The following is a 68,600-nucleotide window of genomic DNA, read 5'->3' as shown; positions in this document are numbered from 1 at the left end:
AACAAAATATTTATAGCTGTTTTTATAAACTGCTTACTAATGCCTATTAATGTTGGAACAATGCTTTATAAATAATGAATTGACTATTTACTAATGCTTACCTAATGATTCATAGTGTGCAGTTATTATAAAGTGTTACCCAAAGGTTGCATTATTCGTGCAACAGCCTGTCACTGGCAGTCCCTTATGAAAATCAACCATGGTTTTACTAAAGTGTTCGTAGTTCAACTATAGTATTTGTAGATTTCCATGGTTACCACTACAGTCAACGTATTTGAACCATGTATAGATAAAAATATAACCTAAAAAGTTGCAATTAAAGTGTACTGAATGTTAAAACACGTTTCAAATATAAAGCTGAGAGCATTTTACTCTTAGTCATTTAATAATTTACATAATTTAAAAGTTCAGTTTAGAAGTATCATATCAGTATCGATATCAATGAGACTGGCCTTTAAAAGTATCGGTATCATATAGAAAACAAAATAAGTGATATGGCCCATCCCTAGCACACACGTCCTGAAAAGTGAAGCCAAGACACGTTGCCCTCCGTCTGGTGACTGCAGTATAGGCCATAAACACCTGAGCCAAACTAAAAAATCTAATTACACTTTAAAGAAGATGGTTTACATCATTTTAGGTAGTTCTTGTTACGCTAATGTGTTCAAGCGTTCCTTTTTCTAATACGTTTACCATAAAAACAGGGTGAGGTGTCATGATTGTGAGCGTGTGATTGGTCGGAGTGGATACTGCGCAGAATCTACTCCAAATTACGCCATTTTCTCAAGATGACAGCGGCCATACTGAGATGTTTTGGCTTCACTTTTCTATAATGGAAGGAACTGGAGATGCGTTGTCCATTGTTTTTTCCAGTCTATAGTCGAAACTGTGATACATTTTTCAAGCACTATTTGATGAAAAGAACAGCATTTATTTTACATAGATTTGTGTGTGTGTGTTTGTAACAAAGTCTTTACTATTACTTTTGATACATTTAATGCAATAAAAATATTCTATTGTTAAAAAACTAATGTAAAAAGAAAGACATTTCCTACGGCATGTTTTTTCAAATGGACTTCAACACAGTTGCATACATTCAAACAGCTTGCTCCAGGCTGAATCAGCCAAATACAGTACTGGAACATATTTTGCATACTGTACAGCAGGTAGTTTCAGTCCTTGATTCTGAGGCCAAGCTTGTGTGTGTTCAGCATTCTGAGTTTGAAATGAAAATGCAGTAGGCATGAGCTGTAACACCGGTAAAATGCATCTGAATTGGCATTAGTTATTGCATTATTAGTGCTTGAATTAGCTGGTGCTCCAACAAGCATGCCCTCTGTCAGTAAAGCTTCATAGCTACACACGAGATTACCTAACTCCTACTTCCCTGTACTACCAGGGTACAAACACACACACACCCCTGTTTCCTTGTACAAACAAAACACATACACTTTTGTTCTGGTACATTGGCTGGTTTAGGCCCATCATATTCTTCACGTTCTGTGGGGTGGTCCTTTCACAGCATATAGAAATGAACAGAGGTGGAATAAATGCATTCACACTGCAATTACAATCACAGAAATAATGGCATGCCATATTTTAAAAAATAAAATGAATATGAAATTAAATGCTTATTAAAGTATAAACTTATTTTAAAATTACATTTTAAAATATGAACTAAAACTGCCAGCAAGTCACTGGCTTAATGAGTGAGTCAGCAAGTTATTCATTCAGCCAACTGATTCAATCTTCATGGATGGATCATTGACTGTGTTCTGCTGTGGCTTTGTTTGGAGCGAATTTTGTCAGTGAACTGGAGCAAAAACAGACAATATTTTGTCTAAAATGAAACTTGCAAACTCCTTTATTTATTGAACTGATGTATACAATCAATACTACATTTGCTCATGTGATATTGCTGAATTAGATCATCTAAATGTGACCTTGGAGCATAAAACTAGTCATAATGTATACATCATCTGAAAGCTGAATAAATAATCTTTCCATTGATGCATGGTTTGTTAGGATCGGACAATATTTGAGATACAACTATTTGAAAATCTGGAATCTGAGGGTGCAAAAAAAAAAAAATCAAATTATTGAGAAAATCTCCTTTAAAGTTGTTCAAATGAAGTTCTTAGCAATGCATATTACTAATCAAAAATTAAGTTTTGATACATTTACAGTAGGGAATTTATAAAATATCTTCATGGAACATGATCTTTACTTAATATCCTAATGATTTTTGGCATAAAAGAAAAATGGATAATTTTGACCCATACAGTGTATTGTTGGCTATTGCTGCAAATATAGCTGTGCTGCTTATGACTGCTTCTGTGCTCCAGGGTCACAAAAAGAAAAGAAAAAGAAAAAGAAAACAGCAAATGTCTCTCTGTATGTTTTATTATTCATGTACAGAGTTAATCACAAATTAAAACAAAATTCAAAAATCATCAGGCTGACTCATTTCACTGACAGTGTTTAATTTGACTTAAAGTGGCTCTGCTTCTTTTCTATGATGTTTGTTTTAATTGCTTATTTATTGCTCTTTTTCTTCCTGTGATGTTGGTCTCCTTTTTATTAGTTGTTATTGTACAGCACATTGGTCAACCCTGTGTTGTTTTAATTGTGCTGTATAAATAAATAAATTAAAAACACACATCATAAGCAGTGCCTCAGAAGAAGTGTAAGGCTGCAACAGATCAGTTCAATACCGTGGGGCCTGATTGTGAAGCGATTTAAAACAAACATTACAATTTTGAAATAAATTCTATACTTCACTGGCAGCCAATGAAGTGAGATTAAAACCAGTGTGTCTCATATTTGCTCTTTCCAGTAAGAAGCCGAGCTGCTGCGTTCTGAGCTAACTGCAAACAAGAAACACAGGACTGAGGAGCATCAACATACAAAGAATTGCAGTAGTCTAGCCGAGATACAGACAAATGCATGTGTAGCTATTTCAAGCTTCTTTAAAGATAGAAATTACTTCACTTTTGAAAGACGACGGATATGATGAAAACAGGACTTGACCACATTTAAAACCAACAGCCTTTAGCCAAAGTGCTGTACAAAGTTTAAGCAAATACCAAAATACAAGAAGTAAACGTAGAACACACCGACAAACAGTACACTAAAATGATACCACTGCACCCACTTATGACCATATGCAACAGTAAATAAATAAGTTTTAAGAAGAGACATAAAATCAGCATATGTTAGTGCAGTTTTATATAGGATGGATTTTATGGTTATCGCTTCCAGGAGCTTTTTTGTTCGGCAAGAGCTTGATAGCAGCAATGACCTCATCCTTGAGAATGTCGGGTTCTCGGTCAGAGACTATCATCGTTTCGTCTTGGATGCCCAGGTTATTCTGGTAGAGTTTCTTAGTGTATTCTTTCCATTGGTTTTTGATTTCTTCCAGTTCCGTCAACTTGGTCCCGTTGGCGTTTTTCAGTATGCCAATCCTGGGTCGGCATTTTCTCTTGATCTCCTTAATTTTCATATAGGCTGCTCTGGATCTACCTTTCAAGTGTTCCTTTTCCATTTCTACGCACATCCTCTGGTAGTAAGCTTCTTTGTCTTTCCTTATAGCTCTCTTAACTTCCCTGATCATATTTGCTGCTTGCAGATTGCCACTGGCTTTGGCTGCTTGCCTTTTGTATCTTCTTTCGAAGCTTTAAACTTGCACATTAAAAATTTGTGATCAGTTCCACAATCAGCTCCTGGCTTTGTTTTCACCATTACAAACCAACAACAATGTTTTGAAATGGATATGATATTTAACTGGGAGCCAGTGGAGAGAGAGATCAACACTGGTGAAATGGGTTACCTCTTCCTTGCTCCAGTTAACAATCTAGCGGCAGCATTTTGAACAAGTTGAAGGCGTGACAATAGAGACTGTGAGACACCCAAGTACAATACATTACAATAACCTAATCTGACTGAAATAAAAGTATGAATTACAGACTCTACTCTTAATGTTAAAAATGACTTCCTTTGTATGCTATTTTTAAGAATCTCTTAGACAATCAAACAATCACTGAAAACTGGAGACATCCTTTGGATGCAAGGGAACATAACACTGAATACCGTCTGTGTAACAGTGTATGAGACATTGTGCTTCTTAAAAATAGCATACAAAGGAAGCATGTTATAGAGAAAATAAAACGGAACCCAAAATTGAGCCCTGTGGAACCCCATACAAAACTGGTGCACAAGATGATGAGTAATTGCCAGTCTCTACCGAAAAGGTTTGATCCTTTAAATAGGAGACAAACCAATTTAAAACACGACCTTGAATCCCAATTTGCTGTAAACAATTTAAAAGAATGCCATGATCGAGGGTGTCAAATGCCGCACTACGATCCAGCAAAATTAAAAAAGCACAATTGCCGTAATCAACCATCAACAATAAGTTATTTAATACTTAAAGCAATGCAGATTCTGTACTGTGCTGTGGTCTGAAACCAGACTGATATTTAAATTGGAATTACCATTTTCTTGTAGGAAAGAAGAAAGCTGATTAAACACAACCTTCTCCAAAACTTTTGATAAAAACAGTCATTTAGAGATGGGACAGTAATTATTTAGAACTGTTGGATCAAGATTTGTTTTTTTGAGCAGTGGCTGCACAGTGGCATGTTTAAAATAAGATGGGACTATTCCACTGGTTAAACTGCTATTAATTATTGAAATAGACTAGGACTAACAGTGTCAAGTGTATCTAATAAAAGACGAGGATGAAGAACATCCAATGAACAAAAGGTGGGTATGGAGCAAATTTTGTGCCAATATTCATCAAACAAATCCAGTGTTTTGCAAATAAACACAATCTGCTTTGCAAAGAAAACTCGTCTTTTAAACAAACGCAAACCGATTTGCAAATACAAAACTCTATTTGAGAGAAAATACAGAGGTATGGACAAATATGTATTGTGTGTTACAACTGTGAGACTCATTTGCCTTTTTATGACGAAATGTGACTTGATTTTCTCACAAATGCGTGCAGGCAGATTTTCTCACATGTGTCCAAACAGATTTTCTCACAAATGCAATCCAAAAACAGCAGATGGCGCTGTTGGTCAATTTACGCTAGTCTCTCGAGACCCGAAACACCTTTTCAGGGAATACAGCAGACCAACATGAGTGGGAAACAGGTGAGTTTCTGTCTTACTATATCTATAATTAACCATTTAGCCTAGGTGTTTTCACAAATTGTCCCCACTACAAAGTTAGTGAAATTCACAATAAGTGCTGTAAAGTTGTTAACATGTTTAGTTCAAAAATCAGTAGTGACATGGTTAAACATTTAAGTAGGCAGTCTTTCTCTATAAGAACTGATCCATTCTCTGTACCTCTTATCCTCTGTTGAATCGCAGGATATAGAATATATAGGCTACATATGTTGATACAATTGTTCAACATTCCAAAAAATGCAGAGGTATAACAATAAATTGTCACAATATATTGTAATACTAAAATGCAGATGTATTTTGGATAGCGAAAAATGAATTTTATTTTTACATTAGGTCAAGTAAGATTTATTGTCATTCTGCTATATATGATGTGACAGCCTACAGTGGAGAGAAATGTTGTAGGCTACCTCTGCAGTAAAAGTTTAAGTATAAAACTACACATAGACAACCTACTGAAAGGAGTAGGCTAAACTAATTACAAATAGGTTACTATAATCAAACTAGTTTAAGTTCAGATGAGCTTTATTGTGATTCAACTACACGAAATATTATCTAAACATCGATATCCCTTTAGAAAATTAACCATGGTTTTACTAAATAAATACCATGGTATTTGCAAAAAAGGGATATCATAGTTTATTATCATATTTATGTTTATGTACGTATAGCATACAGTAGTTTATATACATGCCTTGTACAACATTTAAAACTAAAAGTGGCCTGTAAGGAGATATTTCATATTTCAACCAATATTTTACTCTGAATACTGGAAGATTTTAGTCTGACGATAGCCTGTTTGGAAAAGCCCAACTCAAAATATGTAGCTTTTTATATATAGCCGAGCAACATTTTAACTCATGAAGTTAAGAATAAAAGGCTACTGTCAGGAATTATATTAGTGGCTCTTCAAAATGCAAACGTTCGTCATCTGAGTCACTCCGAGAAGAGTCCTCGCTGTCCAGAGTGTGTCTTCACCCGTGTAGCGTGCCATCATCCAACGCACAGAAAAAGAAAGTAGGCTAAATTTGTTTGACATTTTGATGCCATTTTTCAGGGGCATCTACATGTTTATCTGGTTGATCTCAGATCATTAACATGCGATCAGAGCGCTCAGTGTGAGGCGGGATCACATTACAGGAGAAACTGTCCCTCTCCTTACTTTCATACAGATTATATAGGCCTAATCAGAGAATATTTGTTTTCAATTTGATGAAAGTCAAAAAGAGATGTCAAGCTTTCTATACATATATGTATCATGTATGTGAGGCATATTTTCACTGAGATTCAGGTTGTTTTATTAATGTGCCAGTGAAGAAAATTCCCAGAAGACGGCAGAGAACACACCCCGTTTGTTTGTTTTCTTTATTTTACAAAAGCACATTGTTCTGTTGTTATTAAGACTATACACAAATAAAAGTAGAACATTTGCAGTTTAAAACTATGCAATACTCGTATCTGTATTTTTAGTTGTTTTCGTGGTCATCATGAAAAAGTGACAAAACCCACGGCCTTCGACCCCAAAGATTATTTTCTAATCATTCCACTGTTAAAATCATTCTGAAATACTGGTAAACCACTGTTTATTAAAACGCTGAATTTAGTATTATATCAGCGTGAACTTCTCCCCAATTCACATGACAAGAGTGACACCAGAAGAGAAATATTCATAATTTTGCTTAGCTACAAAATTACATAATTATTTTTGACACAAATAATTGCACAGTGTTATAACATTTAAAAAGTTTTAGATATTGCACTAAATAATGATTTGTTTTCAATTTTATTTTATTTTGTTAATAATTAATGACCTCTTGGGTGATATTACTATATCTGATACTAAATTAAATTGTCTAAGATTTAATTTTTGGTACACAATATTGTCGCTATCCATAATACATTTGCATTTAAAATTACTATATATTGTGACACAATTTATTGTTATACCCCTGCATTGTTTTGAATGTTAAACAATTCTATCAACATATGTAGACTATATATTCTATATCCCGCAATCCAACAGAGGATAAGAGGTAAAGAGAATGGATCAGTTTTTTATAAGGAAGACTACCTACTTAAATGTTTAACCATGTCACTACTGATTTTTGAACTAAACAATCATGTTAACAACTTTACAGCACTTATTGTGAATTTCACTAACTTTGTAGTGGGGACAATTTGTGAAAACACCTAGGCTAAATGGTTAATTATAGATATAGTAAGACAGAAACTCACCTGTTTCCCACTCATGTTGGTCTGCTGTATTCCCTGAAAAGGTGTTTCAGGTCTCGAGAGACTAGCGTAAATTGACCAACAGCGCCATCTGCTGTTTTTGGATTGCATTTGTGAGAAAATCTGTTTGCACACGTGAGAAAATCTGTTTGGACACATGTGAGAAAATCCGCCTGCACACATTTGTGAGAAAATCAAGTCACATTTCCTCATAAAATAGCAAATGAGTCTCACAGTTATAACACACAATACATATTTGTCCATACCTCTGCATTTTCTCTCAAATAGTTTTGTATTTGCTAATCGGTTTGCGTTTGTTTAAAAGACGAGTTTTCTTTGCAAAGCAGATTGTGTTTATTTGCAAAACACTGGATTTGTTTGATGAATATTGGCACAAAATTCGCTCCATAGGTGAGCTTCATTTTTTGAATGATTTGTACCAGGTAACTGTGAGACACTGGAGTAATTTGAGATAAATATGTTGAAATTGATGTGGGCTGAGGGAAGTCCAAAGAGGAGGGTGCAATACATGATCTTATACCATCAATTTTGTCAGTAAAATACTTAAAGTTTTCACAAGCCATAAGAGACGGATCAGGATATAAATTAGACATCGGCTTTAGCACACTATTACTGGTATTAAATATTATTTTTGGACTATGAGCGATGAGATATTTTGCCTTTGCAATCTTAACAGTTTTTTGATAATGAACCATACACTCTTGAACACAATCATATGATATTTGTAATATACAAATCCACAAAATTTTGTAATATACTTCCACTTCCTTTCTGCTTTTCTCAATTTCTGTCTAATAGCCCTAGTTTCATCAAGCCAAGGATGTACACAACTTCTAGGTTTCTTCAATTTAAAAGGGGCAACAGCATCCAGTATACAGTGGGGCAAAAGATATTTAGTCAGCCACCAATTGTGCAAGTTCTCCCACTTAAAAAGATGAGAGAGGCCTGTAATTTTCATCATAGGTATACCTCAACTATGAGAGACAAAATGAGAAAAAAAAAATCCAGAAAATCACATTGTAGGATTTTTAAAGAATTTATTTGCAAATTATGGTGGAAAATAAGTATTTGGTCAATAACAAAATTTCATCTCAATACTTTGTTATATACCCTTTGTTGGCAATGACAGAGGTCAAACGTTTTCTGTAAGTCTTCACAAGGTTTTCACACACTGTTGCTGGTATTTTGGCCCATTCCTCCATGCAGATCTCCTCTAGAGCAGTAATGTTTTGGGGCTGTCGCTGGGCAACACGGACTCCAAAGATTTTCGATGGGGTTGAGATCTGGAGACTGGCTAGGCCACTCCAGGACCTTGAAATGCTTCTTACGAAGCCACTCCTTCGTTGCCAGGCGGTGTGTTTGGGATCATTGTCATGCTGAAAGACCCAGCCACGTTTCATCTTCAATGCCCTTGCTGATGGAAGGAGGTTTTCACTCAAAATCTCATGATACATGGCCCCATTCATTCTTTCGTTTACACGGATCAGTCGTCCTGGTCCCTCTGCAGAAAAACAGCCCCAAAGCATGATGTTTCCAGCCCCATGCTTCACAGTAGGTATGGTGTTCTTTGGATGCACTTTGAGTTTTTACCAAAAAGTTCTGTTTTGGTTTCATCTGACCATATGATCATCCAAATGCTCTCTAGCAAACTTCAGACGGGCCGGACATGTACTGGCTTAAGCAGGGGACACGTCTGGCGCTGCAGGATTTGAGTCCCTGGCGGCGCAGTGTGTTACTGATGGTAGCCTTTGTTACTTTGGTCCCAGCTCTCTGCAGGTCATTCACTAGGTCCCCCGTGTGGTTCTGGGATTTTTGCTCACAGTTCTTGTGATCATTTTGACCCCACGGGGTGAGATCTTGCGTGGAGCCCCAGATCGAGGGAGATTATCAGTGGTCTTGTATGTCTTCCATTTTCTAATAATTGCTCCCACAGTTGATTTCTTCACACCAAGCTGCTTACCTATTGCAGATTCAGTCTTCCCAGCCTGGTGCAGGTCTACAATTGTGTTTCTGGTGTCCTTTGACAGCTCTTTGGTCTTGGCCATGGTGGAGTTTGGAGTTGGACTGTTTGAGGTTGTGGACAGGTGTCTTTTATACTGATAACGAGTTCAAACAGATGCCATTAATACAGGTAACGAGTGGAGGACAGAGGAGCCTCTTAACGAAGAAGTTACAGGTCTGTGAGAGCCAGAAATCTTGCTTGTTTGTAGGTGACCAAATTCTTATTTTACCAAGGAATTGACCAATTCATTCTTTAAAAATCCTACAATGTGATTTTCTGGTTTTTCTTTTTCTAATTTTGTCTCTCATAGTTGAGGTATACCTATGATGAAAATTACAGGCCTCTCTCATCTTTTTAAGTGGGAGAACTTGCACAATTGATGGCTGACTAAATACTTTTTTGCACATACCCCATTAAACATTCACTAACTCATTAGGATTTGCTCCAAAACAGTTAAGACTCTATTTCATACGTTTTAGGGGAATTAATATAAGCATCTAAAAAAAATTTCAGATGTGGATGAGTTAAAAAAGCAAGCATACTGGCCTACCAAGACACGGTGTGGTACCGAATTAGAAACAGCTATGTTAAAAATAAAAGGCTTATGATCAGACAGAAAAAAAAATGTCTTTGATACCTACAATCACTGACTAAAAGACCATAAGATAAAATCAGATCGAGTGTGTGCCCTTGGTTATGAGTAGGACCAACAACAGACTGTGTAAGAATGAAGGTATCAATAGTTTGTAGAAACTCTTTAATCATAGGCTTCGAGGGACAACACGCATCTGCATTTGGCACAACAGAGGATTAAAAAAATATGAGAACTCACTTATAAAATCCTTATTGTATAGTCATAAACAAGAGGTCCAACTCAAGAGACAAAATTGGTTTATTAGTTGCAAATGTCTTGATTGAGATCGATCTTATGTTTAGCAACGACATCCTCACTTTAGTGCAGTCCATTTCCTGATGAGTGGATTGATGGTAATGTGTTGTAAGATTATATTGATGCTACGATGATGGGGAATAATCCAATGAACGAAGGTTGCGGGGATTTACTCCTCTTCTACAGACCCGTAGTCTAGGAGAAGTACTCCTTGACGAGAGCACAGATCCTAGTTGTTCTGGATAAACAGAGATGGGACCACGCTTGAGAAACCACATATACGAAATCCGGCCATGGTCATAGCTGGAAGCCAGACTCCGAGAGTCCAAGCGACGACACGCGGAGGTACCTCCTCACGTGAACCAACACCCCACCGCATGTTCCCCGTCCTCTATTGCGTTTCTTCCTCTGATTATATTCACAAAAAGAAAACAAAATTTCTTATTCCTGTTTTCACTAGGTTTTATGTTGTTCATTGAATTTTGATACCTTGTATTTTTTTATAATTGTATTATGTTACTGTGAAGCACCTTGGTCAGCATTTAATGTTGTTTAAAGGTGCTATAAAAATAAAAATGACCTTGACCTTGACAATCTGGTAAGTGACATAATTCCAATGGCAACATAGAAAGGAACGGGGGATCAGGAATCTTGTACCCTCCATGATTTGAATCAGAAACCGTTTCTACGGTCCTTCATAGATTAAGAAGAAACGAGCAATCATAAGCAAGCACTGTGGTAACTTTTTTGTGCAGACGTGCACACAAACAAGACAAATATACTCAGTAAAGAGAACACAGACAGCAGGCGATGGCTTGCCAAACACCACACCGGCGACATCTTGCCTGTGCGACTACGGGCTACTTATCAAATTTGAGATTATCATCAAACCAAACACCCAAGTAATCGAAACACGAAATCATGTACACATTGTTCATTGGAACTAAACACAATGAATTCAGTTTTACTCTCAATGAGGCACAAAAAAATTGTTGCAAGCAAAAGTTTTAGTTCCTCCAAACAATCCAATATAGGCTTAATGGCATGCTTATTACCACGCTAGGGAATATAAAAGGGAATATAAATTTGGGTGTCAACTGCATATAGGTGGAAAGAGACCCCATATTTGTTAAACATAAACCACAGAGGAAGCATACAAAGGGAGAACAATACTGGACCAAGAATCGATCCCTGAGGTACACCAGATCTTAAGTGTATCTCAGAGGAGGAATGATGCCCAATATTGACATCATACCTCCTATCAGTAAGATATGAGCTAAATGACTGTAATACTGTGCCCCGTAAACCAACACATGCTTCAAGACGAGACATAAGAATATCATGGTTGACAAGATCAAAGGCAGGGCTAAGGTCTAACAGAACCAGAGCCATAAACTGGCAAGAATCCCTAATCAACATATCATTTAAAACTCTTAAGAGGGCTGACTCCGTGCCGTGGCAAGATTTAAAACCAGACTGAAATTGTCCAGAAATAGAATAAATAGAAGTTGATTTTACATTTTTTGTATTTTTTTTTTTTAAATTTTAGATTAAAAAGGCAAATTTGAAATGGGAAAGTTAGAACGTTAGCCAACAATGTGGAGTCCAGGTTTGTTTTTTTAAGATGTGGTCGCACTGTGGCGTTTGAAGTCATGAGGAACAGTCCCAGTTTGGAGACATTTACTAATAACAGACAAGAAGTCAGTGCCAACAGTGTCAATAATCTGCCCAATAAAACGTGATGGAATAACATCCTGGGGACACATTGTGGGTTTCAGGCTAACCACAGTCTTGATCAAGGTGTTCAGGTTAACAGACTCAAAAACAGACCAATTGGAACCAAAGTATGGAACATCAACCAATCCATATGATGACATTGACATTGTAGACATGATTTGAGAAATCTTATCATTAGAATAATTAGCGAAATTCTCACACAGTGTGACAGATGACTCAGGAAAAAGGTTGACATTTGGATGAAGAGCAGACTCAATGGTAGAAAATAAAATATTTGGCTTATGGCTGTTTTGTATAATTAACTGTAAAAAATATCTACACTTTGCAGCCTTAGCATCTCGCTGAAAGGCAGAGAGAGTCCCGTAAAATTTCATATGAAAGTTGTAGGTTTGTCTTTTTACCACTTACTTTCTGCCCTTCTACAAGTCTATTTAAGGTAACAAGTGATATCATTATGCAAAGGTTTATGTTTTGTTTTTTCACCTTTAATAGTGCGATAGAATTTAAAATATTGGAACAATTATTATTGAAAATACTAAGATGTTCGTTGGGTCCGATGACCCATATTAGTACAAACTTTAGGGATGCTTAAAAGATAATAGTCTTGTGAGCGAAGTCCATAATTTTTTTTACACCTTTTTGAATGATATTCTGCTGTAAATATGAAGAAAGTACACCTAAAATTATTTTATATATAAATAAGTACCAATGGTTAAGTCTACGGGATGACAACGCCGGCCATCCAACCTGAGAGTACAGTAAACAATGATGAGTAAGGGCTTTTGAATTTGTGATGAACCTTAATGCTCCATGATAAACTGAATCCAACACCTGTAAACAATGCTTAGGTGCCTGCATACAAGGGCGAAGGTTTGCTTTTGACATTGGTGGGGACATAAACACAACACCCCAAACATATAAATATATTTAATTGTTTGATCAAAATTATTGCTAAGGACAGTTTGGTAGTCGCTGTATATTGGTAGGGACACGTCCCTTGCGTCCCCCCCTAATTCTACGACCGCTGCCTGCATATATATATATATATATATATATATATATATCACAGTAATCCAACAATGACAAAAATGTAGCTGCTACCAATCTACCATATTCAGGAACTGAATATGAGGCCCAAAAGCAAGAGAATCATCAATTAAAAATCCCAGGTATTTATACTTAGATACTACTTCAATCTCCAAACCTTGAAGAGTAGTAATTGAGCATGGGTTTGAAAGTGAAGACTTTCTTTTAGCAAACATCATAAGTTTACATTTCCCCGCATTTAAAACAAGTTTTAAGTCACTCAGTGTATGCTGAACTGCATCAAAATCAGATTGAAGATGACTCCGAGCCTGATCCAACGTTGATGCAGAGGAGTAAATCAACATATCAGCGTATAAATGAAAACTTGAATGTGCGAGATTATTCCCAATATTATTAATATATAAAATAAATAATAATGGCCCAAGGACCGATCCCTGTGGTACACCGATATTTACATTCAGAGTACTAGAAGTGAGCCCCTCTATATTTATACATTGAGATCTATCCGATAAGTAATTAACAAACCATCCAACAGTATTTACTGACAAACTACACTAAGTAGCCTCTGCTTCAAAATTTCATGATCTACGGAATCAAAAGCTTTGGATGAATCGATAAAAAGAGCAGCACTATCGTTTTTATTATATCCAATGAAACCATTAAATCATTTAATACTTTCATCATTGCTGTGGATGTACTATATTTTTTTCCTAAAACCGGATTGGAACTTTGATAAGGCATTTTTAGAAGGCACTTTTAATTGATCATTCACAAGCGATTCCAAAACCTTTGATAAAATAGACAATTTTGAAATAGGCCTACAATTATTCAATACAGTTGGATCACTCCCTTTAAATAGTGGCCGAACATAAGCAGTTTTCCAGATAGAAGGAATTTAATTTGTAGATAAAGAAAGATTAAAAAGATAGGTTAGTGGTGGCGCAATAAAATCAGCTGCCAGCTTTAAGAAATGTGAATCCAACTTAGTAGGAAACAGGCTGGTCCAGATATCTAAAGATTTAAGTGCCTTATTAACCTCTGAAATCAAATAATTTGTCTACCTTAAAATGATTTACACTAGAGTAAACAGTTGAGGAATTATCACGGGTCAAATTATTTGACTCATGAAGTGTACCAGTGACCACAAAATGTTTGTTTAAACAATCCATTATTTTAGGTTTATCCACAATTTTACATGAATCCTTAATAATAAATGATGGAAAATCTGAATTTGATTTATTTCCAATGAGATTTTTTATATTTTTACAATAAGTTTTCGAATTATTTAGATTATTAGAAGTTTCTAAAAGAAAGTAGTCAGCCTTAGCTTTTTTAATCGCAGCAGTAGACACATTACGCAATTGTCTGAAAATCAACCATTCTTCCTTTAGATTAGTACTTCTGGCTTTAGATCAAGCCAAATTACGTTCTCGAAGAACATTTGACAATTCGGGGGTAAACCATACATTATGTCTGCCTTTAACTCTAAACTTAAGGAGCATGCTTATTTATAAAATGGGTAAAACTTTCATAAAAATAACTCCATGCACTTTCAACTTCTGTAATAAGATTAATTTTTCACCAATTAAAATTATATAAATCATGTAAAAAAGCTTGTTCCTTAAAATGTTTCATATCGCGTTTAGTAATAATGCATGGTTTGGATTTGGGCAACTATACAGTGGTCACTTATATCATTTGCAAACAGGGCCGTAGCTAGAGGATTGGGGGCCCCCTGAAAAAATACTGATGTGGGCCCCCCCCACACACACATATCATATACTGTACAATATACAAGCATGGAGGCCCATATATATCCTAATAGGTGTTTCTTACAAAATAACAAAACAGTTAACAAATAAATGCATATAAAGGTTTTTTACTGAACCTAATGCCTAATGCCTTTGCGCCTGAGTAGCGAGCCAGACTACTACCATCTGACCAAGTTTCAGCTCTCTAACTCTTACGATTTGGGCTGCACGATCAGTTTTAGCGGAATAATAATAATAATAATAATAATAATAATAATAATAAATCCTAACAAATACAATAGGATTTCAGCACTGCGTGCTTGAACCCCTAAAAATAAAACCTGGGGTTTTGAGTACGCTATATGGTCGGCGGCCGACACGCCAGTAGCCTAAATAAAATTATGTGGTGGCGGCAGTGGTGGTCGATAGTTTATGACAACATACTAACCTGTCTTAAGGTCTTGATAGACTGGGATACAGCAATTCTCCTGGCCTCTCTCCTTCTTTTCATTCCGTTTCTGGTAACTTATATTTTCTTTTCCCCGACATTGTCAGTCAGCATGTACATTAGTGATGGGTCGTTCTTGAACGATTCGTTCTTTTTGAACGAATCTTTAATGTGACTCGGGAAGAACGAGTCGTCTCGGAGAGTGATTCGTTCAGTCGCGCATGCGCAACATCCTATAGGTTCTGCACTGAATTAGTTCAGTTTCGAGTAGTTTCGAGTCTTCGGATTTGAGTCATTCGTTCATCACGTGACAGCCCCATACGTGTAACCAATGCAGTCAGAGCCGGAAAGAGAATTGATTAGTTCGTCTCCCGAGTCTTCGGGTTTGAGTCGTTCGTTCATCATGTGACAGCCTCATAAGCTACACCTATTCAGTCTGAGGGAAAAATACTTAATAATAACAATAATAACCAACTCTTTAGTTTATTACCTTTGTTACCACATTCAGTGTTATGGAAAAGAACCATCATGACAGAAATTCACATTTATAAACTGTAATTAAAAAGCTACAATTTGAGACCAGAAACGCATCACGCAACTGTAAGAGTAAATAATAATAATAATAATAACTATGCAACCGTTTGTAAGGAAGCTTGTAAATTAACTAATTTATCTGTCCAATGCTGTCACATCACGTGACAAAAGAACGAATGACTCGAAAGACTCGAGAGATGAACTAATCAATTCTCTTTCCGGCTCTGACTGCATAGGTTTAGCTTATGATGCTGTCACGTGATGAACAAACGCCTCAAACCCGAAGACTTGTCAGATAAGAGGTGAGGTGAGCTAATAATAGACAGACCCGGGTAAACAATTAATTAATCTTTTATGTTTCTTATAGCATTAGTTTTGTATTGCGTGTAGTGTGATCAACGTTTGCATAAGTAGTAGATGTGTTAACATTTTAATTATATTTAGCTAAAATGAACGAAATGACTCGGAAAAAGATTCGTTCATTTTGCTGAACGAGACTCAAAGGTCCAAGTCAGTAAAATGATCCGAACTTCCCATCACTAATGTACATCGCTAACTTCATCTGATGTCTCAACTCTGATTGGTCGTCTTGTTCACGATCTGGGGTGGGACTTCTGAGGATACTTCGCATCAGACTAAACCATTTTTCGGGAGGGTAGAGGAGCAGATATTAGAAAATGTATTTAACCAAATTGCATGCTTTTTTGTGGTTTTCATAATATCTCAGTTATACAACTAATAAAATATTAGAATTATTCACAGAACATGGGCCTATATAGTATAATTCCTGGATTTTGTGGGGCCCCCTAGAATTGTCCCCACCTTTCACCCCACTAGCTACGGCCCTGTTTGCAAATACAAATGATGCCGTGGGATATTTATGAGGGACATTAGTTATAATTAAATCAATTAATGATGAGTTTTCAGGACATTTAAATTTGGTCTAGTAGGACTATTTTCTATCTGAAAAAGATTAATTGAATTACAGTATGCTTTTCAATCATCAGGTACTGGTTGCAACCAGTTCCAATTTAAATTGCCAATCAGGACTAATTCTTTAGGATCTAGATCTGATAGCACCTAATAGTTCATACTTAGCGGAAATTTCTTCGCTTGAGGGATCCGTAAATATAGTCTAGTGTGGCACTGTGATGACTGACTTTGGGATATTTCCATCAAATGACACAGAGAACAGTATGGGCAGATGGTCAGATATGCCAGCATCCACAATTTTATATCCAACATTGACATACCACGAGATAAAATCAAGTCCAAAGTATGCCCCTGAACATGAGTAGGTCCAGACACCATTTTACTTGTTAAATCATCTAAACCAACAACATGTATGTTAGACCCTATCCCATCTAAACTACTAAAAGAGCTGCTTCCAGAAGTCATAGATCCTCTTTTGGCTATTATTAATTCATCATTGTCATTAGGATATGTCCCCAAAACCTTCAAATTGGCTGTTATTAAGCCTCTCATTAAAAAACCACAACTCGACCCCAAAGATCTAGTTAATTACAGACCGATCTCAAATCTCCCTTTTCTGTCAAAGATACTAGAAAAGGTAGTATCCTCACAATTATATTCCTTCTTAGAGAAAAATGATATCTGTGAGGAATTCCAGTCAGGATTTAGATCGTATCATAATACTGAGACTGCTCTCATTAGAGTTACAAATGACCTGCTTCTATCATCTGATCGTGGTTGTATCTCTTTATTAGTGCTACTGGATCTTAGGATCTAAATTGCGACCAATGCTCTCAACGTCAAATGCAGAAATGTTAATTCATGCGTTTATGACCTCAAGGTTAGACTATTGTAATGCTTTATTGGGTGGTTGTTCTGCACGCTTGATCAACAAACTACAGTTGGTCCAAAATGCAGCAGCTAGAGTCCTTACTAGAACCAGGAAATATGACCATATTAGCCCGGTTCTGTCAACACTGCACTGGCTCCCTATCAAGCATCGGATAGATTTTAAAATCTTGTTAACTACTTATAAAGCCCTGAATGGTTTAGCTCCTCAGTACTTGAGCGAGCTCTTATCACATTATAGTCCTCCACGGCCGCTGCGTTCTCAAAACTCTGGCTTGCTCAGTTAGGGACACTTAATTTCTAGCGATTATCATCGATTTGATTGCACAGATACTATTTAAACTAAACTGAGCTAGACAACGACATCTCTGAATTCAATAATGAAATGCCTTTAACTGAAACTGTTTAATCTTATCATTATACATTACTGACACTCTATCCTCCAATTTGATACTGTTAAGTGCTTTGACAAAATCTGTATTGCGCTATATAAATAAAGGTGACTTGACTTGACACCCATTGCACAAAATCAAAAGAATCAAGTTAGCTAAGAAATTCTTTTGAAAGTGGTTTAGACACATGGATGTTAGTCTCCCAGTATTAAAATCCTGTCATAACGATTTTACTCAAAAATTGAACAAATTCATTAAGAAATGCTTATTTGTGTTGGGTGGTCAATATATGACAGCAAAAACCACAGGGTTCACTAGAGAAAGTTGAAACAGCAGAACTTCAAAACAGCTACGAGTCCCAGTTGATAGACATCGACAGAGATACGAGTTTTTAAACACTATCGCCAAGCTCCACCACAGTCAGATAACTGAGGGGAATTAAAAAAACTACAGCCCTGTGGCACCAGCTCAGTGAATGGACTTAAATCTGCAGGTATAATCCAAGTTTCAGTGATACATAAGGCATCCAGAGCATGCAGAGTAAAAAAGTAATTTAATATAAATGTCTTTTTTTACCAGAGAGCTTGCGTTGATTAAAGCCACATGAAATAGCGACACATCCCCCTGGGGTTGCATTGATCTCCAAATCGGCTGAAGATTAGAAATATTTACTCCACCATGACGAACACATGGAGGGAGGCAGCACGGAGAGACAAGGCCGGGGACAACAGGTCGAAGCCATCGATACGATGCATCCAGCAAACACCAGTGAAGACGTAACCCGCGGATCATCACAGGCCTGATAGACAGCAAGCAAATGGAGGATCTCAGCCGAAATGCAACTCCACCTCGCTCCGGGTTTCATCTGACGCTTCCTTTTCCAAGGCAGGTCAGTAACTTGCCAGCACTGGTGTGCAGGGAAATTGGAGCGGGTAGGCAACGGAGAGGAACGAGACACGCAAGTGTCAATCCTGGCTGTTTCGAAATCCACTCGAATGTCAACAGATGCAGAGACAGACAGAGAGCGGCAGACAGCGTGCCAAACACAATGGCGCCATCTTGAAAACCATTACTCCACTAGAAGTTACAAGTCAACAATTCCAAAACAATTTGAGTAAAAGTCTTAGAGTATCTGATTTTAACAGTACTTAAGTATTTTACTTTTACTAAATATAGGCTCAAAGAAGCTCTAGTCAAAGAGACATGCCAGTGAAAAACTGTAATGTTGTGGAGAAGCTGGAGAAGCTGGAGAGGCAAGGATCTGTGTGCAGGCATTTCATGGAAAAACTAGAACAAACAATAAAAGCCAAAAACCTCAGAGAACAAAGAACAGAATGACGGGCAAACAGACAACCATCGATTCAACAACTCACAAAGAACTAAAGAAACACTAAACCTATATATATACACAACTTGAGTATAATATATATATATATATATATATATATATATATATATATATATATATATATATATATATATATATATATATATATATATATATTATGCAGTGGGCTAACAAGCTTAACAAGACACACCTGGGGAGACTAATCAAGGGAACCAATGAACAAACTACAAACTGACTACAGCCACCACGGGAGACAGGGAGTGACAAGGCACAGAAAACATGTAACACAAACAAGAAAGAGCTGATTTGTGAATAGAGCAATCATGTTTATTTCCTAAAACCAGAATAAAACTGAACACCTCAAAATTGAAACAACATCCTTCAAAAAGGTCCTTTCAGTATAACTAATAGTTAAAATAATGTTAAATGTGCCATAGAATGCATTGATACAGTATTTTAAATTGTTCTCTGATATCTACATAGAAGGTATGTGGCTTAGGTAAGGGCAAAACATCTCCAGAAATGGTTTTACATGTGCATTTACAACCCTAGGGTTTCTCCCTAGAATGAAATGGTCTGTTATTGGCTTATTTGGAAGGGTCATGAATAATACTATTGAGCTCTGCTCTGATTGGCTGTTTCACAGTGCGGCTCATTTCAGTAGCTCACAAGAAGGAAACACAGGGAAAATATATACTTCAATACTTTCTCACGCAGTTATATCATTGGGTAATTATACTATAAATAAAATGCAGGCATCAGTGAGTCACTATTAATATGCTGGACATTGAAACTGCTTTTGAATACACAATCGCTTTTTAGTTTCACTTTCGAGATTCGAGATAGCAAGATGTTTATACTATGGAGCGGCAGTACTTACCACACATTTAACAAGATCAGATGCTTGTCAGTGGTGCTCAGGATCTGTAAATCATTCACCATCATCCTCAGTCATCTCTCCTTACTCTGTTTATGTGGTAAGTGAAATCTTATGTACTGTAATCAGGCATGTGATTGGCTAAGGACAAAAAAACAGGAAAATATACTAAGACAAACCCCCCCCCCCACGCCGATCAAACTGGTGGCGGATCTATATGGATAGTAAAGCAGGACCCATAACAACTTATTTGAACAAAAAAATACATTTTAATTTATTTAACATGCAACTTTTTTTTTGTACAGTATGACACATAACTTTTTTGGTGGATGTGTAACAGTGGGAATCAAAAGCAAGTGTCTTCATCACCACTGCTCCATCACCACCTCTCTCTATAACAACAACCATAACAAAAAAATATATTTTAACTTATTTTTGTTTTACATTTTTACCCAACTTTAACTGCTAAATGTGCAACATGCAAATGTTCACGTCAAAAGAAGGCCTCAATTTTTGTATGACTCTTTAGCCTTTGTAGCAAGCTTTTTTAGAGCCTCTACACGTTTCTTTTGGAATTTGCGCCTGGCACTCACAGCTGCTGCCACGATGGCATCTTTTGCCATTTTCTTGCTATAGCTTAGAAAGTTTTAATACTTTCCATGTCTGCGCTGCCACTAAACATATTGGATCCACGGGGTCACTGGGCTCCTCATGTGAACAAACAGGCACAGAAGTGCTGCGCGAGTAAACACCACTCTGTGGGTAGTAACTACAGTACTGGTACAACAGTATTTTCTTTAGCGGCTATAGAAAACCATTCCCTTCTGTTCCCTTTAGTTACTGTTGCTATGTCCGACAAGCGACGCATAATATAATAAAATATTGAATGGGAATATACGTTGCACTTGACCCATCACTACAAGACGACTCGACAGATTCGGCAGCATTCATTCGCGGAAAAATCATTAGGCCTGCATAGTCTACATGTAGATTCCTTTAAATGTTAAAGGGAAGATTAAAAAAGAGAAACCGGGTCTGTGAATTCAATTCTCACAGAATCACAATTGAATTCGCAATTGAATTCATATCTTGCTACTCAGTCAGAATCTCATTAACCTGGAGTCCCAGTCTCTGTCACAATAATCATATAGGCTATGTGATGTTTTAGGCCTATTTTGCAGACATCCATTTAAAATGTAGGCAATGGCTTATAAAGAACCTTTTTTCCAGATCCACTTAGGTTTCTCAGCTTGCACTCTAGCATGTGTGTGGTCCAGGTCAGTGGCGGTTTTAGGCATGGGCGAACGGGGCAGCCGCCCGGGGCGGTATTTTTTCATGACACGTGGGGGGCGGCACAAGCACTTGGAAAAAAAAAATCATCTGCGCCGCTAAGCGGTTTTCTATTATCTATCATATTATCTATCATATAACTGTGCGGGGAATTGGCAAATTGGCGCCCCTGCTTGTTGAGCAGGTACCGAGCACAGAAGCTGTGTGAGAAGTGGAAAAGGGAGGGGGGTGCGGCCGCGGGGGACAGTTCACCTCTCCCAAATTAGTGGGACAAGTGGGCTAAAGTCAGTCACACCCAGGGGCGCGGGAAGTGGGGGTGCTGAGGGTGCTGTAGCACCCCCTGTTTTTTTTTTTTTTTATGTGGGCAACTGTTTAATTGTTGGGAATAAAAAAAAAATAAATAAATAAAAAAATCGGAGTGTCTATTTAAGTGCAAATAGCTATGTTGCTGGCAGAGGCTATTTACATTAACTCCACCCACAAATGTATGATTGGGATAGTCAAATATGCAAAAGACGGTTACTAGTTGTCAGATTCAGTGGCGCAGGTGGTAAAGTTTGCAATACACTTCTTTTGACACGATCGACCGGGGTTCGAATCTGCCTTTTGGCGAACTTTTTATCTCGCTTTTTAAATTTCAAATCACATCACATCACATCAGAAAAGCATTTATTTTTTAATAAAAATGAAGGAAATAATCAAAAAGTTGAATAAAGTATCGGGTAGGCTTAGGGTAGGTGTAGAGAGGGCTTTTGTCCCAATAAGGTGGCATCCATTTAATAATTAGAAATAAAATTAAAAAATTACACTCAATACGTTATTGCATACTATTTTATACTGTATTACAATGCAGAAGTGCAGATAATTACCACTATTTTTGCAATAAGTAATGTTTCTCTCTAATAATGTTTTTCGCCATGTTTTTATTTTATTTTAACATAGAATAAATAGAATCTAAAGCTATCTGCACTGTGTAAATAACATATCACTAAAGAATACTGCTATTTTCACTTTGTGGTTTAGTCTTGACTTCTGGTCGTGAGTGACAGTGTTGGGGGATGGGAAATCTGTTGATTGTCGAGTGCCAAATAAACACAGAGTGTTTATTATGTATATAGAGTATATTTATTTAAGTTCTGATAACTTATACTGTTTTGTGCAGAATTGTGTTTTTCATGTTGAAGGATTTGTGCAATTGAGAAATATAAGCTTGTCTTACACTTATATTGTTATAGTAAAACTGTTTGTGCAAAAATTTTTAGCCAAAAAACCTACAATTTTTTTTCTCGGATGGGGGGGGGGATGGGCGCTCAGAGGGGGTCTCGCCCGGGGAGTAATTCAATGTAGAACCGCCACTGGTCCAGGTAACCTTAGCTTTGCATAAAAAAATGGTTATCATTCGCATGGCTACTTTTACTTGAGTAAAGAAGTTAAATCAGTACTTCTACTTTTACCAGAGTATTTTTTAACACAAGTATCTGTACTTCTACTTGAGTACGAGAAGTGAGACGGACTATTTTCTTTAGCGGAAGCAATATAAATCGTTTTTAAATCAATAAACTCCTTTTAAAATCAATATTTTGTGTCAAATTATTGATTTATTTTGTAGGTAGCCATGTAATAAGCGGGATGATGTAGAGTTTGTCTTACATGTGCTTCATGAGGCACACAGGCGCGGTCTCTTGCTCTCTCTCCCTCTGTCATGCACGCGCTACGCGGTTTGGAGCACAGTCTCTGTCTCGCGGGCGCGGGCGCACTCACTCGCTCGCTCTATTTGCGGCCATCAGATTCAGTGAGCTATATATTTAATATAATAATTAAAATATAATTATTGATTTTTCATTAGACTATTTTTTGGTGCCCCCTCAGCACTCGGTACCCTACGCACAGTGCGTGATGCGCGTGGTGGGAGCAGCGCTGAATTAACCTTATTGAAAAGTGTTAACTTACCATCTTATCAGTTAACGGTTAATAATCGGATAATGATTTGCGGTTGTCGGTTGGGAAAATTAACCGAAATGAGCATCCCTAATAGCTAGCAAATACAAGTAAGTTAATGTTAATGCAGCTTAAACATCCTGCCATAAAATCACTCAAAATCGATCATCTAATCTAATCGATCGACAACAAAGTCAAATTAGTAACTTATAGGTTATATATAGACACAAGCAATAATACATACCCAGATCATCCGATCCGGCGATGTTCTTGTCATGATACCACTGTAGCGCGAGAGCGACTGAGGTAACTTACACTGCGCAGCAGGGAGCTTGATTGACAGGTGATCTGACCAATCATACTTCGCCATCCGCCATTTGCGAACGGTAGCAAATACGTCCTTGTTGATACTTGGAAAGGAAGGAAAAATGCATCTCTTTGCCATCTGACGTGCCGCGCTGTGGCCCTGTTGCGCGGGGACGGCGATTGTGGTTCCGTCCCGGGTTACCATGGTGACGGCTGTGAGATTGGCTGTGAGACTGGCTTTTTTATGCGTAGTTAATAGATTACAGTATTAGGCTACTCTGCCCATCGCACATTATAGACCAAATAACAATCTATAAAGGTGCAAAATGCATTTACTTACACATATTTAAGAATCAAGATATTTCATTATATATTTTAGGGATATATGGGATTAAATAAATAAATACAAATAAAACCCCTGCTGAAAAAAACAAAAAACAAAAGATACCATTACAAAATTAGTAATGGTTTTACTGGTTAAAATGGGACTTATAATGGGTTTTACTGGAAACTGTAATGGTGCCTGTTGGTCTCTAATTGGTAATTGGTCACCTTCTATTGGTGGCTTGTTAAAACCAATAAATCCTAATGGAATATGTCCCAAAACACACTACAGAAAACCATTTTTTAATGGTTAAAAGTTGATGGTTTGTAACGTTTGTAATGGTATTTGTAGTGGAAACCATTAAAATTTTGGTAACACTTTATTTTGAGGGTCCCTTTTGAACATTCTGTTGACACTAAGTAATGCTGCACCTACATGTCAGCAAACTCTCATAAGAGTATTAGTAGACTGTCTGCTTCATATCTACTAACTCCTTATTGTGTTGGTCTCCCAACAGATATTCTGCTGACTATAAGTAACTTTGCAAGAACGTGTCAACTTAATCTAACCCTAACCCTACCAGTCAACTAATACACTACTAGCACTCTAATGAGCGTCAGGAGAAATGTAGGTGCAACATCACTTATAGTCAATAGAATGTGTTAAAGGGACCATCAAAATAAAGTGAAACCAACATTTTCTGTGATGGTTTTGTTTTTTTCAGTAGGACATGAGAGTATTAACTACATTTGCGAAGGGTCAACTGCAAGCCACCCAGGGTCTCTCTGGGCCATACCTTTCCCAGTCGATGAGATGACCCCCAGGATCTCAGAGACCATGCACACCACCACAGACAGACTCTAGAGCCCTTTTGACCCAGTTTGTATTTGACCGCGATCAGAAACGAATGAATTTGGATAGACCTGTGGAGTTCTGGAAGAATGTTTTATGGAGTGACCAAACGTTCTGGACCCATGGATCAGCTGTGTGTGTGAGCAGAAGAACACATGGTCAAGCGCGGAGGAGGACCGGTCTTGTTATGAGGGTGTTTCGCTGTTGCAGGAGGTGGAAATCTTGACTATATGAAGGACATTACGGATTCTTTGAAGTATCAGGCCAAGTTAGCAACGATTGTGATGCATTCAGTGCAGATATACACCCAAATCTATTTAGGACAAGTTAGATGCAAAAACGACACCCTTGTATGAGATTAACTATATCATATTATAAATATGATATAACTCATATGGCAGGGCACAATGCGTGAAAACATAGCAAAGGCTGCCACTGAAGCGTGGTTACAGACGATAGTTTTATTAGAGCGAATGTCAGTAACTATCACTAAAACTCACCCGTTTCGAAAAAAACAAAAACCCAAAGTATACAAATTTATAAAGATGAATATCTGAGATGTGTTTAGAGCAGGAAAAGCTTTGATTCATTGAATGCAATTGTTCTAAAAGACCGTTACAAAAATGAAGCCGTTTTTTCATTGCTGGATATTTTACAGGCCCTCGCTGCTCGAGTCGTCATCCGGAGCTAAACAGGAAATGTATTAGTGTCACTTTCCCTTTTCACTTCTTTGAACAAGGCTCTGTTTTAATTTGGGGATTCCTCATATGGTTGTTTTTTAAGCGATTCTTTGTATGACTGCTGCAGCTCATTCGCTGTGACTATAACGAACACTTCACATGTGCTGACACCCACAGCTTTCTCACCTTCAGATGTCACTCAACCACACAGAGCGATGATGTGCAACTGACATTTACCACAAACCTTCGTTCTGTGCTGCGACTCTTCACGCCTGTGAAACACAGCTGTACGAGGATTCAACGCATGCTAAACCGCTGCGCATCTTGAGATACCAGAACATGAGACATTTATTTTTTTACAAAATGTAGAACAAATGTGTTGACAAAACACTGCTGACAAACAACATACAGTTTTACACAATCAAGCTTGGCTGACCAAGTACAAAAGAAACAAATGATTAATAAAAATGAATTCAGTACAATTAATGCAATATGCAAAATATTAGAAGAGTGTAAATCAAATAAAAGATCCGATATCTTGTCTTGCAATAGTATATGATAATACGATCTATCAGTCTTGTATTTTGAGAATACTCCTCTTCTCTATATCATTCATTTCCTTTAAAATGAGAGAAACATTGTAGCGAAGTTCCTGGAACTTGACGACTGGAACCTAGAAGAGAGAAGAAGAGAAATCTCACGCTCGCACCAGATCAAAGCACAACACACGCTGCATCCGTGCTGCTTCATGAGCTCTCGCACTTCTGTTTAATGGATTAAAACACCATTCGGACGAGAGGAGAGTACATGGATGGATTGCATATTTTAGGCCAACAAATTATTTTTTTCTGCAAAGCACTAGACCTGTATGTGTGTGAGATACAGTACGAGCCATATTTGGATACTTAAAATGTTTTGTTGTGTATATTTTTGCAAGAAAAAGTAACAGAATACAGAAAACAGGTAGATCTAATAAAACAGGTCTACTAAAGCTCACACTATAAAACTATTAAGTGTTATTAATCAGAAAATTATACAAAGCTTAAAGAAAATTATGATTTTTTTTTTTTACTGTAGCTCTTCAATTAAAAAGCTCAGCTGCTGATAATGTAGGCTCTTGTTTTTGATTCATCTGCAAATACCAGATAAATTAATAGAGTTAAATGTCTACATACTCTGAAATCAAATAGAATTTAAGAAAGATTACCTCAAATCGATGCAAGCGGCCATCAGACAGTTTCATCTGCATGAGGATGGAGGGCTGCAAAGCTCGAGACAGCGAGCTAAAGTCACACAAACATTAATAATGATCAGTCATGCGATGCTCATGTGCTGAAATATACACGCTGCACAACTAATCAGACACATAACCACGCTCACGGGTCGAGCTGCTACAGCTAACAGGGATCAGTGTTAACTACAGCGTTTTTAAGATTAGCTTCTGTTTGTATTTGAGGAGTGAAGCAGCAGACGGTGCTGTGGCTTCATATCAATGTGAAGATGAACTAATTAACATCGTTTGCTGTGGATGTGCCCCCCCACACTTTCCAGAGGTTATTTTCCAGGACATTTTCTATTTCTTTCTACTGCATTAAAAACTGGTAGTTAGGAAGTCACCGAATTCATGTTAATAATACGAGGTTTACCAGTTAACATCTGAAGATTAATCTGCCGAACGACTAATTTTCCAGGAGAATTATTCATCAGTTAATCAACATCAGAAGGTTGGAGGACGCTGGTACATTTAATAAAGAATACAGCCGAGCTGCCACAGACAAAAATATATTTATGCAAGCTCTAAATGCAATAACACTGTAAAAGTGGAAAGTATTACTAATGCAGTAACGCTTCTGATCTTGAGCCGTAACTCAGCCACTCACAAACACATCCAGTACAGAGCTGCTATAATCCACTAGATTCCTAAACAACAGAGTTCTGCTCATTTTAGGGAATATTATGAAATATTTGTATGTTTAAGACCAATCGATCAGAGACGAGTGTTTGTGCACAACATCTTATTCTTTACATGACATGCGTGTCTACATCTATTGTACACAGAAGAGCTTTTCTGAGATCAGCATGCGTCTATATAAACCATCGTTACTAGTGTACCTTGTGGAAATGGCAACATCAACTCTCCATTTAAAGTCCTGTATCTTCGCCAGAGTCGGCCCTCGATGCGTGTGGCTGATATTCCTGGAGGAGCGTTGAGACATGAGCTGATGAACGGGATAACAGAGTCGTTCTGAGAGAGGAGGAGGATCATACCTGTTTCCAAACACAGCACTGGACACGTCTGCGATGAACTCCTCAGAAACCCTGGAGAGAAACAGCACCCAGAAATACAACACATCACTCGAAACAAATACCACTATCAACACGAAAAAATGATAAATGATTAGTCTTTGAGACATGCCCTACCGAAGCGCTCGGAGATCCTCATTAAAAACCTGAAACAAAGAACTCAGATTATTTTTGAGGAAATATGAGAGTTTAAGACCGGCTCCATACACACACTGTGTGACTCACCGCTATCACCAGAGACGTCTTTAATTACAGCAGTTCTACACACCATTTTAGAAATTAATAACTAAATTATTATGAACTAAGCCTATAATCAATACTTAAATCTTAATTTTTATATACACTTTGAGAGCCTGATCACAAATGGCACACCAGTAAAAGCTCCAGAGGAACTCATTCATCGTTTAGCTGATCTGAGGCGGCTAATTACAGACCAGACTCCTGTCAGGAGACGCACCGATGCTTCTGAGGAGTGCGCGCTCTACAGAAGTCAGACATGTTCAGGGTCTGACAGGGCAGAAGGTGAAGGTGCATTTGATTTGATTTTTCTCTCAGCTTTTCAAGAACTTTCACCGATGAACATTACGAAGCACTTCTGAGTCAGTGAAGACGAGCGCTCGAGTAATTAAACACAGAGTCAGCGGTCTGATGTGAGAAAGCTGTGAACTAACCTCTTGTCTTAGAGACGGCAGACACAGAGCTTCTTTGAGAAGAGCGTACAGTCCAGCCACGGCGTGGTTAAAGCTGTCCTCTGAGACCAAGCCGCTCTCTGAGATCAGTCTCAGAGACTCACTGCAGTCCAGACCGTCCACGGCCTTCAGCACCGCTGTGACAGAACAGAGACAGCAGATCAGAACCAGACAGAGACACAGACACAGAGACAGACACAGAGACACAGACACACAGAGACACACAGACACACAGAGACACAGAGAGACACACAGACAGAGACACAGACACTCAGACACACAGAGACACAGAGACACACAGACACACAGACAGAGACACACAGACACACAGACACAGAGAGACACACAGACAGAGACACAGACACACAGACAGAGACACAGACAGACACACAGACAGAGACACAGACACACAGACAGAGACACAGACACAGACACAGACAGAGACACAGACAGAGACACAGACACACAGAGACACAGACACACAGAGACACAGACAGACACACAGACACACAGACAGAGACACAGAGACACACAGACACACAGAAAGAGACACAGACACACAGACAGAGACACAGACACACAGACAGAGACACAGACACACAGACAGAGACAGAGACAGAGACACAGACAGAGACAGAGACAGAGAGACACACAGACACAGAGAGACACACAGACAGAGACAGACACACAGACAGAGACACAGACACACAGACAGAGACACAGACACACAGACAGAGACAGAGACACAGACAGAGACAGAGACAGACACACAGAGACACACAGACACAGAGAGACACGCAGACAGAGACACAGACAGACACACAGACAGAGACACAGACAGACAGAGAGACAGAGACACAGACACAGACACACAGAAAGAGACACAGACACACAGACAGAGACAGAGACACAGACAGACACACAGAGACACAGACACAGAGAGACACACAGACACAGAGAGACACACAGACACAGAGAGACACACAGACACAGACAGAGAGACACACAGACACAGAGACACAGACAGACACACAGACACACAGACAGAGACACAGACAGAGACAGACACAGACACAGACACACAGAAAGAGACACAGACAGACAGAGACACAGACAGAGACACAGACAGAGACACAGACACACAGACAGAGACACATTCTGGTGTGGTACAAGGAAGCTCTGGCCAAACACATTTCTATAATTACACTTAGTAAATTTCATTGTTGGTTAAAACTAAACAATCAAATTGGCATTTCAACCACTGACACTTATCTTTGTGCCATCTACATCCCTCCAGCAGAGTCCCCTTACCATGATGAGGAATATCTGAACAACATCCACACAGAGATCAGCCGTTTCCAGGCCCAGGGAAACGTGCTGCTGTGTGGAGACTTAAACGCAAGAACTGGATCTGAACCTGATAACATAGATCCAAAGGGCAATGAGCATGTCTTTGGCCAAAACCCCCAGAGTCTCACAAAAACCTCCCACCAAGAAACAATCTTGACCAAACTGTAAATAAAAATGGTAGCGAATTAGTGCAGCTCTGCCGAGCCTCAGGCCTGTACATGCTTAATGGCAGGATCAGAGGGGACTCTTTAGGGAGGTTCACGTGTTGTTCAGGTCTTGGAGCTAGTGTAGTTGACTATGCCATCACTGACATGGACCCCTCCTCCTTCAGTGCATTCACTGTCATACAACAAACTCCGCTTTCTGACCATAACCAAACTAACATTTATATTAAAACACATCACACACCAGAACAAAACAAGCAGGAAACCTGCAACTTGTATCAGGTCCAGCAGAGATACAAATGGACTTCAGACAGTGCAGAAAAATGTATCCAAGCCCTGAATTCTGAAGAACTGAAGAATCTAATTACTATATTTATGAATAAAAAAATGTAAACAACTAAAGATGGTGTTAATTTGGCTACAAATGAAATCAATTACATATTTCAAAAGCAGCATATATAAGTGAATTGAAAAGAAAGGCAAAAATACACTAAGAAAAAACACCAAAAGGTGAAAAATGGTTTGACTCAGACTGCAAAACATTAAGAAAACAACTTAGAAAATTATCAAATCTGAAACATAAAGAACCATACAACACCGACATAAGAACTGAATACTGTTCAAAACTAAAACAATACAAAGACACAATAAGAGCAAAAAAGCAACACCATCTGACCAAAAGTTTACAAGAAATAGAACATTCAATAAATCATAATCAGTTCTGGGATATGTGGAATAATCTGAGCACAACAAAACCACAAGACTTGCCAATACAAGATGGAGATACTTGGACAAAGCATTTTGAAAATTTGTATAAAGAAATCCCACCAAAACAACTCAATGACAATTATAATCTGATCAAACAACATCTACAAACCTATGAAGACACAATTAAAAATAATCAAAATCCACTTGACTTCCCAATTACATATAAAGAATCAACAAACAAACTCAAAAGCCAAACATGTAAGAAATCTTGTGGTCCTGACAGCATTCAGGTGAAATGCTGAAACACAGCACACCTGAGCTTCAGACAGCTGTGCTCAAATTATTCAACCTTGTACTTAGTTCAGGCTGTTTTCCTGACATCTGGAACCAAGGACTTATTACCCCAATTCACAAGAGTGGAGACAAATTGGACCCCAATAATTTCAGAGGCATTTGTGTTGAGTGCAGTGATCACATCTCAGCATCCACTCAACAAACACTGACAAAAGTTCGATTGCTTCAGTCTGTTGTGCTGCTGAGAGGTTTGTGTTTGTAGCTCCATGTACCTTCGCTTTTTATTGAATCTCTACCTTACTTTCAATCCCTTTTGTCTAAAGTGATAATATATAACTTAATTCCCACCATATTTCTGGTGTTATCTTTCAAACTAATCTAACTAATTTGATCGTTCTCCTTTAAAACCGCGAGTGCAGCTTGTTAGCCCGTTAGCTTGTCACTCGCGGGTCCATTGCATTTCTATTCGCGCCTATTATTATTATTTTTTTTTCCTCGCTCCGTTTTTCACGAGCTCATCAAACAACAGTGGTAAGTGGTAAGTTAAGTTGGTATCATTCATCAATCACGGTGAGTAATGGCTTCTTCTCCTGCTATTGTTGTTTGCACTGTTTGCCACATGTATAGTTTATCTGTCTCTGTCAGCAGCGAGGGATTCACATGTGATAAATGCAGGGAAATAGTTAGGCTGACAGAGAAGGTTTTAGAACTAGAGACACGCATCCAGACTTTAGTTGAGGATAGTAAGAATGTGAGGGCTGTAGATACTGCTTTGGATGCGACTAGCTCAGGAGTCCTGTACATTGTTCGGTTCGGTTGAGCCCGTGCAGCAGGGCAACTGGGTGACAGTGAGGCGGCATAGTCGCGGGTCAAAACACCACTCTTCCGTTCGATCAGAACATCAAACAGGTTCTCCCCACTCAGTGAAGCACCCACTGAGAAACCTGATGAAAGTGCTCTAGTTATTGGCGATTCTATTGTACGGAACGTGAAAATAGAGACACCAGCCACCATAGTCCATTGTTTACCAGGAGCCAGAGCGCCTGACATCTTGGCAAATTTAAAAGTGCTGACTAATGCTAAACGTAAATTCAGTAAGATTGTTATCCACGTCGGCGCTAATGATGTTCGACCGCCAGTCGGAGATCACCAAAAATAATGTTAAAGAGGTGTGTGAACTTGCAAGTACGATGTCAGACACTGTAATATGCTCTGGTCCGCTCCTGCTTACCGTGGTGATGAGATTCATAGCAGACTGTCGCCACTTAATGGCTGGATGTCTAAGTGGTGCCCGCAAAATAACATAGGCTTTATAGACAATTGGAAGAATTTTTGGGGCAGACCTGACCTGTTGAAAAGAGATGGTGTTCATCCCTCCTGGGTGGTGCCGCTCTTCTCTCTAGAAATATGGCACATAGTCTTAGAGTTTGTACTTGACTAACTGGAGCCCAGGTCAGGAAGCAGACAGACTGGCTAAACCGATCGCCTGCTAGCCACCTCACGCCACCAAAGTCAGTTAACTCTCAGCACATAGAAACTTTTCACCTAGATATCACACTATAGAGACTGTGTCTGTTCCCGAACTAGAAAATACAGAAAACATCCAAACCAAAGTAATAGTAACAATTTAATTGATGTTCAACAAATAAAAACGATATAATACAGATAAACACATGATAAAGCTTGGCTTATTAAATATTAGATCCCTTTCTTCAAAAGCACTTTTGTAAATGATATGTTCACTGACCATAAACTAGATGTGCTTTGTCTGACAGAAACCTGGCTAAAACAAGATGATTACATTACTTTAAACGAGTCTACACCCCAAGATTACTGTTACAAACATGAACCGCGTCCAAAAGGTAAAGGGGAGGTGTTGCTACAATTTATAGAAATATTTTCAGTATCTCTCAGAGGTTGGGTTTCAAGTATAATTCGTTCAAGTAATGGTGCTTCATATAACGTTATCCAAAGAAACAAGTGTTAATGATAAATCCCCTGTGATGTTTGTACTGGCTACTGTATACAGGCCACCAGGGCACCATACAGACTTTATTAAAGAATTTTCTGATCTTCTATCGGAGTTAGTGCTGACTGCAGATAAAGTCCTAATCGTTGGTGATTTTAATATCCATACTGATAATGACAGAGATTCGTTGGGATCAGCATTTATAGACATTCTAAACTCAATTGGTGTTAAACAACACGTGTCAGGACCTACTCATTGTCGAAATCAATTCCATGTGACAGTATTAAATCTAGAGTATGATGTCAGTGGCGTTGAAATTTTGCAGCAGAGCGATGATATCTCAGATCATTATCTAGTCTCCTGTATATTCCATATAGCTAAAGCTGTAAAGCCAACTTCTTGTTACAAATATGGTAGAACCATTACCTCTACCACAAAAGACTGCTTTATAAATAATCTTCCTGACTTATCTCAGTTCCTCAGCATATCCAATAGCTCAGAACAACTTGATGATGTAACAGGAACTATGGACTCTCTCTTTTCTAGCACTTTAGATGCGGTTGCTCCTTTACGCTTAAGGAAGATTAAGGATAAGAGTCCAACACCGTGGTATAATGAGCACACTCACTCCCTAAAGAGAGCAGCCGGAAAATGGAGCGCAGCTGGAGGAAAACTAAATTAGAGGTATTTCGTTTAGCTTGGCGGAAAGTACCCTATCCTACAGAAAAGCATTAAAACTGCTAGATCTGATTACTTTTCGTCTCTTCTAGAAGAAAACAAACATAACCCTCTGTATTTATTCAATACAGTAACTAAATTAACGAAAAATCAAGCATCAACAGGTGTTGGCATTTCCCAAGAGCATAGCAGTAATGACTTTATGAACTACTTCACTTCCAAGATCGATACTATCAGAGATAAAATTGTATCCCTGCAGCCGTCAGCTACAGTATCGCATCAGATAGCGCACTATAGATCCCTGAGGAACAATTCCACTCATTCTCTACTGTAGGAGAGGAAGAATTGTATAAACTTGTTAAATCATCTAAACCAACAACATGTATGTTAGACCCGATTCCATCTAAACTACTAAAAGAGCTGCTTCCAGAAGTCATAGATCCTCTTTTGGCTATTATTAATTCATCATTGTCATTAGGATATGTCCCCAAAACCTTCAAATTGGCTGTTATTAAGCCTCTCATTAAAAACCACAACTTGACCCCAAAGATCTAGTTAATTACAGACCGATCTCAAATCTCCTTTTCTGTCAAAGATACTAGAAAAGGTAGTATCCTCACAATTATATTCCTTCCTAGAGAAAATGATATCTGTGAGGAATTCCAGTCAGGATTTAGATCGTATCATAGCACTGAGACTGCTCTCATTAGAGTTACAAATGACCTGCTTCTATCATCTGATCGTGGTTGTATCTCTTTATTAGTTCTACTGGATCTTAGCGCTGCGTTCGACACTATCGACCACAACATTCTTTTGAATAGACTACAAAACTTTGTTGGCATTAGTGGAAGTGCCTTAGCATGGTTCAAATCGTACTTATCTGACCGCCATCAGTTCGTAGCAGTGAATGAAGAGGTATCATATCGATCACAAGTGCAGTATGGAGTACCTCAAGGCTCAGTACTAGGGCCGCTACTTTTCACGCCTATATGTTACCCTTGGGAGATATTATCAGGAGACATGGTGTTAGCTTTCACTGTTATGCTGATGATACTCAGCTCTATATTTCTTCGCGGCCCGGTGAAACACACCAAATTGAGAAACTAACGGAATGCATAGTCGATATAAAAAACTGGATGATGAGTAATTTTTTACTGCTAAATTCTGAAAAAACAGAGGTGTTAATTATCGGACCTAAAAACCCCACATGTAATAACCTAGAACATTATCTAACACTTGACGGCTGCTCTGTCAATTCTTCTTCATCAGTCAGGAACCTAGGTGTGCTGTTCGATAGCAATCTTTCATTTGAAAGCCATGTTTCTAGCATCTGTAAAACTGCATACTGCAGTTCTTACTAGAACCAGGAAATATGACCATATTAGCCCGGTTCTGTCAACACTGCACTGGCTCCCTATCAAGCATCGGATAGATTTTAAAATCTTGTTAATTACTTATAAAGCCCTGAATGGTTTAGCTCCTCAGTACTTGATCGAGCTCTTATCGCATTATAGTCCTCCACGTCCGCTCCGTTCTCAAAACTCTGGCCGTCTGATAATACCTAGAATATCAAAATCGACTGCGGGCGGCAGATCCTTTTCCTATTTAGCACCCAAACTCTGGAACAGTCTACCTAACACTGTTCGGGAGGCAGACACACTCTGTCAGTTTAAATCTAGATTAAAGACCCATCTCTTTAGCCTGGCGTACACATAACACATTAATACGCTTCTATTATTCAAATCCAGATTGTTAGGCAGCATTAATTAGATCAACCGGAACCGGGAACACTCCCCATAACACACGATGTACTCGTTACATCGTAAGTTGAATGGCATCTGCGCTAATGTTTGTCTGTTTCTTTCCTAGTCTGTTTCTCGGTCCGTATCCGATCAGATGGTGGATCAGCACCAAGAGATGATGTCTACAGCCCTGATCGTCAGCGGAGACCAGGACACCCAGATGACCTCCAGAGACATATCCCCAGATATATCAACCAAAAATAACAAAATAACTAAAATATAATAAAATACCTAACTACATAATACTACTATTGTTAGAAATTGCAACAAAATTAAAATAGAAATATAAACTTTTGAACTGCGGGTTTCGTCTGGTCAGAGGAGAACTGGCCCCCCGACTGAGTCTGGTTTCTCCAAGGTATTTTTCTCCATTCTGTCTCGGAGGGAGTTTTGGTTCCTTGCCGCTGTCAACGACATCTCTGAATTCAATAATGAAATGCCTTTAACTGAAAATTGAAAATTGAGTGTTTAATCTTATCATTATACATTACTGACACTCTATCCTCCAATTTGATACTGTTAAGTGCTTTGACACAATCTGTATTGTAAAAGCGCTATATAAATAAAGGTGACTTGACTTGAGCAGTAATCTGGGGAAGTTATTTAGCAGTATTTTAAACAATAGAATATTAAACTTCCTTAATGAACACAGTGTCCTGAGCCCGAGTCAGATTGGCTTTCTTCCTAATCACAGAACTACTGACCACATTTACACCCTACACACCCTAATCAATAAACACGTAAAACAGACCAAAAATGGAAAAATATTTGCATGTTTTATCGATTTCAAAAAAGCATTTGACTCTATTTGGCATGATGGATTATATTATAAGCTTTTACAAAGTGGTGTAGGGGGTAAAGTTTATGACATTGTAAAATCAATATATTCAAACAACAAATGTGCAATACGAATTGGCAACAAACATACAGATTTCTTCACCCAGAAAAGAGGAGTGCGGCAGGGCTGTAGCCTGAGTCCAACACTGTTCAACATCTACATTAATGAATTAGCGGTGCAGTTGGACCAGTCTACAGCCCTTGGACTCACTCTACAAGACAAAACCATCAAGCTTTTGCTGTACGCAGATGATCTGGTGCTGCTGTCATCTACACCACAGGGACTACAGCGGCACCTAGACCTGCTGGAGAACTACTGCCAGAACTGGGCCCTGGCTGTAAACCTCAAAAAGACCAACATTATGGTCTTTCAGAAAAAGCCCAGATGTCAGGAACACAGATACCGGTTCAGTCTAGGCAGCACTGATGCAGTACACCTACCTCGGCCTGATCATCACTGCATCGGGGAGTTTCAGTACGGCAGTGAATGCTCTCAAAGATAAAGCTCGAAGAGCTCTATCATAATCAAGAAAAATTCCAAAATATTGAAATACCGCTTCCAATTTGGTGTAAAATCTTTGATAGTGTGATTCAGCCCATAGCGCTGTATGGAAGTGAGGTTTGGGGTCCACTCAGTGATCAGAGCTACACTAGATGGGACAGACATCCAACAGAAGCCCTACACACAGAATTCTGCAAAATGATCCTAAAATTACACAGGAGAACACCCAATAATGCATGTAGGGCAGAATTAGGCCGATTCCATTGATTATAAATATACAAAAAGATCCTCAAATTCTGGATGCATCTAAAATCGAGTCCCACAGAATCGCTACATTTTAAAGCACTACAAACCCAAGAACTGAACCCTGAAAAGAGTCCACTCAGTCAGCTGGTTCTGAGACTCACTAACCTGACCAACTCTACTAACACTAACCAGTCTCAGACCAGCACTGCTTCTCACCCAAACATCAAAATAAATCAAATTATCAAACAATCTAAAAATACATATCTGGAACATTGGGATCAAGAGACTAAAACACAAAGTAAATTACAACTATATCGGACCATAAAATCAAATTATGAATTGGAAGATTATCTCCAGAGTGTCAGAGGCACAAAGCAGAGACAGATCCTGAGCAAGTACAGGCTCAGTGAGCACAGACTAGCCATCGAGACCGGCGGACACAGAAAGAGCTGGTTACCCAGAGAGCAAAGGGTGTGTGCTCACTGTGAGACAGGAGAGATCGAGACAGAGACGCACTCCTCCTTCACTGTCATAAATACATATCAATAAGAAACCTCTACTTCAACAAACTCACCAACTTAATAAAGAACTTTACAACCATTAGTGAAACAGAACAAATAAAGATAATACTAGGAGAGGGACAGACAGCAGCACTGGCTGCGAGATACGTGTGGTGAATGTGTGTGTGTGTGTGTGTGGACGTGCTACAGCCTGAGAGACAGCAGGTGAGTGTGTGAGTGTGTGAGTGTGTGTGTGTGTGTGTGTGTGTGTGTGTGTGTGTGTGTGTGTGTGTGTGTGTACGTGCCACAGCCTGAGAGACAGCAGGTGAATGTGTGTAATGTGTGTGTGTGTGTGTGTGTGTGTGTGTGTGTGTACGTGCCACAGCCTGAGAGACAGCAGGTGAATGTGTGTAATGTGTGTGTGTGTGTGTGTACGTGCCACAGCCTGAGAGACAGCAGGTGAATGTGTGTAATGTGTGTGTGTGTGTGTGTGTGTGTGTGTGTGTACGTGCCACAGCCTGAGAGACAGCAGGTGAATGTGTGTAATGTGTGTGTGTGTGTGTGTGTGTGTGTATTACATCTGACCTCAAAGTGTTTCCCTGCTGTCTACCACAGTGACCCTCAGCCTGTGTGTGTTTATGTGTTAAACACTGTGGCATGAAATGTTCACATAAGTTCTTATTTGTTACACTGTTTATTTAAGTTTATATTGTTATAAGGTTTTTATTCTATTATTTTGATCTTTTCATTGGTATTATATTTCTCCACATATATTTCAAGCTTTGGCAATATTGTATTTTTTACAGTCATGCCAATAAAGCAATATTGAATTGAATTGAATTGAATTGAATTGACACAGAGACAGACACACAGACACAGAGAGAACAGAGACACAGACACAGAGAGAACAGAGACACAGACACACAGACACACAGAGACAGAGACACAGAGACACAGACACAGACACAGAGACACAGACACAGAGACACAGAGACACAGACACACAGACACAGACAGACACACAGACACACACACACAGACACAGAGACACAGACACAGAGACACAGACACACAGACACAGACACACAGACACACAGACACAGACACAGACACACAGACAGAGTCAGCAGATCAGAACCAGACAGACACACACACAGACACACACAGACACAGACAGAGACACAGACACACAGACACAGAGACACAGACACACAGACACAGACACACAGACACAGACACAGACACAGACACACAGACACAGACACAGACACACAGACACAGACACACAGACACAGACAGACACAGACACAGACAGACACAGAGACAGACACACACAGACACAGACACACAGACACACAGACACAGACACACAGACACAGACACACAGAGACACAGAGACAGACACACACAGACAGACACAGAGTCAGCAGATCAGAACCAGACAGAGACAGAACGACACGCTGCTGTGTGGCAAGGTGTACAGCAAACAAGCTACAAAACCCAGAACAGTAGGCTAACAAACTAGCTTGCATAGCATTTATTAGGCATGACTTCTTACCGATTAATACATTATGGATTCCTCAGTGTTTGCTAAACATTCTGTAGAGTAACTTGAGGTAAACGGCAAAGATAACAAGCTTTTCAAAACGAAAACAAAAAGAAAAGTAAAACTAAGCTGGCTGTCCCTGACAGGATTTCTACAAGAATACCAACATGTTCACCTTCTCTGGTTTAAGAAGCGGCCTTTTACTTATATATATATATATATTATAACTACAGTAGGATTATTAAATTATTATGATCTCTTTCAAGCAGTGTAAAACACTTTCAGAATCTATACTTTCTTCTGTACTTTTAAAATGAGCATTAATGTCAGTATATTTAATTATTTATGAACAACAACAAACTACTATATCAAAATAAACTGAAGGAAAAGCACAAAGCCTTCTGAAGAGATTTGTATCAAACAGTGAAGTAAAACATGCATTTATGAGAAACACTTTTATAATTTATGCTCCACCGATGTTCAGTCATATATATCTCTGCAATCACAGACTACAGGAGCAGCGAAAAGAGTCACGTTCCTTCCGGTCAAACCACGCCGCATCACGCTTTCAACAACAACAACAACAGTAATAATAAACAAACTATGGCATTTGTAATGAAAGCAAAAGAAAAAGCATCCTAAGCGCTTGTAGACATCACGACAGCAGCTTCTATGAAAGTGTCTTGTACTGTCCAGCAGTGAGGTGAGGTTATCTGACTGACCGCTCAGCATCTGTGAGAAAGTGTCTCTGTCCAGATTCTTCAGGTGCTTCGCCAGCTGCTCCACTTCTGCAGGAGCTCTGCCTCCGAACAAACTCACAGAGTCCGCCATCTTCCGCTGACCAGCATCAGCTGACCTCCAGCTGCGCTTCTTCTGCTGTTTCCCGCGGCGGGGTCAGTCGCGCGCGCCACCTGCTGGACGCGGAGCTACAGCGCTCCAGAGCCTGATGACGCAGAGAAGATCGTTCTTTGTGTTCTTTTGGAGGAGTTTTCAGAGCCTGATGAAATCGGTATAAATGTGTGTTTAAAACTGCAAAATACGCTCGATGTACAGTCACTGTAACAGAATATTTCCTAAAAATGCATTCAGATACGTTTGTACATGTCTACAGTTGATAGGCTACTCTTTTTATGCCCCCATTTTTTTTTAAAGTGAAAGGATGAATGCCTTATATTATAAACAGTGACATTTGTATTTAATTCACCCCAAAATGGGCCATTTGCACATTTTCACTTAACTTCTGCTACTTCACGGACTAAGGATAATTATGAAATTAATATTAGCCACAACAGAGGTGCAAATTTTGCAATACATAATTCAAATTTTAAAAATTAAATAGACCGCAGCAATTAACATTTTGTCAGAACCTCTAGTAAATTACAAGCTATTTGTTTAGTTGTCTATTGAGAATCATAGGAGAATGTGATCTCTATTTGGGAAGAAATAAATAAATAAATATCCAGAATTGTGCATATTCCTATGTTTGACTGACTGTTTCTCCCATGCAGTGACGGGCAAACCCCCCACTTCCCCATACCATTTACAATTTTTATATATAGTGAAAAAAATTATAAAACACTGGTGCTTTTAAGCCAAATACAAGCTGAAACGACTCTCCGCAATCTCTGATGAACTCACGCGGGTTTTCTCGGTATTACAGCTGTTTTAAACTTACTGTTTGAACGCGTTCCTTGGACTGAAAAGTTTACAGGAGTTTACCGGTTTAAAAAATATCTGATCGCAAAAACCTGGTCCTTTTGTTTTTTCTTTTCATATTATAATGTACTGATTCAAATTAGAAATCAATAATTAATTATTATTTTGCCACTTTGCGCCCCAGACCGACTCTGCTTGCATTCACATGATTTGTCGAGACAAGGGGTAATTCACGGTGCCCCTCCTGGGTAGTCTGATTTTTATAGTATCATTTCTAATTACCCTGATACTGACTCTCTGACTCTGAGCGATAAAGATTAAAATATAAAAGTGCCGGTAATGTGTCCGTCACATTTCATGCACTGGTTCTGTTATTAAAGAGTGTTCACTTTGGCTGACGTCTTCATTCGAAGTTGTTGAAGCAGCATCTCTGTCAGCCTCTTGTCTCGGGACCAAGCAGGCGCGGGCGCAACCATCAATCTTATTTAAACGGAAGCCGACGCGTCCTGACCGCATCACTGTCTTTACTGGGTGTTTTTAGGGAATATTTGCATTTATTCACAGATGATTTGATTAGCGAATCATGTGCTGGACTGTCATTATTTTGGCTAATGCGAGCGAGGCACCACTGAATGCGCATCAGAGGGTATTTAGCAGTAGGTATAGGCTATGCAAAGCCGGCTTATCCCGTATACCTGAATATACCCTCATGTTGGACAAAACCATGCATCAACAGATTCTTAGCTTATTGACAAATATCTGATCTTGTAAGATGTTCTCCCTTTACTGTATGCGTGATGGCCAAATCGAAAGTGAAAGTGAAAGTGAAAGGCGCGAGCTCTCATTCAAAAGGATTTCAATTCCGCGCATATTGATAGCGGCTCCCTGATGTGCGAAAATACAGTATTAGCACTTATGTGGGTGTGGGCGGTAAGAAAACGGAAAAGAAAAAAATATATGAACCTCAGCTGAATATCACACATTGTATATCGCACATTGTCAGCTGAAATGTATTTTGAGTTTGGCTAAAATTAGCTAGTAGGCTAAAAGTTATTTGGGGTAAGGTTAGGCTCTGCTGGCGTGAGTTCACCAGTATAAACCACCACGGGTCTCTACACTTCAGCTGTGTTTTATGCAGTTAAGCGTACTTCTTGGTGAGAAATTGATAGAAAAATCCCCAATCTGTTAATGTTGGCTAAATGTCGTGTTACTGCAAGAACATGGTGTAATAGATCCGACCAACCCTGGTCCTCAAGGACACCTGGCTTATTATTTTCAAACTGCCCCTGCCCTGCCCCCCCCCCGCTGGTCACCTGGATCAGGTGTGTTCAGTCAGTCAGAAGCTGGAAGATACCATTTCAGATGAGGTGTGGGGGGGCAACACGAATTATTATCTTCTAGCTTATAATTCATTTTCTAGGTGCTATTGTAACTGCTAGAATTGGAGAAGTACGTTTAGTGAAAAAATTATTTATTTATTTATTTATTTTATGAAAATGAATTCGTTAAAACCCCAAACAAATGGATATGTAATTATTGTAGTAGCTATGACAGGCAGCAGATAATATCACTCCAGTATGTTTAATGATCCAGTGAAAGTTATTACTGTAAAGTAAATGACCTGAAAGAGACTGAAATGTTAAGTAAATGTAGGAAGAGCTCAATAATAACGTGCTGGAGTCTGTAAATGAGTTTGAACATGGATGTTTTCAGTAACTGCTTTAAAAATATTTAGTAATTTTAGATTTGAGTACCAAAGGAAGTGGAGCGGATGATGGGCAAGGGTTGCTGCTTTAGTGGAAGGGTTAGGGTTAGGGTTAGGGTTAGGGTTGTAGTACGAATTACATCCCGTACTACAACAGTGGAACAGCATCTCTTCTTGAGTGCTTTAATAAACCGCTGGGCGGTCACACTTACAGGAGGAAAGAACAGCTATGCCACCAAAAATTACTGTGACTGTAGTACAATTCTCATTTGACTTTTATATGATCATTAATGGGTTATGGAAGTAATGTCACCTTCCATGGAAATCTGAGTACTTTAAACACTTCATTCAGCCGACATGCAAGCTCTGGATGCAAGATAGTGTTTGTTAGCTTTGATTTCAGATAATAGGGTCCTTCCTCCATTATGTAGATGCATAGGACAAATACATGTTATTGTTATAGCATTTAATGGTAAAATTGGACAGTGAAATGCTCAAAACTAACACATCCTATGTAATATTTCCCAGAAGGACACTTTACTCCGAGCCTGCTGGATCTCCAGGTAAGACGGAGGCAAAGCCCACATCTCATGAAGCAATGACGGCTACAGAAGTATGTCCCTGTGTTTTTTTTTAATTTTCACAATGTCCTAATGTATAAAATTTAACAGAAGTGGTTGCAAAATTCTTTATAAACATCTTCAAAATTCCATTGATAAAATGGTTCTTTATTTCCATTATTTGTTTTACTCTCTTCAACATCAACACAGAAGCCATGAATCTCCACAGACCTGTGGACGCATGTGGAGGCGTAGGTGCTAATGTTTTGAAAGCTTTATATCTGAATGTGTTCAACTAAGTTGATTTTTTTCTCTGTTACAAAGCAAGACAAACACAGTCCTGTCAATTACAGAAAATCTTTTAGAAGAACTATATGTTGCCCTGAAATACCAGCTCCAGCATCTGGAAATATGTGAAGAATTTGTTCTGATGTTGAATGTCCAAGTGACACTTTTAAAATGTCGTAGTAGTCATCAATAGGTTAAGTGCTTAATGACACTGTATTGATACCCCGAGGGTGCAGTTCAGGTCACGACACCGTTGTTATTCTAACTAATGCATCAGAACGTAAGCTTTCAGATGATCATTACTCTTGTCATTGTACAAACAACAGGGGCACACACGACGGCGTAATTCAGAATTTAATGTAGTTTTCCAGTTTTCCTCCACAAATACAATAAACACAAATGTTAACATTTACTTTCAAAGTTGAAATCCATCTCTAGAGTGTAATGAAAGTAATCTCTATCTTCTGGATGAGGTCTGATTGTTGCAGGGTTGGACAGTGCAAGTGTAGCAACAATATTAAAGCCATTTATATATTTTGAGATATGAATATAAATAGTTTTGTTGAATTGTTTCTACAGGTGATGACAGGCTTCATGAGTGAACATCGGTCGGTATCGAGGTGCTGTGATTGATCTGTCTAGAGTCGGTGGATCTTCTCTCAGAGACTGTGAACAAAGTCATGCACAGGTTTGTATTTATCTTGCATTGTTTGTGTGTATTGCTGCATAATATTTCAGTAAATTATATATATGATTGCCACAATAATAAACCCAGCCTTTGATATTAGTTGAATTCAGGATGTAACCTGTCACACACCGTTATATCTCCTTTACCTGCCTGTTTTCTTGCTCAGGAGTTTTAAGATGTCTGTAGTAACTCGGACAGTCAGCCAGACTTGAAAACAAGCCATTCGAAGCTACAGCTTTATACTCTGTAATTCAAGGTGATTTTGGCCTTGTACCATTTAAAAAATCTCTTGTTCCTCGTCTTATGTAATTTTTATTGGTACCCTTTAACTATTCAGGGGACATTCTCTAAAAGACTGCCTGTCTTCATCAGAAATGTCCTGTTTGCTTTCACACAGGTACACACCTGGTTAAGGGTCTTTCTCCAGGACACCACAGAGGGACTGAAGACGGAGCGGAGAAATGCTGTTTTTTCACAGCTAAAATCTAACACGCATTTTAATGCAGAAAAACTTTTACTGACATAAGATTATTGTAGAGTAAAATATCATATAATACATGTTGATTACTTTTTTCTAATGATTCGTTCGTAAAATGGTTGTTCAATTGGATTTTAAATTTGGTTGTAGGACCATAAAAACATTTGCAAAATTAGTAAGTGTGTCATTTACCTCAAACCTTGCCTTTGATTTTTTTTAAATTTTTTTTATTTAATATTCATATTCTCTTCCCTCAGATGCTTTGAAGAGGTGGAGCCCCAATACTACAGACTCAGACATTGATGCAGCAATGGGGGAACACCTGAAGCACGCTCCAGGAAGAGCTGGGGGTCGTGGATATAAAAATTGAGCCATAAACAACTTTGGAGCTAATGCCATGAGCACGAGTTCCGAGAACCAGGTCCGGTTGGGCCAATGAGGGGCCACAAACAGGAGCTGCTCTCCATCCTCCCTGACTTTGCACAGTGTTTGTGCAATGAAGCTCACTGGGGGAAACAAGTACTTGAGTAAACCCCTGAGCCATCTGTGTGCCAGTGTGTCTGTGCCGAGTGGAGCCTCGGACAGGGAGTACCACAACTGGCAATGGGTCGATTCCGACGAGGCAGACAGGTCCACCTGTGCCTGGCCAGACTGACTCCAAATCAGCTGAAACGGCTGGGGGTGATGCCTCCACTCGCCCCTGAGCGAGACCTGTCGTGACAGGAGATCCGCTCCCTGATTGAGGTTGCCTGGGATGTGAGTGGCATGCAGAGACTTGAGTCTGTGCTGGCTCCAAAGTAAGAGATGGCGGGCGAGTTGTGACATGCGACAGGAGCGAACACCACCCTGGTGGTTGATGTACGCAACTGTCGCTGTGTTGTCCGTCCGGACCAACACGTGCTTGGCCTGGATCAAGGGTCGAAATCTCCTCAGGGCTAAAAGCACCGCCAACAACTCGAGGCAATTGATATGCCAATGCAGCCGAGGTCCTGTCCAAACCCCTGAAGCTGCATGCCCGTTGCACACGGCGCCCCAGCCTGTCTTAGAAGCATCTGTTGTAACAACAACGCATCTGCACACTTGCTGTAAGGGCACTCCTGCCTGTAGAAAATAAATGTCCTCCCAAGGGCTGAATGCACGGCGACACGACGGTGTGATGTTCACATGTTGATATGTGTTTGAGGATTAACATTCTTGTGAAGGGCCGAATCAGAACCCTCAAATCCGGGACCGGTCTGAGCCCTCCGCCTTTCTTGGGGACAAGGCTTTCTGGAGAAGGGTTGCAACCTCCGCCCGAAGGAGAGAAGCATTCTCGCCTCGAACCGAGGTGAACAGAATACCTCTGTACTTGGGCGGGCGCCTGGCGAACTGAATCGCATAGCCGAGTCGAATGGTTTTGAGAAGCCATCGCGAGGGATTGGAGAGGCTTAGCCAAGCATCCAGATACCCTGCCAATGGACTCAGGGGAACCAGTTTCGACGTACCTCGGGCAGGGTTGCTGTGGCTGATCGGAGTGGAAGGCACAGTGGTAGGAGGTGAAACGTCCTGTAACACACACCGTGCCTTGACCATGGTATCTGCCCCATGTGCCACCGACGGATGAGGGAACATGAGCTCACCAGCGTGCGTCAAGTGGGCTAGGTGACAGATTCCCTGCATCTGAACGTGAGGAGACAGAGTGTCTGTGTCCAAGTAGGTTCTGATGCATGGTGTCAGCGTTAGGCCCTCGCACATGGGAGGGCCAATAACACTGTGTGTGTGACCCAGAGAAGAAGGAATCGACTGGCAGATGGCCGGTGTAAAGCCGGATCCACCTCACGTCCCCCCAACGGATGTGGACCCGAGCTGGTCAGATAATCCCTCCTTCCCGGGCTGCCCGTCTCAGGAGCGCCTTGTAGCCTTACAAGGGTACTTGGTGTCCCGCTACCGAGCTGGTGGTGCCACCTTCCTGTGAGAATTAGACCATTAACTGGTCTTGACTGCAGGCCCAGGCTATAGTGGGGCCTCGGCAGTCCTCGCAAGAGGCTGTCCCTGGCGATGAGCAGGTGCCGTCTGCTTCTTAATCGTGGAGAACAGCTGAGTGAATTCTTCCATGATGTCGCCAAGAGACCAACCTGTGAAATGGGTGAATCAAGAAAGCGAACTTTCTCGGCATCCCGCATCCCAGCCAGGTTGAGCCACAGGTGGTGCTTCTGGACCACAAATGTAGACGTCGCCGGTCGTTTAGGAGAGATGTGAACCCGCACCAGAAGAACACGGATGGAAGGGTATGTTTGTCGACACACATAATTCCGCCCGTGAAGCTCTTTTAGAGAAATTTGCTCTTAAAGATCGCCGCTGAAGCACCCAGGGGTACTCTCACGACACTTATCTGTGTATGAAAGGGAGAGACCGCTGCCAGTGCTGTAGATCCAACGACGAGGACATCAAGAGGTGAATGAGTGCTGCTTCTCACGAAGAGACACTGCATCGGCTCGGAAAAACAGAACGAGTGAGCGGATGCTACGCTAGCCTATTTATACCCGGATATCCGGGTGTGGCCAGCTATGCAAATTCTGCACACCCAATTTCATTGGCCTTTTCTCAAAGATGTCAGAGGTGTTTGGGCTCCCAAGAGCGACCCCTAGTGTCGTACACTCGACACAACGTCGAAGTGAACGACAGAAGGGGAACAGTTCAACTTAAATCTTTTGAAAATAGTCCTGAATATTCTTCCATACATCCCACTCGAGTGCTTGAAATGAAAACAAATGGCAACATCTAGAGGAGCATCTGTGGCACTGACAAACTATAATCATAACTTCATGTGAGGACAGACCACACTTGTCTCCAGTATGAACTCTCTCATGTGTTTTCAAGGCTGATGAATCAGTGAAACTCTTCCCACAGTATGAGCACTCGTACGGTTTCTCTCCAGTGTGAATCCTGCCGTGTTTTATTAAGTTGCCAGATGTGATGAAGGTCTTTCCAAAGTCAAAGCACATATGAGGTCTCACTCCAGTATGAATACGCTGGTGAACTTGTAAAGTTTGCAGATGTGTAAAACTCTTTCCACAAAAAGAGGAAAGCATGAACTTTAATATGTCTTCTTAAGTTTGATGCCACAACATATATGTTTTATCACACTGACCACAGCTGAATGATCTCACTCCAGTGTGAAAGAGCTGATGATCTTTAGCACTTGAAACTCTGTCCACACTGAGTGCATGTGAAATATCGTTTGACTCAGTTTTTCCAGCTTGTTTCTGTGTGAAATCCTGTTCAGTCTGTGAAATGACTGGTGAAATCATGAGGTTTTTAAACTGATGCTGCTTGTCTTCATTCACTTCCACTGAGTCTAAAGTCAACATATTAAATGAAAAATATTCATTGAAATAACAAAATGAAACATAATAGAGCCTAAATTTAGCACAAATTTGGTTTACTGTTGAGTCCACTAGTATCTAGTCAGATTTTATCTTAATGTTCCTCATGCAGCAGTCATTAAAGAGAATGAAGGAAACACCAACCTGTTTGTGTTGGAATCCAGAGTTTTTCTCCAGTGCTGTAATCAAGCTTTTAAAAAACAAGCAACGTGCCGTATAGACTATTCCTATTTTTCTGGGGGTATTTGATAGTGTTTGGTGAAAAACAGAACTGAAGTAAATGTAAGTATTGATTTAAAAATAAGATTTTCTTATTGTTGACAGTATTGTTTCGCCATTAAAAGATCATTTTGGATAAATTAAGCTTCAAATATCTGTTAAGGAGCATGCAGTTGTATTTACCTTCTGGAGTCCTTCAGCTGTTGCATGTCTCTGTCAGATTTAGGTTTCTCCCAATAAAAACAAAACGATTGTCCCCCGTCTGAGAAACAGACTCCTTTCATGAACCTCAAATGCAAAACAACATCGCATTGTTGAAATGAAAGCATATTGCGCCATCTAGAGTCAAATGTGTGGCACTGCCAAATTATTGTCATAACTTCATAGAGAAACTCATGTAATTGTTCTGAGGATGGAGACATTTTTTTTCAAGATAATTATAAAGGTATAAGATAAAAGCACAGATGACCTTAAATTTTATTTAATATTTTTAATACTAGATAGATTAGTATTTTACTGCTGAATAACACTTTCAGGCTTTATAACCAATTTCATGTTCTTTCATTATGTTTAAACATAAAATACAATAAATGCGTTGTTAAAACGCTTTATGTCATTAAACGACTCATATATTTTTGTTCCTTTTTATTTCTCATTGTTTCAAAACATGCAGTCAGAATACATTTAAGAGGGCATATACATACACAATAAATGAAATCATTAATAAACCCCATCCAACCCCATAGCCAGACTTGACTGATTCAAAATCTTTCACCAGAAGTGATGTGATGAATCTGAAATGTGAAACAGTTCTCACTTGGGCAACTTTGGGCAACACTTATTTTAATATGAACATGCAGATTTGGGTAGTGAGCAAAGCTGTTCCCGCATGAAGAGCACTGGTCTCGTGATCTTTCAGGGTCCCTGACTGAGTGAATCGTGTGCACGCATGAGGTTTCTCTCCGGTGTGAATCATTGGATGCTGTTTGAGTGATTTGGATGAGCTAAAGCTCTTGTCACTCAAAGCACAGATGATCTCTCACAGCGGCGTGCATCTTCTGGTGCTCCTTCAAATGAAAAAAGCTCTCTCCGCAGAGCGAACACAAGCAAGGCTTCCTATCTTCATGAATGTCTGAGTGTCTGTGTAGGTGCGTGGCCAGGATGAATGCTTTCTCACACTGATCACAGCTAAAAGATCTCTCTCCAGAGTGGAGCTGATGGCTTTTGAGGACGTATGCGCTCGGGAAGCTCTTTCACACTGAGGACACGCATACGGACGCTCTCCGGTGAATGAAAAAAAGCTAACTGCGTCATTTTATCTTACGATTCAGACTTTTTTCTTGCCATTGCGCGACTTTTATCTCATAATTGTGAGTTTATATCTTGCAATTTCAAGTTATAAACTCGTAATTGCGTGTTAACATTTCTTAATGACTTTACATCTCCCAATTCTGTTTATTTTCTGCCACTGAATTAAAAATAAAACAAGCCTAATTGCGACATTTTATCTCACAGTTCGGACTTTTCTCCCACAGAAATGCGAGATATAAACTTTCTTATAAAACTCAGAGGGGAAAAAAGGCAGAATTGTGAGATTAAAGAGTAGCTTCCAAACAATTCAATTTTGTAAGACAAATAATAATATTAATGTATGTTCATCACTCTTACAGTGTAATTGAATTGCAATTGTAATGTCACCAAAATACATTTGAAGTTTATGCCGAATGAATTCTGCATTTCAAAAATTAAATAAAAGAGTGGATATTTAAAGTGTACTTAAGTATATTTGGAATAGTTCCACTTTAGCACAATCAAGTATATTTAATACAACTTCAGTTGAACTTCAGCACTGTTTTTGCACAACTAAAATACATTTAGTACCAAATTAGTTGTTCCAGTTTAGCAGACTTTAAGTATACCAATTTATAGTGTGCCACAAATATATTTAGTTATACTATTTTTTCACTAGGGTAAAGCTTCTGAACGCCGTACATTTGTGTTCGACTGCATCATTGATCAGTGTGTCCTTCCTTCAGTCAAGTTTCAGCTGCTGTTGATGGATTGTAATAGTTGAGATCAGCTGCGTTTAGCAGTAAATGTGAACCGAAGCTCTTGGGGTTTGAATATGGTCTCTGGAGACCCAGCTGATCTATTCTGAGACCATCAGAATCACTAAAGCTGCCAATGCAAATATGATTTTCACCTCAAACTCAGTTTCAGCGTTTGATTGGTTCAGCGCTCTGCACTGGTACAGATTCACTTCTGCTCATGAGAAATAAGTTATGTGATAAATTCATTATTAGCCTGAGATGAAGGAGCTACTTTAGAAACTGCTCAAGAACATATTTATGTTGCTGCTGATACAAAATGTCTTTACAGCCCACGTGAAAAAATACTATAGTAAACTGTAGTAAATTATAGTATATTGTAGTATATTTGTATTGAAGGATTCAATCTGTTGCCAGTTTAAGTGGTGATTACTGTTGTGCATCGGTTAGAATGCATGAGGCTTGGTTTCATCAACAGTTTCTTTATTCCACACGCAACAGGTGGATAGCGATGTGGTTCTACAGAAATAATAATAACTATTCTTAGTTCAGTTACATCAATCATCCATCATTAAATACAGTACTGTATAATTAAATATGGCACATTCAGTTAAATACACTGAACAAAATTATAAACGCAACACTTTTGTTTTTGCCCCTATTTTTCATGAGCTGAACTAAGATCTAAGACTTTTTCTATGTACACAAAAGGCCTATTTCTCTCAAATAGTGTTCACAAATCTGTCTAAATCTGTGTTAGTGAGCACTTCTCTTTGCCGAGATACTCCATCCACCTCACAGGTGTGGCATATCAAGATGCTGATTAGACAGCATGATTATTGCACAGGTGTGCCTTAGGCTGGCCACAATAAAAGGCCACTCTAAAATGTGCAGTTTTACTGTATTGGGGGGTCCGGGGGGGTCCGAAAACCAGTCAGTATCTGGTGTGACCACCATTCGTACTCCGTATTAAACAGTTTAAACAGTGGGAAAACAGCAGCTAGGATATACTCTATGAAATTTTACATAATGTATATAGAGTAAATCAAACAGGTTAAGAGTAGAGTGTCTGTGGATACCTGCCCATGAGGGAACGAGGAGGTATGAGCTGGATAACTCAGCATTGAGAATACAAGAGATAGACATGTCTTTAAGTAAAACAGAAGTAAAAGGTATGATTAAAACAGCAGCTGGAAGTATGTGGCAAAATGTATGGAATAAAGAGTCAAAAGGGAGACACCTATTTAGCATTCAACATAAAGTAGAGATGGAAAGAAAGGTATATGGAAACCGAAGAGAAGATACTGTTATAACCAGGATCCGTATATAGACACTCTTCATTGCATATAATAGGAAAAAGTGAGTCAGATTGCTGTAATTACTGTGGAATAACAGAAACAGTTGAACATGTGTCTTTCATTGTGAGGCATATAACAGTCAAAGAAAGCAGTTTGTCGAGAAACTAAGAGATATGGAAATCAGTGACATTTCAGTTAAGAATATATTTCAGAATGCACAGAAACAGTTAAAGGTTTATGATTTTCTTCTTTAAGAGATACTGATTTGATTAGAAGAATTTATTTATTTATATTTTTAAATAGTATATAATATTTTCGTTCACACTCCATCCCAGTAGGTGGCGGAAATGCACCTTAAGCTGGTTTGCCAACCGCCATTAAACACCAAAGAAGAAGAAGAAGAAGAGCAGCTGGGGGCCGTGACGTCAGCAGCGGAAGAGGATTGAGAGAGAGCCGATGTTTGCGCTGCTCATAATAAACCCCTAAAACAGATCAGACGACAGGTATGTGTGAAATATAGACGCTAATATGATCCTTCATCGGTGTTTATCGCGCTCAGAGAGCCGTTAGCAGGCGGGCTAGACTGTGATTTCACGGAGGAGGCTAATCGCTGCTATCATTAGATCCGAGCTGCTAAAATAATGAATAAACAAAAGAAGTATGTGTAACGTTACTCATTATAGTCCGACTAAACGAACGACACACGTTATTGATTCTTCAACAGGGAATGTAGTGATGATCTTTAGGCCTAACAGCTGTGTGAATGAGAGCTAGGCCTGCTGGAGTGTGTTTACATGCGGCCCGATGACTGCATCACCACACGAGCCCTCCTTATCCGCGCGAGCGTAGTGTGTGTGTGTGTCTGTCTGTGTGTGTGTGTGTGTGTGTGTGTGTGTCTGTGTGTGTGTGTCTGTGTGTGTGTGTGTGTGTGTGTGTGTGTGTGTGTGTGTGTGTGTGTGTGTGTGTCTGTGCGTGTGTGTGTGTGTGTGTGTGTGTGTGTGTGTGTGTGTGTGTCTGTGTCTGTCTGTGCGTGTGTGTGTGTGTGTGTGTGTGTGTGTGTGTGTGTGTGTCTGTGTCTGTCTGTGTGTGTGTGTGCGTCTGTCTGTGTGTGTGTGTGCGTGTGTGTGTGTGTGTGTGTGTGTGTGTCTGTGCGTGTGTGTGTCTGTCTGTCTGTGTCTGTGAGATTATACATGCTAAATAAATCAGCTTTCCATTGATGTATGGTTTAAGATACAATATTTGTCTGAGATACAACTATTTGAAAATCTGGAATCTGAGGGTGCAAAAAAAAAAAAAAACTAAATATTGAGAAAATCGCCTTTAAAGTTGTTCAAATGAAGTTCTTAGCAATATTACTAATCAAAAATGATGTTTTGATATATTTACGGTAGGACATTTACAAAATATCTTCATGGAACATGACCTTTACTTGATGATTTTTGGCATAAAAGAAAAATGTATAATTTTAACCCATATAATGTATTGTTGGCTATTGCTGCAGGTATAGCTGTGCTGCTGCTGTTTAATACATTATAGTATAACTTCAGCTCAGTGGCTTGTCATCTTTGGCTGTGTTGTTAATCATTTTGTCCTGTATACAACATCCACATCAAATATCGCACCATTTAAATGTATTAATTAGCAGCGTATTAGTTTTCCAGTTGTTGCAAGTACATTTACTATCTTTAACAACGTGTGATGGATACGTCCCAGATGCAAGCAGGGTTACATAACGTTTGCTGTTATTTAATAGTCTTTTTGTTTAATGACAGAAACCATAGAAGTTTAAAATTAACAAAAGTCAGTGTCATAAAGAACAAGTCTGATCTAATGATCATTTTATTAAGATTGCAGGCCAATTTCAGGATTGGAGAGAATGAAACTCTATTTAGACACGTTAGACACCATAACAACACCTTTTTGCCACCGTTTAAAAAAGCAAACGGAGAGAGAGAGGTTTGCGTGCACTGGAGCGTTCGGACCTCTGTGTCCTGCGGCGGTCATTCTGATGCGCGGTCTGTTGTGATGCAGCTTGCAGATGTCTGAGGACGTCTATGAGAAGTTCCTGGCTCCAGAAGAGCCGTTTCCGCTGCTGTCTCAGAGAGGGAACTTCAGTGAAGATGCCACGCTGGACGTCAGTGACTTCGGCTGTCAGCTGTCCTCGTGTCACCGGACCGACCCGCTTCACCGCTTCCACAGCAGCAGGTCAGTGACCCGGACCAAGCATGTCTGAGCTACACCTGTGTGAAGTTTTCTCAATTTAGAGAAAAACCGATTGAAAGTTTTCTGAAGGTTCCGAAGCAAAATCACCGATGCAAACAAATATAAGAGAGAAATAAGCACTGCCTACTTTTCTTCATTTGACCTCTAATCATAAGCACTCAAGTAAGAAAAGCAAATAGTGAAAACCACTTAAGTGTGTTCATTAAAAATAAATAGATTATTAAAACTACAAAAGTAGTTCAGTCAAGCAGCGAGTGATTCCCTCTTTTCTTTTACAAGTATAAGCCTGTATATTAAGAGATGGTGTAATGCACAGATCTAATGTGTTACACATCCAATGTTTCCCCAAATGTTCACTTAATATATAACGGATTATGTTTGCGTGAATACTTAAATATATTTAGCCTGCTGTAAATCTGTGTGTGTAGAGCGCTTCGGATGAGAAGCAAGTGGAGAAAAGCTGCTCCTCCCAAGAAAAGTGCACAAATGATACTTTTTGATGTTTAATTACTGTTTGGAATCGCTAGACGAGGGCTTAATGAACTCAGTTTTTTTGAATATCTCAAATTCGACATTTCTTAGTTTTTGTCCCGTTGCTCGTTCTGCCAGCACGGGTCACGTGTGGAGCTGGGGCCAGCGCAGCTCTTGCCGAGGGTTTGCTGGGCTGCTGGACAGTGATCTGTGTGTGTTCACAGGTGGAACCTGACCTCGTGTGGCACCAGCGTGGCCAGCTCGGAGTGCAGCGAGGAGCTCTTCTCCTCCGTGTCTGTGTGCGATCAGGACGACTGCTACTCGCTGCTGGACGAGCAGGAGCTGGCCTCCTTCGACCTGTTCCCCGAGGGCAGCGTGTGCAGCGACGTGTCCTCCTCCATCAGCACGTACTGGGACTGGTCCGACAGCGAGTTCGAGTGGCAGGTGAGCGGCTCGCTGAGCTAAAGCTGTGTGATGGACTGTAGATTAGGGACGGTAAATCATGATAAAATTCCCCACGGTTAGTATTACCGTGTCATATTCTAATTATCATTAAAACCGTATTCAAATAACTGAGGATAAATAAATCCCGTCCAGCATAAAGCAGAGTCTTCAGTGACAGCAGAGCGGTTTAGTTTTGAGTGAAAACACGGCGGAAAAGCTGAGGGAATTATACAAAATAATACATGAATGAATTAATTACATGAACGTACCTCTGAAGATTCTGTCTGTCTTCAGAAAAGATTTGATGGCATTTTCATCTTCGCTCCATGTAATACCTGATAAAGTAGTGTTCTTTACGAGGAACCGCTGTGTTCTCCGTCTGTGTGCAGTGTCTGTCCGGACAAACACGGACCGGATGATGAAAAACAAGCTTATGTGGATTCTACACTTTTAAAAAATAAGATCAGATAAGCTGAACCGAGAGAAGTAGCTGCGGCTTCAGTGTTCCTCCGCGAGACGCACGCGGTTCTGTTTATTAACCGCTAGAGCGCCAGAAGTTACGCACTGCAGCTTTAAAGGCTTTTATTTGAGCATTTCATACGTTATTAAATAAACTGTTGTCAGTCACGTTGTCATTTAAAATCCGGACATCATTGGTAATGTTATTGTTTTAGTGTGTTTATGCAAACAGAAAGTCATTTTACTTGTTTGTTGATTTTAAATTTAAAACCTGGTGAAACAATTTATGTGTCAGTACTTTTTGAACATTTCCAGCACATTTGAACAGTACTGTGCTAATACTGATAATGATTTTGGTCACTATAATCGTGATGAGTCGTTTGAATGGGGTTAATCTGTATTGCAGTTACCCGGCAGTGATATAGCCAGCGGCAGCGATGTGCTGTCAGACATCATTCCCAGCGTGCCCAGCTCACCCTGCCTCGCCTCCAAGAGAAAAAACAAACCGCACCGGAACCTGGACGAGCTGCCCTGGAGCGCCATGACCAACGACGAACAGGTCTGAACCGTTCACTCCGTGACCCTGTCACAGCTTGACGATGAGAGAGAAAGGAAGCGGTTGCTTGTGTTATTTTGGTTCTTTGCAGTGAAGAGTCTTTTAATGTCTGTGTGAGCTCACTTTGATGATTTTCGTTTTTCAGGTGGAATATATTGAATATTTGAGTCGAAAAGTGAGCACAGAGATGGGACTTCGGGAGCAGCTTGACATCATAAAAATAATCGACCCGAGCGCACAGATTCTGCCGACGGACAGCGAGTTCATCATCGAGCTGAACTGCCTCACCGATGAGAAGCTCAAGCAGGTGAGGAATTACACTCAAGTCTCTCAACACCTGCTGCACTCATCCATCCACCGCACTGCTTATTAGCAATCTGTTTAAAATAGAAACATATTCTAAAGGGGTCATCGGGTGCAAAATACACTTTTACATATAGTTTGAACATAAATGTGTGTTGGCAGTGTGTGAACACATCCATCCCATAATGATAAAAGTCCAATAACCCCTTTCTCAAATCAAGCTGTTTTTAGCTTCTGGGGTGTGTGATGTTACAACGAATGCAGCTAAAGTAAACCGTCTCATGAGAACGGCCTCGTCCCACAGAAGAGAGGGGCGGGGTCAGCAGAGCTCATTAGCATTTAAAGGGCCATGCACCGAAACGGGTCGCTGTGTGCAGAGCTGTTTTTGACAGGGTAAAAAGGGTGTTGTTTTACACTACCATTGAGAAATTTTACCCAAAGTATGTTATAGACTTTTCATTAAGACCCTAAAGAATCATATCAACGTGTGGAACACAGGCATCTGATGACCCCTTTAAACCACAAGGCATTACAGACTGGTTAACGGAGAAGAACTGGGTTCACACTAGTCTCTCAGATCGCTCTGAACACAAAACAACTCACAAAGAAACATGAAATGTCAAACGTGGAATCTGTGGACATTGTGTGAATTTTTTATTTTATTTTTTTTTCTGTGAAATGGGTGAGCTTTGGCAGCTAGTGCCGACTCGTCCGGACTGTAAATCAGTGCGGAAGCGGTGTTGTTTTCCAGTGATGAGATTGACGTGTCTCTGGGTGCTGCAGGTGCGGAGCTACATCCGTGAGCACGGCCCGCGGCAGCAGCGCAGCGTGAAGAGGAGCATGACGAGCAGCGTGAGCGCTCACAGCAGCAGTGACGCCAGCATGGTCAGCAGCGTCAGCAGCAGCAGCGCCTCCACCGCATCCAGCATCAGCCGCGCTCACAGCGACGGGAACCTGGCCTCCGCCGCAGAGAGGATACGAGACTCCAAGGTGCTCCTCCGAAACACACAGCGCAGCCAGCACAACACTAACCTTCAGCGAAGTTTGCTTTTATTTGTGTTCAGATATTTAGATTAGGGATGCACCGAATATTCAGGAACCGAAATTGTTCGGCCGAAAATGGCAAAAAAAAGACCAAATAATATGTACCGAACAATGATGTGACACGATCAAATAGAGGCGTGCACTAATGCAGCAAACATGACGGCAGTGAGGAAGCATTTAAAACTGTCCGAGAAAGACACAAAAATCATTATAAGCACGAAACGCAGACAGCGAGAGACTGCTTAGCGCTGCATCTCATGTCTCCGGTGAGAAGAGGAAGAGGTGGTTGATGCTGGTTACTGTATGAAGACTGAAATCACAAACGATTAGTAAATAAACTGCAGAATGTTATGTTTTTAAATATACGCACGGATTGCATGTGTTCAAACAGCGCTGCACGAGCTCGTTAGCCAGCGTGAGGAACATCTGCGCTGAAACACTTACTCCATTTGCTCAGTAACATTTTTTTAATAGTTTTTTAAAGGCATGTGACAATGTGATACGTGCGACAAACATCTTCGCAAAAAAACAGTGTTTCATTTTGTTTGGCTTCAGCCAAGAATTGTAATTTTGGTGCATCCCCTAATTTAGATATTTGCTTATAATCCACAAGAGAAAACAAGACCTGAATTTACACCAGCGCTCCTGTTTGAATGTTTGCATCCTGGTGAGTATCTTCCTGACCGTAACCGAGTCCTTCTCATGGGACTGCATTACTGATTCAAATTAAGACCATACTCGGTTCCTCAAGATTGTGGCTTCAGTGACCGCTGATTAACAACAAACAAGCAGTTATACTCACTTTCTTTGAGAATTCTTAATAACTGCTTACTCTCGTTAAAGAAAATTCACACCTTTTTTTTAAATTCATGATATAATTGTAAATGCCTCATCAATGTGTTTAATTTAGTTCGGGTTATGTTATGTTTTTTTCTTTTCTTTTTTTGTAAAAAAAAAACAAACCTTGTTACGTTTAAATCAAAATGCCATAACTTGATCTTCTGGTGAAAATAACAGATGCTACTTCGGTTTCATCACGATTTGAATTACATGTGAATGAGACTATTTTTACCACACAAAATAAATACAATATAGAGATAACACTTCATTAAAACTCTGTTAGAACAGTATGACCTTCTGTCACTTCACTACTCTTCTAAAGATTTCATTCCCACCACAATGACAAGAAGTCATCACTAAGATTATGAAACGCGTTCAGAAGAAACCTCCTGAGATGAGAGCTTGAGGAACCAGAGGTGACCGCGATGAGGGAGGACTGACTAGCACCCTCAAGCTCACCTGTGCATCGACTGAGTGTATTTAAAGCAATCATATTCCTTTTAGATGATTCTTTTTCAAAAATATCGATGATGCATTATTGAAGGGGTCTCACGGCGAATCTAACACTCATGCTGGAGTGGCTCGAGTCTGTTACTTCAGTCTAATGCAAGTGAATGGGCCGCGGCAGCTTGAGAAAGTTGAGAGAAGGCTTTTGAGAAAACCAGTTTAAGATGGACTGATCGGTGTTTTCCAGAAACGCTCCAAGCAGAGGAAGCTGCAGCAGAAGGCCTTGCGCAAGCGACAGCTGAAGGAGCAGAGACAGGCTCGCAAGGAGAGACTCAGCGGCCTGTTCCTGAACGAGGAGGTGCTGTCTCTCAGAGTCACGGAGGAGGAGGACCACTGCGACGACCTCGACGTGCTGATGTGACCCGAGTGAACCCTTCAGTGTTCCTTCTACGCCGGACCAGTCCCCCTCAGCATCACACACACAGCAGGTGGCCTGTGGAGTCTCGGAGCACTGATAGTGACCGGTGACCTCTAGCACGTTACACTGATCCCATGAACCAAGCATTCAAATACATGTAGACTGATGTACAGCAAAAACACTAATCGATGTCTGCTGCACGTGAAGCGGGCGACCGCTGCCTCCTCGAGGTGTTTGGACATCACACACACGGGGAACAACATGCCAGCGACGTTTCACAACCGCAAGAAACACAGTCAAACCAGAAATTATTCAGACACCTTCAACATTTCTCACATTATCAGTTTATTCGCTATAGTTTAGAAAATGGTAATAAAATATGAGAAGAACTCAGAGTTAAACTATCAGAACAAATTCATCGTGATAATGTCAGATAACTCTGATAGAAAGGTATGTAATGGATTCGGTTGAATAGCTGTCAGCTGTTAAATTTAAGAACACAATTAGATAAAACCAATTTAGCTCAACTAATTACCAAGCAATGCTTCATTTTGTTCAGTCTGTGTGTAAAAAGATCACATTAGCAATTAAAGAAAAACACTTCAAAACATGCTCAGATCAAAGTGTCGGAATCATTTTTTAATCCCAGATTTTACAGGTAGTCCACTGTATGAAGAATGTTTGGGTATAATGTGTCACAATTTGCTTTATTTTGCTATCCTCACTTACATAAATGAACTATAGTGTCCTGCACCCGCTAGTAAAAAATATATCTCAAATTATATCTGCTGTCTGATTAATTTTTGGTTTGACTGTATGTGTTATTAAACACTCTTCACTAGAAAACAATAAATGATTTAGTGCATAACCCTATTTGTATGTGATACCAAGTTTAAAACATTCTTGGTACTAATGATTCTGTAGAAAGACAAAAATACGTAAAAAAGACGCCTTTCTATAACAGCGCAGTTAAATGTGTGCTGGACGTCTGCATTAAAGCATAACTTCTCAAACAACACAAGCTCTGACACGTTCTTCAGTAGCTTTGAAAGGTTTGTATTTCATCATGGTATACACTGACCATTTGTTCATAATATGTGCATAAATTGTGTAATCATTGTTTGTCGAAGTCCATGTTGAACTCAGGCATAGAGGGAACACTGACCGCTGAAGTCGTCGCCTCCGTTGTGTCTCTACTTTGATTTGAAATGTCATCAAATTATGTTTTGGAACTTTTTGACATTAAAATTTCACATGAAAATCTAGTAGTACACAATACCTTTAAACATGTTCATTGACCTAATATTACAGAAAATATCACTTGTGCTCTCCTAGGCAATCAGAGAAAGTAATATTTCAGCATTTTTATTGTGATCATATTTATATCTGTGTTTTAGAGTGGAAGTGAGGGGAATATGTTTTAGTGTAAAAACTACACGCAATCATTGTCTTACGTGTTTTGTTTAGGTCAGAATTTGTTTGCTTACGAAACTTATTTTTTTGTTAACCTTGCGTACGTGTTATTTAAGCTTTCTTTATAAATGTAAGCTTTGTTTTACTGCAAATGTACAATTCGAACAATGATTTTCCAAAAACATGTTTAGTTGCAAAATGTCTAAATAACATTTTTATTGGTTACACCATTTATAAGACAACTACATAGATGAGTCAGACGTACATGTATACGGTGAAGTTAGTATGACTTAACTGCTTTGCTGAAATGTCTGAATATTCTTAATTTTAACAGAATAAAATCAAAAGTATGACGTGGATGAGATGTGACATATTGAACATCAAACTGCTTTTGTGTCAATTAATTCTGTACTGTCTTGACATTAAATATTTTTAAGCATTTAAATTCATGATTTCTTTTGGTAGTTTTTGTAAAGCTAATGCTGTTTGATAGCTACAGTAAGTGTAGTCTTGACACATTCACGTGAGTAATTGTGCATTTTTAATGTTTCTGAACATTTATTTAGAATAGTATTCAATAAGGTTGTTGTTGTTTTTTAAAGTCAACATGAAATCAAGCATTTATATTGTAAGGGAAACAGGTCAATTTAGCTCAAAGGGAATCATTTATGATTTTACAGGGAATTTGAGTAGGATCACTGAGTCGGCCAGCGATTCACATATATAACACACAACATATAACATCAACTCCACACTGGATATTAAAATCCAAAATATAGTGAAGACACTATTAAATAGCACAGTAACAAGATCGGCAGTTTAAGACATTAACGTGAAACACAAAACACAAGATACTTCTCTTTTCAATATAAATAAGACTTTATTGGATAAATCTAAGACATGTAAACTAATCTAACACATTCACGTTGAAGGAAGAGAGAAAGTGAGGAAAGGATGAGTTTAGAGAATGAAAATGTGAAATCCTAAGCTTATAGCAATATGTGCTATAGACCTGAACAACCATCAATCACTTAACTAACCCTCGCATCGGGTTTCTCAATGAGGCTAACGTTTATATTAAATGCACCAGCTCAGCTAGAATCTGGAGGTCACTTGCTTGCGTTGCCTCTGTGTTAAAGGATTCCCTTTTGTCCTGGTCTTTGTAGAAAGGGGTTTCCCGAGGTTGCTGATTGGCTGAAAGTTCAGGGGTCGTTCGTAGTGAAGTCTTGGTCGTTGGCTGACGAATGGTTTCGGAGTCAGTTGCTGGTTGAAGTTCGAAGCGGGTGCAGTTGGAGCTGGACTTTGGGGCAAACTTAACTTAGAACATGAAACTCTCAATGGAGAGAAAATAAACTAAAGTAAAAGAATAAAAGGATGTAACGAGACTAGGTGGTTTTCTTCTCACCGTGGTTAGGTAGCAGCTGGCGTGCAGGCCGAAGCACGCTGGAACGGCGCTCGAAGAATGCAAAAAGTGATGACAAAAATTATGGTTTAATGGTGTCCTGAGTTTTTAAACTGGGCTTTTGGACACATCCCAACTGGTGTCTTGACCAATTAGACACTATTAGCTCGGGGTGTTGCTCTGTTTCTCCTCCCAATCCATAAATCAACATGTTATCTCGTCAGTCACATGGTCCGAACTTTCTCGCTCTTGCAGAGTATAATTTTGGACATGATTTATGTAACCAGAATATGATACATTTGACAAAGTATTGATTGGAAGAAACGTTTCAAGCTAGAATTTTCACACTCATTCATACCAAACATGAATATAAACCCTTGAGCTATTAGGAGCATGTCTCTGAATGTGGAGAAATTGGTGGTTTCACATGGAAGGGGAAAACAACAGTGAGGCACAGGGAAACTAGATAAGATGTTGACAGAACTAACAAATACTTGAGATTAAGACCTTTCTAGTCCCCAAGCTAACCCACATCGGAGCACTCTGGGAAGAATGGACATCATGATCCAGTCAGAAGTCTGGAAATGGATGAGGCTAGCCAAGAAATGCTCCAGGGTTTCCTTCATGCCCAGATCCAGGACTGCTTCGGCATCTCTATCCCCATCCAGCAGAAGCTGAGGTTCAGGAAGCTCCTGGCAAAGTAGATCAGCCCAATTTATCACAGAAGGACAATTTATCTAGAAGGGCTTACCAAGCGCAAGTCAGCTTTCTGCATTGCAAATTTAGTGTTAAAATGTTTTTGTCAGTTATTTTACCTACGGATCACTGCATTTCTTACAGATTTCTTCTCATTTGAAATCAGAGACAGATGAAGTAGCAGGGCTTGAAAAAATTCAGTTGGTTCACTCCAGAGCAGGTATTTTAACGTTTCTGTCCCTGCGTTCCTCTGTATTATTACCGTTCCGCAACTGGTTTGGCTAGAAAAAATACCGGTTAATAACGTTATTTTAAAACTTTTTCTTTGTCTGTAATAATAATAAAGTACAGCATTTTATTATTTAGAAAAAAAACAAAAAAACAGTAAGAGATCAGGGGCACGTTCAAGCTCAGACCGCTACTGTTTCCGGGTTGAAGGACATGTTTCCTGGAAACGGTGTGCATTGGGCTTTGAGATACCCTAGCTGTGTCCGAAATCTCTCACTCGTTCACTCATTCACTAATCCCTATATAGTGTAAGGCAGTTGAGTGGACTATATTAGAAAGGAGTGAACGAAATGAAGTGAACGGATTCGGACGGTGACGTGTACACTGCGCGTGAGACTTGGCTGTTGCAAAAACATCTTCGATGTACTTTTATATTTCATGTACCTCATTTTAGAAAATAATATTAATAGCAATAACACTTAAAATGACTATTGTAATCAGCTTTGTGGTTTCATTGATGGTATATTATTCATTTGTTCTGTAATATGGTCATAATCATTAAATACTATTAAAATATTGTCAACAAAAATAAACTCACATTAGCACACATTAATAATTGTATGTATTTATTGTTTGTAGTATCTTGAAACTCTCCCGAGCAGCGTTTTTGCACTCAAATAAGATGACCGTAGAGCACACTCAGGCGACCGTTAATTTGACATCAGAATGAATACACTACCAACGAACATTTTTAAAAATCCACCAAATTCATCATTTTTGCAAATTAAACGGCATCTCTCGTTCAAACTCGCTCGCTCGCTCTAACAGCTCGTCGGTTCTCCGCATTGGATTGTGGGAAATAGTGCTTCAGCGAGTGTACATCGGTTGTACACTCGAAATCAGAATGCATTGTGGGTAAAAAGTAGTGAACGAATGTAGGGAATGAAGTCGTTCACTCAGAATTCGGACAGCACTACAAAATGGCTGACACCCGATATAGTGCACTATATAGTGGATAGGGAGCGGTTTCGGACACAGCTCCTGTCTCTCGTTCGGTGGGTGTGTCAGAAATGTCAGCCCGGGGGATCACGTGACCCTTCGACGGCGATGCAAGCTTAGTCTTTCGCTCTGCTCACTTTGCCACATATTATATGATCCTGTCAGTAAAATTTGAACCACTCTGCATTGGACCCATCATGAGTGCTAAGGCAGACAAAGGGGATCGGAAAAGAGAGATTGAGCAATCGCCAATGAAGAAAAAATTCAGAGATTCCGCCATCTCCAGAGAAGACCTCGACGATGCTATCGCTAGCCGTATTGAACTAGCATTTAAAGAGCAGCAAAGCACTTTGAATTCGGTTGTGAATTCGGCAGTAAGAGATGCGATGGACTCTGTACTGATTCCAGCATTGCGCAAACTGCGTGAGGACATACAAGCGACCAACAAGTCTGTTAAAGAGCTAAGAGAGGAGTTTGAGGCCATAGCTACCGCGGCGAAGCAGACACGTGACCGCGTTGATTCTGTGCAAGCAGATGCACGTGAGGATAGGAGGGCAGTCACGGACGTAAGAAATCAGCTGGAGCGACTCACCGAGAAGATGACGGATATGGAGGACAGGTGCAGGAGGAACAACCAGTGGCGGTTTTAGGCATGGGCGAACCGGGCAGCCGCCCGGGGCGGAATTTTTTCATGACACATGGGGGGGGGCACAAGCACTTGTAAGAAATAAAAAAAAAATAAAATCATCTGCGCCGCTAAGCGGTTTTCTATTATCTATCATATTATCTATCATATAACTGTGCGGGGAATTGGCAAATTGGCGCCCCTGCTTGTTGAGAAGGTACCGAGCACAGAAGCTGTGTGAGAAGTGGAAAGGGGAGGGGGGTGCGGCCGCGGGGGACAGGTCACCTCTCTCAAATTAGTGGGACAAGTGGGCTAAAGTCAGTCACACCCAGGGGCGCGGGAAGTGGGGGTGCTGAGGGTGCTGCAGCACCCCCTGTTTTTTTTCTGTGGGCAACTGTTGGGAATATAAAAAAAAATAAAAAAAATCGGAGCGTCTATTTAAGTGCAAATAGCCCGGTTGTTGGCAGAGGCTATTTAAACTCCACCCACAAATGTATGGCGCAGATGGTAAAGTTTGCGTTACACATCTTTTGACACGATCGACCGGGGTTCTAATCTACCTTTTGGCTAACTTTTTTTCTCCCTTTTTAAATTTCAAATCACATCAGAAAAGCAATTATTTTTTAATAAAAATGAAGGAAATAATCAAAAAGTTGAACATAAAGTATCGGGTAGGGTTAGGGTAGGTGTAGAGAGGGCTTTTGTCCCAATAAGGTGGCATCCATTTAATAATTAGAAATAAAATAAAAAAATTACACTCAATAAGTTATTGCCTACTATTTTATAATGTATTACAATGCAGAAGTGCAGATAATTACCACTATTTTTGCAATAAGTAATGTTTCTCTCTAATAATGTTTTTCGCCATGTTTTTATTTTATTTTAACATAGAATAAATAGAATCTAAAGCTATCTGCACTGTGTAAATAACATATCACTAAAGAATACTGCTATTTTCGCTTTGTGGTTTAGTCTTGACTTCTGGTCGTGAGTGACAGTGTTGGGGGATGGGAAATCTGTTGATTGTCGAGTGCCAAATAAACACAGTGTTTATTATGTATATAGAGTATATTTATTTAAGTTCTGATAACTTATACTGTTTTGTGCAGAATTGTGTTTTTCATGTTGAAGGATTTGTGCAATTGAGAAATATAAGCTTGTCTTACACTTATATTGTTATAGTAAAACATGGCTGTTTGTGCAAAATTTTTAGCAAAAAAACCCCAAAATTTTTTTTCTCGGATGGCGGGGGTGCTCAGAGGGGTCTCGCCGGAGAGTAATTCAACCGCCACTGGGAACAACGTATGGCTGGAGGGGCTGCCAGAGGGGACTGAGGGATCCGACGCGGCTGGTTTCCTCAGAGTTCATCTTCCCAAGTGGATTCCTTCCTTGAGGGGCCGTGACATTGAGATTGACCGGGCGCACCGTGTGTATGACGGAGGGAGAGGCTCCGATCGGCCGCGCACTCTTATCTTCCGTGTACTGAGATGGCATGACAGATCTGATATCCTGAAGGGTGCTCGGCAGGCCTGTCCGGTGAAATGCGCACAGAACAATGTCACACTACTATTTTTTCCCGACTTTAGTCCAGCTACAGCGATCAGGAGAAAGGCATTTGGTCCGGTTTTGAAGAAGATGACAGCACTTGGCCTCCAGCCCTTCCTCATCTATCCGGCGGTGGTTAAACTACGGCACAAAGGGGAACAGAAAAGCTTCGATTCCCCTCAGAAAGCGGAGGATTTTATCAGCTCCCTGTCTCAGCAGAAGACATATGCCGCGGCTCTGCGGGGCGGCGACGGGGGAACAGCAGCCGCTGTCTCTCCGGTCCAACGGAAGGAACTTGATGGCCGGGATGGACATGGTTCTAGCTGCCCAGTAGGGGATGGTGGTAGGATGGACATGGACGCTTGCTAACTCTATTTTTTGCTTTTTCTTCTCTCCTCTGTACTACCGAGATATTGTCCCTATATATCCAGTACAACGATCTCGTTGCTGGTAAGACTGACACTCCTTTTTTTTCTCTCTCTCTCTTTTTTGGAGGGGACTAATTGAGAGTAGGTTTAATTAAAAATATTTTTTGGCTGTGTGGGCCTTTCGGGAGACATGTCTTGCGTTGGAGTGGATCGGTCACGAACCATCACTATTTTTGTTGCTCAGTCAGACCTATGTTCTCGGTAATGAATGAATGAATGAATGAGGCATTTATATAGCACTTTAATGTGTATTGCAATACACCCAAAGCGCTTTACAATCATGTGGGGGGTCTCTCCTCAACCACCACCAGTGTGCAGCATCCACTTGGATGATGCGACGGCAGCCACAGGACAACGGCGCCAGTGCGCTCACCACACACCAGCTACAGGTGGAGAGGAGAGAGAGTCATAGAGCCAATCAAGTGGATGGGGATTATTGGGAAGCCATGATTGACAAGGGCCAGTGGAGGGAATTTGGCCAGGACACCGGGGTTACACCCCTACTCTTTACAATGAGTGTCATGGGATTTTTAATGACCACAGAGAGTCAGGACCTCGGTTTAACGTCTCATCCGAAAGACGGTGCTTTTTTACAGTATAGTGTCCCCGTCACTATTCTGGGGCATTAGGACCCACACAGACTGCAGGGTGAGCACCCCCTGCTGGCCTCACTAACACCTATTCCAACAGCAACCTAGTTTTCCCAGGAGGTCTCCCATCCAGGTACTGACCAGGCTCAGCCCTGCTTATCTTCCATGGGCAACCGGTCTTGGGCTGCAGGGTGATATGTGTGGGTAATGTGCGGCCTGAGTTGTTCCTTGTTTATGGTTGTTGGTTGTTCAGGTTTTTATGTTGTTTTTACTTTTTACAACAGACATTTATACTGTTATTTATTTTATCTTATTTCTAAAGGGATTTTTCATCTAGGAGGTTTAGGTATCTAAAATGCACATCAGCGTTTACATGCTACTTACAGAATGGGAGTGCTTCTGTTTTTTTTCATTTATTGATTACAATTTTGGGATTATGAATATTCAATGCATACTCTAAATATTTTATCACTGAATGTGAATGGTTTAAATTCTGCTGTTAAACGAACCCGTGTGTTAGAATATTTACACCGTAAGTCTATTTCCTGTGCCCTAATTCAAGAGACGCATTTAAAACAATCTGACGTGGCACGTTTTCAGAATAAATATTATAAATTAGCGGCTTTTCCTGCGCTCAAAATAAAACTAAGGGGTGCTTATTCTTGTTAATCGAAAGTTAAATTTAACAATTGAACACCTTGGTAGTGATGAGAAGGGTAGATTTGTTTTTATCCGATGCAAAATATATAATAATAGGTTAGCATTGGTCTCTATTTATGGTCCGAATGAGACAGACAGTGCGTTCCTTACACAGATTTCCAAAACATTACTTGAGCAGACTGACTGCCCATTAGTTGTGGGTGGTGATTTTAATGCTGTCATAAATCCTGCTTTAGATAAATCTCAATCTGATACAACAGCCAATCCATCTTCTAAATTACTGAATAAATACATCACGGAGCTCAACTTAATCGATCTTTGGAGAATTCAGAATACTAAAGCTAAGGACTTCACTTTTTTTTCTAATAGACATAAGACTTTCTCTAGGATAGACTACATATTTCTCAGCCCATCTTTAATTTTGTCTAATTCGTCCATCTCTATATTACCAATTTTATTATCTGATCATTCTGCTGTGTTGTGCTGTGTTCCTCTCTCCGATGTTAAAGCCAAGTCCCCTAGATGGCGCTTTAACATATCATTATTAAGTAATCAGACTTTCATTACTTCACTAAAAGAATATATTAAGGAATTTCTTGAAATCAATATGCCCTCTGATGTGGATCCTCAAATAATGTGGGAATCGACTAAGTGTGCTATACGAGGATTCTGTATATCTTTTTCTTCTACTCTTGCCAAAGCGAAAACTCACCAGTTTACACAATTAGAAAATAAAATCCAATCATTGCAAAACCTACAAAAACAACATTTTACTGATCAACAGGCTACACGGTTGTCCTCTTTAAAAGAAGAATATGATTTACTTTCACACTCAAAGGCAGAATTTATTTTACATAGGACTAGGCAAAAATATTATTTTGAATCAGAGAGACCTAGTCATTTATTGGCCCTTAGGTTGAAAGAATGCGAGTCTAAGGCATATATTAGCGCAATAAAATCATCGGATGATCAGGTCACCATGAACCCTGCGGCAATTAATGACATATTTAAAGGTTTTTACATGAATCTGTATAAAGCCGAAACAGATTTTGATGAACCAATTTGTAAGCAGTATTTAGATAAATTGGAACTGCCTCGGATCTCACAGATGGATAAAGAATCTTTGGAGGCCCCATTAAGTTTGGAGGAGCTGCACGTCTCTCTAAAAAGCCTTCAAAAGGGCAAATCGCCAGGTCTAGATGGTCTCCCCCCGGAATTATATTTAGAAATTTG

At 39.7% G+C, this 68,600-nt stretch overlaps 2 protein-coding genes across 2 annotated transcripts; one reads left to right on the top strand and one right to left on the bottom strand.

The window, feature by feature from the left end:
- Positions 1-26,006: 26,006 nt before the first annotated feature.
- Positions 26,007-40,208, bottom strand: commd5 (COMM domain containing 5). The gene is made up of 7 exons (XM_058798546.1): positions 39,994-40,208; positions 28,658-28,812; positions 28,104-28,132; positions 27,951-28,001; positions 27,795-27,878; positions 26,890-26,965; positions 26,007-26,355 (listed from the first exon to the last, which is right to left on the bottom strand). Exons 1-7 carry the CDS (start codon positions 40,100-40,102, stop codon positions 26,254-26,256), a joined length of 606 nt encoding a protein of 201 aa, XP_058654529.1. The 5' UTR covers positions 40,103-40,208; the 3' UTR covers positions 26,007-26,253.
- Positions 40,209-51,961: 11,753 nt separating this feature from the next.
- On the top strand, positions 51,962-60,639 carry fam199x (family with sequence similarity 199, X-linked). The gene is made up of 7 exons (XM_058798873.1): positions 51,962-52,079; positions 53,608-53,781; positions 54,495-54,714; positions 55,580-55,732; positions 55,875-56,036; positions 56,816-57,022; positions 58,611-60,639. Exons 2-7 carry the CDS (start codon positions 53,615-53,617, stop codon positions 58,782-58,784), a joined length of 1,083 nt encoding a protein of 360 aa, XP_058654856.1. The 5' UTR covers positions 51,962-52,079; positions 53,608-53,614; the 3' UTR covers positions 58,785-60,639.
- The last annotated feature ends 7,961 nt before the right edge of the window (positions 60,640-68,600 follow it).

The sequence above is a fragment of the Onychostoma macrolepis genome, chromosome 14 (assembly GCF_012432095.1).
Source record: "Onychostoma macrolepis isolate SWU-2019 chromosome 14, ASM1243209v1, whole genome shotgun sequence".
Classification (NCBI taxonomy): Eukaryota; Metazoa; Chordata; class Actinopteri; order Cypriniformes; family Cyprinidae; genus Onychostoma; species Onychostoma macrolepis.
This window is presented reverse-complemented; position numbering and strand designations above follow the sequence as displayed.

Bases quoted from the DNA above. Each gene is read 5' to 3' on its own strand.
- commd5 (XM_058798546.1), bottom strand. From the start codon at position 40,102: ATGGCGGACTCTGTGAGTTTGTTCGGAGGCAGAGCTCCTGCAGAAGTG. The intron at 28,813-39,993 runs GTCAGTCAGATA...GTTCTGTCACAG, and splicing joins TTTCTCACAGATGCTGAGCG to CGGTGCTGAAGGCCGTGGAC. The intron at 28,133-28,657 runs GTTAGTTCACAG...TCTTTGTTTCAG, and splicing joins TGCCGTCTCTAAGACAAGAG to GTTTTTAATGAGGATCTCCG.
- fam199x (XM_058798873.1), top strand. From the start codon at position 53,615: ATGTCTGAGGACGTCTATGAGAAGTTCCTGGCTCCAGAAGAGCCGTTT. The intron at 54,715-55,579 runs GTGAGCGGCTCG...TCTGTATTGCAG, and splicing joins ACAGCGAGTTCGAGTGGCAG to TTACCCGGCAGTGATATAGC. The intron at 55,733-55,874 runs GTCTGAACCGTT...TTCGTTTTTCAG, and splicing joins CCATGACCAACGACGAACAG to GTGGAATATATTGAATATTT.